General features: G+C 37.6%; 1 long non-coding RNA gene across 1 annotated transcript; it reads right to left on the bottom strand.

Moving 5' to 3' along the window:
* Positions 1-42610: 42610 nt before the first annotated feature.
* Positions 42611-63718, bottom strand: LOC131354061 (uncharacterized). Its single transcript, XR_009204690.1, has 3 exons — positions 63609-63718; positions 51719-51810; positions 42611-49777 (listed from the first exon to the last, which is right to left on the bottom strand). It is a non-coding gene; the product is annotated as an uncharacterized LOC131354061 (long non-coding RNA).
* Between the last annotated feature and the right edge of the window lie 473 nt (positions 63719-64191).

Here is a 64191-nt window from a genome sequence, read left to right as displayed (position 1 = left end):
CTGCTCATGCTGTAGATGCAGGATACAGGGGCTGGGTATGTGCTCAGGTAGTCATGCAGTGCTCAGCCCTACACAAGGAAGAGACAAGAACAAATATTATCTACTCAACATTTTCAGTTCCTGGGTCATATGATGCAAAGTCGTAAAAAGGACTTCAGTTGGTATTGGTTGTTTATTTCTGTAAGAGATCCTGAGTGGAGGACATGTGCTATAGTCCATGCTAAAAACATGTACATATTCATGCTACAGAGATCTTGGAGAAGGTAAATGCTAATGAAGCCAGTGACTGAGCAAAAGAAGGCCGGTCCCAGTGAGACTTGGTCAGTAGCCTCTAATGATGAATACTCATTGATGTATTTATGTCAGAAATATTTACATATTAACCAGCATACAGCATGTATTTTTGTGTACTTGTTCAGGCTATGCTTTGCTATCTCTCAATTTTTAAGCAAGTGCATACTGCAGCTACCTATCTAAGACCAATCAAAGTGGAATTGGCTCAGAAAACTGTAGTCAAGCATTAGAGCTGACATTCACAGAATGTACAATGGTTTGATTGATGTTCAAGCTCATATTTGCTAGGGGCCCCCATGGCACTGTAATGCTTCCCCTTGTTATTCTGCTGTGCTGAGCATAGAAGAAAGCCACAGCATCATCTGTACGGCTGCTGCTCTCCCAAGATGCTTCTCTATTATGCCTCTTGCAGGAGGCATCTGTGGCAGTAATCGTTTTGAACTTCACAAGGGCTTTTACACGAAAATAATTCGATCCTAGCCATCTGCCCCATGTGATGGATACATGTGTAGAGACATGCATTTCTGACAACACCATGTCCTCTCTTTTCCAGACAGATAATAGTGTGTCAGTGTCACTGACTAGAAGCGCTACATGTTAGTCCTTGGCTAAAGTGACATTTCAGAGGGTCTGGGGACCTGTGAGCATTGGCAGCTTGCATTCGAGGGCCCTTCAGTTCAGCTCGGTGCTAAAAACCAGCTGATTTTAGCTTGATCTAGTTGAAATAAGTATAGCACAGATTTGGGGTTCAAATGGGCCTCTATTACAAAAAGCATAAAGCTGTCCTGTGGTTGTTGCCTGAAGGAGAAACAATCTAGCAGTCATTCACTAGGATTAGACTTGAAGGCACAATGCTGATATCTGGGTGATCTACATTTTATATACAGATTCAGCAATTTTACCGACTGTGTATGTGCTGTGTAGGCCCATGTTTCACATAAAATTATTTTCAAACATTGTAAAATTGTATTTTTCACTCAAGTTTGCTCAGTCTGAAACATTCCAAGAAGAGCCTCTCAGTTTGGGCTAAATTGACAGTTCCACTGGTTCAAGTTTAGGTCTCTAAACCTCTCTCTGCACTCCTCTCAGCCTGAGTGACAAAGACTGTGCAGAGCCTCTGAGCTGTGGGCCAGATCAGCCCTAATCCTGCTACCCTGCTCTCTCAAGTCAATGAGTGTCAATCAGGCCTTGGCTAGCGCTCACATTGGCAACAAATTCCGCATCCTTAGAAAACAATTATGATTGGGCTGTTGTGAAAATTGATTCCCGGGTTGACGAGTCTGACGCGCACATTCTTCTCGGGCTGGTGGGGTCCTGCCATGGGAAGCAATTACCGCTGAATGCCAGCTGACAGCCTCATTCCAGAGTGAGTCAGGCCTGGCTTGATCCTCAGGCACTCTCTAGGCAAATTGTATCCTCACACTCATCTCAAACCTCTTACCAACTGTTGGCTTCTATCAGGAAAATAGATTGTTCCCTTTGTTCCCGCAGCATGTTGGAGTACAGGATGGACATGTCGTTTCAACAGTAAGGAGCTTCTTTAATTTTAATGGCCCGGATATATGCTGCGGCTAAGGGCTGCGGCGGCGGGTCAGAGCTGAGGCTCTGGCGCTCCAGTCGCTGGTCTCAGAGAAGGCTGGGAGATAAGACCTCCACGAACTTGACAGGCATACTGTCTCCAAAGAGCGACGAGCAAGAGCCAGCCCATAATTCTGTACAAACGTTATTGTGCCTTTCGTTTGTTAGTATTTTTTTTCTGAAACGCATTGAATACTACACAAATAACATCTATAAAGGTTAAAAAATAATAATAATAATATAAATATATTTGTAAATGTTTGTAGATATTTATGTGCTTCATTTTTATGCGTCGTGAGTGTGTATTCAAACAACATCTTCAACTAATTAAGAATTAAACTATGGGAGGAAGGAAATAAAGTCAATCACACTGAAACTTACACAGGAAGGAAATTTTGCCTGGATTCCATAAAAGTGAAAATCTCAACCAGACCCAAACTCTTATCTGTCAGATCCCTTATTAATTTAATAAACACATCAAGGCAAAGTTCACTGAACCCTTTAATCACTCTATTTCATGCATAGATACGCTCTGTGGCTCCCCTTAGGTTTCTTAGGGGTTTTTTTTTTTTAAGAAGGCTATTCTGAACACTGGAGAATACATAAATTAAAATATATACCGTCGTTAACTAATTATCATGCAAATAAAGCAGTACCAAATCACCGTTCATCTCTGCCAGAGCTTCAGCTCAATTCCCCAGCGTGTGTAAAGCTGTCCGTTGTGCAATTAGAGACGGAGAGAAAGAGAGCGAAGCAGCTCCGCACAAAGAGGCAGAAACGGCTGTCACTTATTCACTGTCAAATTAATTCAGTTTTTTTCCCCCTCTTGCCATCCCAGCGCCCTTGTGCGCCATGTCACCTGTCTCTCTCTCCACGGCGCTGGTAATAGGTCAGAGAAAAAAGCGAACACGTAAAACAGCGGCAGTGAAGAAGCGACATAATGTCGTTTCATCATTACCTGACCTGTTGCTCTGAAATATGCCACCGCAAATCCCAGAAATTCACGCGAGATCATGCAACAAAATCAAACTCGACTGTGTTTTTTAATGAACTCGGCAGGAGAAGCGATGTTCTTGATTAGGCAGGAATTTCTACACATTGGGACAAACGCACTCGATTAGCAAAGAAAACACTTGATTTTACTCCATTAGAGACTAGCTGAATGTGGACTCATAAGCAAAAGTACAGTTTTATGAATTATGCAATATGTAGGACGTAACACTGGCATCTGGCAAAGGATGCTGTATAAAGATATATAGGATGTTCTTTATGTTTAATTTTAAATGAAAATGCAAAATGCCTCAAGCAAATCTTTTTCAGTTCTGATCTTCGCCATTACATTGTTTACACTGAAAGTAGGAATTTGAGCAATATAAGTGCCTGCTAGTTCTATGCTACATATCTGAATCCCTGGGTAACAATTGTTAAAGCACACTATTACAGTGTGCTATTATTATTACTATTAATCGACACTTATACACTAATGTACACTATTACTCTAATGTACATAAAATGTCGCTACTGTGATATATTCCAAGCTGACGGGGCTAGAGAACTGGCAGGGCCACTGAAATAATTTTTTTTGTATGTAGTGGTCTCTGTGTCACATTTAAGATCTGGATAGCATTGTTTGAAGGTTTGAATGATAGAACAGGTAGCATATTTAAAGGGGTTAATTTTATTTTATTTTAAAATTTTATTTGTCACATAGCCTACACAATCATACCCAGTAGTGAAATGCTTTTTACGACTGTCTGTGTATTAAAACAATCGAGATCAGTCAAGACAAGATAAAATATAACAAAAATATGACAAAAATATTTTTGAAATTGCTGAATGATGTCACATTTTTTAAATATGTACTTTCAGTTCTCAAAACTGTATAAACACAGACAGTATAATTTTTACAGCAATATATGCACATAGGGGCACATTGCACAAATGTTCCTCAGCAACTATGTTTCAGACACAAGTCGCAAAAGAAATGCAATCATCTCAGAATCAGTGCATATTATGAATATATAATGCCGAAGAAGGTAAGCACTGCCTACTCCTTTACATTTGCATTGTGCCATCATTTCAGCACATTGTAGATACTGTAAATGCACAATCATAAGATATTCAGACATAGCTTAGTAAGGTGTAAGGCTACCGTGAGCCACCAGAGAAGCTTTTGTGTGCCTTGGCATATATTCTACAAGTCTCTGGAACTGTACTGGAGGGATGAATACTGTTTTTTCAGAAGTTTTTTCTTCAATTCCCTCAACTGGTGTATTGGTGATGGTGGTGGAAAGTGCTGGCTAATATGTTATTCCAAGTTCTCCCATGGGTGTTTGATTAGGTTGAGATCTGGTGACTGTGAAGGCCATAGAATATGATTTATATCATTTTCATACTCATTAAAAAATTCAGACAGTGTCAATAAAATCACAGTACTTGTAGATCAATTTGTTTTTATTTTTATTTTGTACTATTGTTATTGAATTTTAATGTTAAATTTGAGCTAAAATTTCATATATACCTAGAAAAAGTATATGGAGGTAAAGTATTATTACATACCTTTGCATTTTTATTTGGATTTTGTCTAGTAAATCTTTAAATATTAGCCACATTATTTGAGGTAAGAGATTGTTGTAAATTGATAACTGCTTTGTAATTGCTGATAAGATATAAACTGTAATTACTGTCTTGCTGTACATGTTGAAGCTTTAGTGCAGCAGAAGCAAAAGATAGACGCCAAACATGTCTTGGTTTCAAAAACAGCAATGTTAATGTAATCAAAAGCTGTAACAATAAAAGTTTATATATATATATATATATATATATATATATATATATATATATATATATATATATATATATATATATTTGGGTTTCACCTTTTAAAGGGCCGCCAATCTCTACCAACTGCCTGACAGCTAGACATTTTTCCTACATATGTGTGACAGGGACACAGCATTATCCCTCCTGTCAAAACAATTTACCTTGGCAGGTAGGTAAGAGTAGATAATACGACTTTCTCCACTGGGTGGATGACTGACGTGACGTTTGTATGGTGACAGTGATGGATTGTACTAAAATGGGAATATCTGCTGTATAACCAATGGTGTTGTTAATAGCCAAGGTAGACCTACAGATAGACCTATAGGTGTGTGTCTTTCGCCTACTTTCTCTTGACAACCCTTCAACACTATGACCATGAGCTAGTTGGAGAAAGAAATGGATTCATATTAACAAACCAGTTGGGTTTAGTAGTCCTGCATATACTAGGATGGAAAGTAACATGAAGATATAGGCATAAGAAAACAAGGTCAGTTTAAGGCAGTACAATTAAGGACAATTAACAGAGCTCATTGTGCCCTCTGGCAGTTAGTGTAGTACATACAATAAGAGGTTAGCTAACTGAAAGCTAATGTAATACAATATGATAAAATAAGCTACTACTAACTGAGTTACAGGTCTCTTTCTCTCAGGTCCTTAAAGCTATAAAGCTGAGAAAAGCATGTCCATGAACTTACAAGCTTAGATAAGGACCTAATTGCAAAAGTTTAATCACATTTCGATTCATGCTTTATAAATTCGAAGCACATGGTGCTGGTTCTCTGCACTGAAATCTAATTCAAAGAAGCGCTATAATCTAATGGTGCTCTTTTGTTTATCACCGTAAATAAGGTAAAAACAAAACAAGTAAGCAAAATATGCCTTATTATCACCACTCTTATTATCATAATGACCTTATTTGTCTACAGATTGTCCCTATTAGCCTGGTTTATCGCATTGGTTCCAGAGCATAATGAATGGCCATGGTCCTGTATCACACAGGGGATTCTGACATGCCTTTTATTACTTTTACACTAAACGGAACAAATGATGGGGTTCCACTTTGGTGATTACTTACTGTATCCTTGATGTGGCAGTGAAAAGTGCACCCTCTTTTAATATTTCATTACTGTTTTTCAATCCAATTTTATCCAATTCATCATTTTGTCGTCTAATTTACAAGGCTTGTGACACATTTTCTGATCTAAGTTTTTGTATAAGTGGTCTCAATAATGCGGTAAAGTCTTTTGATGTCTAATTGTTTTTGACGAAAAAAGAAAAGAAAAGAAAAGGAAAAACCTTTTGCTCCAGTTTTGCCTGTTTCCAAGTCTTTATACAAAAAGCAGATTTCTAACAGCACTAAATGTCATGTTAGTAGTGCAGTTTATGCCTGAAGTGGTTATAGGTATAGTGTTTACTTTTTATGAGGGCCCTGTTAATGTGTTTACATGAAATGTAATTATGACTGTGCACAAAAATGTTTTCATTTATGCTAAAAGTGATTCATATTGTACATTAAATCATGTCTGGCTTAAGTGAAAATACAGCATGGTATCTTTGGTTTCACAAATACATAGAGAAGCGGCAATGCTGCAGGGTTATGCATATTATTAACAGTGCAGATGTCATGGGTATTTTTCTACAAACATTGCACTGTGCATGCATTTTTGTGACACATCAAGCTTGTTAAAATGGTTCGGAAACAATGGTAGTGAATATCAAGCTAAAACAAAATGACTGCAAACAGCATCTGCCTATAGCCAAGCAACAAACCAAAGAAGAGTCAGAAAACATCTGATGGCTGGTTGGCTGGATATGTTTCTCTGCTTCTTTCTCTGACAACTATACAGAAAAAAATCAAAAGGGAATATTCATTATGATTCATTATCTGTGCCACCAAATTGCATCAAGCTTATAAAATATTTCTTTCACTTGTTCAAAGCCTTGTTAGAGCTTAAATTCAATTACTGTTCACTGTAACACACTGTCAAGTCGCTTTAGCAAATCATTAGTCAGGTTTATTCCTGGGCAGAGTGCAGCTGTTTGACCAGCTTAATCGTTGCGAAACAGCTAAAGGTCCACTAATGAAGCAGGAATATGATGGACCAGTAGTTGGCTCAGGCCTGAGATTTCCAGAACTTTCACAAGATCAAAGTAGTGCAGGTCAGACCATTTTGAAAATTGTCAGCTTTAAATTAAATCCACTGGAGACCTTACTTTAAATCTGAGAGCATTGGTCAAGGAATGAGTGGGGGATAAGAATAGCCTCTAACCCTAGTGCAGTTAAAATGTTAAAATAAATGCTACAAATATTAGAAAATAAATAATTATTGGACAACCAGATGAAACGAAATAATCTCATCAGTGGAGTATAAGAAAAATCAGGCAAACACATGGCTTTGCATGGTTGAGAGAAAGGCTGCTTCAAGTTTGCCATGCATGCTTGGTTGTATATACTGAATAACATGCACAGCTTTCAAAACACTGGACTTTGCTATTACCATAACATTTGCGAAAATAAAATAATACATAATAATATCATCCCATAACTGAAACAAACATAATTCAAGACACTGATAAGAATAGAGCATATTATCCCTCTTAAGCTCAAACAAAGGTTAATTTTGAAGTATTTTTTTGAAGGAGAACCATGAAAGAATCAAAGAATAGCTTTTTAAACACATTTCATATTGTCAGAAAGATACACAATAATACAAATTCACAAAAAATAATATAAGTACTTCGATATTTCAACATTCAATATTTTAACCATCTTCTACTAATCATATATATATATATATATATATATATATATATATATGTATCTATATATAATACAGTCTGTTGTTAGCAATATGTAGGTAATGGCATCAGATTTATTATGCTACTAAAATACTAACTCACAATTATAATATTGATACATATGAAATTGTCAAAGTGGACTGATGATGCTACAAATGATGCTTTAATTTCCTGCATGTTTCTTCTTTTATGTAAAAATAAACATTTTGTAATGTTTGTCTAAATCTTTAAAAATGGTTTCTTTGGTTTCTGTCTAACAAACATTACATTTACTGCATGGTGCTAAATTATGGTCCATTGAATATGTTTGTAATCAGCTCGATTCCCGAAGCCTTGATTCATAGAATCGACTCCTTTTGGGATTGACTGCCAGCTATTTCGAAAAACAAAGATTAGTGTGTTTGGTAAGAAAGTTGTTAGAATAGTTCTTATATGTTTTTGCTTGCTTGATAATTTTTGATTTGCCTGATAAGGAACCTATTTGACTTTTTTGTTTGTTTTGGCTAGTTTTCCGGCAGGCATAGTGGCCATTTTCCAGTCTGACAAATTGACATTATATTTGTGCCTGAGTTATCTGAAATTAGTAAAGATACAATTTATACAGAGCCAAACCTTATAAGTAACCAGAAGTAAAAAACAAATATGGTGAACAGAAGGTATTTTATTTTTTACTTGAGCCTTTTTCGGTTAGGCTTAGTCAGTAAGGTTTTTTACTGCTATTCAAATATATACTGCATTGTAGCATAGACTTGGTTGTCATAGAAACAACTTGCCTTGCGACATGAGTGATCTCTCATTAGTCTTTTTTACATTGCATAATTCCAATATGAGGTAAAGATGAGCTATTTTAATGAAAATGTAGTGTGTATATTGCAAAAAAGTTAGATCGCTGGTATTTTATTTTGTTCTATGTTATTTTAAGCAGTGGACGGATATCACCTTACACTTAGTCCACTGCCTACTGCACTACAGTGACCTCTGATGGTTTTGTCATGCAGTGCTGTACAGTTCTGAAAAAAACTTTAATCTTCATCTTAAAGCTGTGTCATGTTAAATGTTTCCATGTTATTCAGTACTGTGTCAAGTAGATTACATTCAGTTTATTGGTTTATCATCACTGGATTTGAATATAGCCGAGATATTGCAATCAAAGGTAATAATTGTACATTTTGCATTTCTTTTTTTTCTTCTTGAAAACATGTTTGAAAGAAATAAGAACTCATAGCTGAAGCTCTGCAAGTCATTGCAGCATGATCAGAAGAGGTGAATGCTACAGTTGAAGTTTGGCAAGATTATGGGCGATCCATCAGCAGGTTTGCATGTGTAATTCAGTCACAGTGAGAAAAGTCAAGTTTTGATAGAGTAATAGATACGTTTGTCACAATATTTTATGGAGGACCGGATTAACTAAAATAAAATTAAATAAGTAAACAAACACAGTGCTGCTTTAGTGTTGCTACCTCACATCTTCCAGGTTTTGATCCTGAGCTACGCTTTTTTTGTGTATAGATTTGTATCCCTCCCATGGTAAATTCCTGCCTTGTGTCAAGGTTCAGGATCTAACACCGTCCAGGATGACCCAGGATAAATTATTTACTGAAGATGATTGAATACAATAATGAATAATGCAATAATTAATGAATCAATATTGGGGTTTATCATTTACTTCTCACCTAGGGTAGGGGCTTGGATTCTGCCTCCACCCTGCATTCATGCTATTTGTGTTGTTCTCCCTGTATTTTCCTCTATATTACTCTGGTTTCCTCCCCCAAGCTATGATATGTGTTGTAGGCTGATTGGCATCTCTAAATTGTCTGTAGTGTGTGAATGGGTGTGTGAGTGTGTGTGTGATTGTCTCCTGCCTTGTGCTGTGAGTTCCATGGGATAGTCTCCAGGTTCCTCTTGACCATGTATAGGATAAGCAGGACAGAAAATAAATGGATAAGTGAATTAATATTTATTACATACCATCAATGTTTGCCGCTATAAAACAAGGATAATGAGAAGAGATGAATAACAAAGTCTAAAGTACAGTTTTGCCTGATGATTTATTCTCTGATTGCTTATATTTTTTATTGCCACCAATACCAGTTGAGCATTTTATCTTTATTTATATCATTGTGTTTCATCAGCAGGCCTACCCCAGTACCACCATTAATCGACAATGGTTTAGACAATGCGTTTCACTGGGTTATCAAACAACTGGTGAAAGAGCACTCTCTCCAGAGGACACTTTGTGGTGTGAAAGCCTTTATGCTGCACTGTATTTTTTTAAGAACACTCACTTACAAAATATTATTCAGTATAGAACCTGATAGGCCCAACATTTGATGTCGAGTTCTGGGTTAAGTGAATTACATCTTCATTAGGCTGTTCATTATCTTCACTGAGTAGGTATTGGTTTTATTGCCTATTGGATATATCTTAAATGGACAATATACATGACAAGGCTGCCAGTTATATATGTATTATATTCAGGGAAAGCTGACATGTTTCTGAGGAACTGACTGTTCAGGCAGACAAACAGCCTAACTAGTCTTTTCAGCTGTGTGTGTGTGTGTGTGTGTCATTGTGTTTCATCAGCACAGGCCTACCCCAGACCCACAATCAGTCAACACTGGTTCAAATCATGTATTTTATTATTTTACCAGCAGCTGTGGTGCTAGAAGTAATAAGACCAAGCAAAGTGTGCTAATCTTCTTTATAGTACTGTTTTTCCTTTTCTCCCTTTCCATTCTGCTTTACATTTTCTCACTTCAGGCAATGTATGCATTCTTTTCAGTGTGTAAACACATTTCATTCTCAATTGGTCCCTCGGTGTCACAGTGGAAAGATACTCAGACAGAAAACAGTTGGTTCTGTTAATATGCTAAATCACAGCTGCTGCACAGAGGACTTCAGTGTGTTCAAGGGTAGTTTTTGGAAAGTGTGAGATTTCAAGACGCAAACTGAACTCACAAAAAGATCTCACAAAAGGAATATGTTTGTCAAAGCCACCATTAATGATCAGTTTAAATTATGTTATGTAATTATGTAATTATGTCAATTAAAGTATGTTACTATTTATACTGAATTGTGAATTGTTATGTACACTCATCTTCCACTTTATTCAGAACCTGCACATTTACCTGCACATCACCTGCACATTTATGCAGTTATCTAATTAGCCAATCATGTCAAATGTTTGCAGCACATTGTAAAATAGCATGCAGATACAGGTCAAGAGCTAAAAAGAGTCAGTTAATGTTCATTCTAAAAATCAGAATGAAGAAAAAGTGTGATTTCTGTGACTTTTATTGAGGCATGGTTGTTGGTGTCAGATGGGCTGGTTTGAGTTGAGTTTCAGAAACTGCTGAGCTCCTGGGATTTTCAGGATTTTCACATACAAAAATCTCCTGAGAATGGAGTGCCTAAAAAAATGACCAGACTGGTCTGAGTCTATAGTAACCCAAATAATCACACTAAAAAAAAGCATCCAAAAATGCACAACAAATCAAACCTTAAGAAGGATAAACAGCAGAAATCAGGTGCGCAGACTCAGACTGCCTATGATGGCCTTGGATTCCTGTTCTTGCTGATAGGAGTGGAACTCAATGTGGTCCTCTGCTGTTGTTGCCAAACTTGTTGATCTACAGTGTTTTGTGCATGCTGAGATGTTTTTTGTTTGCTCATCACAGTTGTATAGAGTGATTATTTGAGTTACTGCATCCTTCCTGGTAGCCCAAACCAATCTGGCCATTTTCCTCTGACCTCTCTTATCAACAAAACTGATGCAGGCCTGTGTCTTTTCCCATCATTCTGTGTAAACATTCGAGACTCCAAGGAGTCCAGCAGTTTCTGAACCATTCAGACCAGCCCATCTGGTATAAACCACCATGCCATGATCAGGGTCTCAGAGATCACACTTTTGCTTCATTCTGATATTTGATGTGAACATTAACTGAAGCCCTTGACCTGTATCTGCATGTTCTTTTGCATTGTGCTGCCGTTTAATCAATTATGAAATTATTATTAACTATTAAACATTAAATCATTTAAAGCAGTCAGTTTCCTTAATTAACTTGACTTGTACAGTGCAAAGACGATTGGTGATCGATTAAGAAATCTTTACAGAACATGAAACTGACTTTTTTTTCATGCATTGCATTTTTTGATAGTGTGAGGAGCTTTTGTGTCAGTGTTTAGTTCACATGTCAGGGAGACTGACAAGAGGCAGGACTGTGCGTCACTTGTGACAGCATCACATCACTGACCTGCACTGTAGCTCTTTAAGTCTGAACTTCACCAGCTGGCTGCCTGCAGCACAGAAGAGATGTGTCATTCTACCATGCTTTGTTAAAGTACTGATGGAGCCTTTTAAGAGTGAAACTGCGGCCCAGTGAAAACACAAAGCTTGTGGTTGATGTCATTTTACAGCTGTTTGCTCAATTATGGCCTGCAATGCCTAATCCATTTGCCCTCAGATTAAAACTACTCCTACAGTGAATGCATGGGTTTTCACTGTGGTGCCAGATGCCAAGTGACCTTGCATGAGTGCTGTTTCAAAAGATTTGGCCTCACTCATCACATTGTTAGGTCATTGTGGTGATCTCTCCCCTTGTTGCTATTCGTCTATCAGTTGCCCTCTGACTCATGGCCAATTTTCCCTCTCTGGTATCTCAGCAATAAACAGAAAGCTTTCACAGCTGCCTATGTTTTCCCCTTTGTCATCTTAAGAGAACTCTGTGTTTAACATTCATCTATCATCAGTAAAAACTAGGGATCTTGTATGTAGGCTTGTGGTTTCAGCCTTCAATCAACCAACCTTTGTGTCACTGCACATTTTTGTAATTACAGGAATGTTGAGGTGCCACTGGCCACTCTGGTCTAAATGTCTTATTCTTAGATTTTGTTACCTAAATGCTTATTACACTACCATTGCAGATTAGTGTGTTTTATCAAATTAAACCTTAAGTAAAGCATGCACAGAATGTCAGTATAGTCAGTAATGTGCTATAGCATAGCCAATTTCTGAGAGAAGTTTCGGCTATATGAAGCACTGAGTGGAAGTTTTTTTTCCCCCTCAGAAAGACATGCACCACATGTCCATAGCTTAAAAGAGAGCTTTGACAAGGCATGCCAGCAAGTCTTTGCCCTTAACAGGTGTTATGTATTCAGTAAAATATTGCACTTAATTCTGAGTGTGAACCCAAAGACTGAAAACTGTCTAATACAATGTTCAGGGCATGGTGCATTATAAACATATTAATGCCCCAGTCAGGAATTGCAACAAAGACCTTGATATGACATTTGAAAATCGTATCCGCATTTGTACTTCTCTCTTCGGATAGACTCAGTGGTTGATCATGGGGCAGCTGTGAGCTTTTTTGCTCTTTTGGGGCTCTGAAAGTCTAGTCTGTTGCCTCATCTAATGTCAGGGATTTCTTTGTCTTTTTTCTCCTAACACCAACTGATTCTCAATAGAATGTCAAAGAGATGATAAGAGGCAAACTGCAGACTGTCAGTGGAGGTATCTTGACTAAGAAGCACCACTAAGGTGGAATATGTAGAACATGCAATGACACCTCTAAAGATCTGGCAAATGTCTTTGTACTAATTTAAATACAACTCCACTGAAGTATTGGCAGCAACCAAATCCCAAATAAAGGCTGATTTTATTATTCTTTTAATTTTCCTCCTTTCAGCATGTTTCCCCAGTGTTATGGAGCCTGTGTTACTGTTAGGTTCGACAGTGTCAGCAAGAAAATGTGTGCTGATACCCTCAGTGATTCGGGTGCAAATACAATCCCCGGCATATATGAAAATTCTCATGATATACATATTTGCCATGCAGATTCTGTAGCATCTATATGATCACTGAATAACTTCACAGTCTCACAGCATTATAGATTCAGAAAAGCCTACCGCAAATACCGCAGAAATTACAAAAGCCTCAGTGTAAATTTTTCTCCACATTACAGGGCTCATCAATTGTGATATATAATAAATATAATGCTATATTAATAAGTACTATATAGTAATGAAAATATAAATAAATTTTATATTTAATATTTAGTAATAAATGGTACTATTTATTAATAAAAATCTTAAAAATTATATTTAATTTTAAGCAGGAACACAATTTTTCATAAAAACATTTAATGAAAGATTGTTTGTTAATGGCAACTTTATTGTTGATGGATTATGTATGCGTCTCCCATTTGTGCAATCCTAGTTTCCATAAACCTGAACAAAGTGACATTGCTCACTCAAGTTATTAAGGATGACTGGGGACTGGGGGGGACGTTGTGCATTACCAGTCAGTGTGCATTTCTGTGGTTTATGAACACTGAACTCAAGACATAATAGCTACACCAGTAGGCTAGTAGTTGAAACTCCTAGTAGTACTTTGACTCATCAGAAATGTTCTGACCAAACTGCTTCCAGTCGAAAAGGCAGTTTGTGATCCATGTACAGATGGAGCCAGGTACTCGCAAATAATAACACAGTTCTTATATATAAATTGTTCACATTGCAAGACAAAACCATGTTTGTTCTCATGCACAATTTGATATAGTTGCCTGACAAAGGGTTAATGGGCCAAAACAACTCAATTAAAAAAGTCAATATTTTTGGTTCTCATCATCAGAATAGTGGATATGTGGCTAAGAATAGTGTACTCCCTAAAGTGTACCATCTGGCCAGAGTACAGACAAAAGTTTTCTTTCATATTAGATGTTTATTTTTCTGAGAGATTGATGCCATTAATATCAGCCTTCAGAATGACAGATTATCATCACTAGTTAATCAGGGTTATTAGGAGATAAATATCTGTAATTTAATCTGTACAGTAATTTCTTTTACATACGATTTACAAATGCACGTGATTAGGTAATTAGCTTAGATCTCACCAGATCACAATCCCGTAGAGTTCAGAGTGTCTGGTTTCTGAAGATTACAGCAGTTAAGGCTCCTTTTGTGCCTTTTTTGTGAATGAGAGTCATTTCTTGGCCATAATTTACAGCACCATATTACAGATATTTAGTGATTTTTTTTTTTTTGGAAAAGTCCAGTAGTCCACCTTTCCCAGTTAAAGTTCAAATGTTGCACAAGCAATGCATACAAGGGAAATAAATGCTGTACATTAAAATTCAGTAGAAAAACTATGTGCAGTTGATATAATAAAGCCTGGTTCTGATCAGTCCTATTTAAACAACTATCAAGGATCCCTTTGTTGCTCAGCAAGCTCTCAGCCCTAGGCAAGTCCTGGTTTCAACATTCTAAAGTTATACTCCTTTATTTACAAAGTAATTTGTCGGTTAGTGTTAATTTCCTAAATGCGACATAAAAGGAGCATGCTGCAGAGAGGAGGGGAGAGAAAATTTAGAGAAGAAAATCATAAAAACAGCCGAGAATCAGGCAAATTGCTTCCATGTGTGCCCTGCTGCTGAGCCCAGCAGTGCATAGTTGTTCCTGACCCTCTGAGCAGCAACCAATTCTGTTTGAAAGGCACTGTTCTTTAATGAAGGCCTAATTTTTATTGCCACTCCATTGACTTCAAAGCAGTTCAGGTTGCCAAACATAATTCCACTGGAGGTATTTTCAGGTGCACTGCAAATAGTTCTTAAATAATTTCCCCATTAGGTGAGTTCTCCTTGAGTGCTGCACTTTTAGGAGTGAATGTTTTGACTGTTTGGTCTCCAGGCCTCGCTCTGGCCCTCCTCTTGGAGCTTAAAGGAGTCAAATGCCACTTAGTGGCTCTGTGACTTTTCAGCTGCCCCATGGAGGAGGCTGCAGAGTCTCCCTTGTCACTCATATGCCAAAAGGCTACAGTGAAAAGCCAGCATTAGAGGATTAGAGAATTAAAATAAATCCAACCCAAGAAGGCTAATGGTCACTGCCTTATTGCTCATGACCAGACTGCCACTATGAATGTGTTCTCAAAGGAGTAGCAGATTGAAATCCAACACTAAGTTTGGTCTGCTTCAGGCAGGCATGTCTAAGTAGGTTCTCACTTGCCCAAGTGAAATGATGCACCATTGCTTTTGTTGCAGAATCTTGTCGTACATGTGTAGGATTAGCTACACAGGCTTTCTTACATGTGGTAAATTAGTGCTGGAAGTTGCTGAGTAAAACGTCTCTTTGCATTGATGACATATATGCCTGTTAGGCTTATTCTTTCTTTGAATGCATTTGAAAAAAATCATTCTGACTAAAGGTAAATTAATATGAACCAAATTCTTACTATTTCTATTGTGGATTATAGCATATTTATTGAAAATAGGTCTGGTTTACTATAAAACACTTTTGGAATTCTTGGCTTTTGATTACAGTATGTTTATTTCACCAATGTCATGGAAATTTGCAAGGCAGTTTTAAGTTATTACAATTTTTATTACACATGGTAAGGATATTAAAAATGCATATTTAATCTTTCACAAGATTTTGATAGTTTTGAAAGGTTCCCAGATTGAGGCAATCAAGGCTTAATTTAACACAAACTAACAATAAAAGGAATAATGCCATCAAAGCACATGTGTTTCACATTCACCACATTCTAAATGAATTATGTGTATCTTGGGCTTCCATGACTCAACTTAGTAAGCCATTAAATGAGTTTTGCTTTAGTCAAATGTTTTATAGACAACTTCGTAAAAAACTATGAACCTTTTGATAGGTAATAATCTAAAGGAAGTGGAAGCCATATGAGCTGGAGATTTCTGGTGTGAACTTAGCCACAAATATAATTTTTAGCTATACACCAGTATGCCTATTACTTGGTGGGTTTCTCTCCCTTTTTTCCATTTTTTTTTTTGTAAAATATTATTGTTCTTCAGTTACATTTTCTTTCCCACAGCAAACTACATGCTTTTTTGTGGAGTGCCTGATTTATTGTAACCAAACACTTTTGGCAAAAGGTGAACTGTAGTCATTGTACACATAACATGCTTAATGTGCAAACAGGCTTTAAATCATGAATCATAGCAGTGATGCCTGATTGCATTTTCATAATTGCTTATACCTGGGCCAGTACTTGTTTATTTTTTTGGAGTAAAGGCTTCTAGTTGTCTCAAATTATCAGATTAGAATCGCCATGACTCATTTGTCCAAGGCCCACATAGAGATTTTGGTAGTGATCAGTGAATGTTATTTATAGCCTAAAAAATTCTTAGTCAAAACGTTTTTTTTTTTTTTTTTACGTATGCCTAAATATATTGGGTCTATTTTCAATTTGTTTATCACATACATAGCATTTTAAACCTGTTATATGTAAAGAGTTATATGTTATATGTTGTGACATGAGGGAAGCATCCAAAGTTGCCTTTACTTTACTATGAGTTACTCTCATAAATTGGTTGGGTCATGGGAGGTTAGAAGACCTCCACCACACTTAGGTCTCTTCCACTGAAATGTGGATATCTCTCATCAGCCCCAATAAACATTACCTTTTCATTCCTGATAAATGCAAACGGAAAATTTCTGTAGACTCTGCGGTGCCAGTATGGGATGCAGTCCATCCACTGGGTTCTAACCGAGTCCTCAGTGTATTGCACTGGACAGAGCAGCACTGAGGAAGCAGTGTTTTAGAGAACGATTTTGTTTGTACACGTCAGTCTCATGTTTAAGATCAGATCAATAACTCGAGACTGATGTGCTCCATGATTCATGACTACAGCTATCCCAATTTCTCTGGACAAACAAATCTTAATTAATGAGTTTGTTATGAGAAGAAAGAGAGCCCTAGGTATCTGTTAAACACATACGCAGGTCAGGTTAATGAGTTCTCTCTGTATACAGTGTGTTCTTTATGGGCTCTGTGTTGGGTCTGCATGCCTCCTTTGGGTGTCGTCAGTGTCAGCTCCTTTCTGTGTTGTCCTGGAAGGCTACTTCGGCTCCCTGGAGACCGCTGAAGCCCTTGGCGCCATTTCTTTAGAGCAGCCACAGGAAATGAGAGCTTGACCCCTACTTCAAGAGGAATTAGGGCCATCTGAGCATTTTGGGCAGTGGGAAAGCATTTATCTTTCTTGCAGCCAGTGGAATTGTTTTGTCAGACATTTGAAGTATATGGATATGCAGTTTGTTTTAAGCTCTGATCTTAATCCGTACCAGAGTAACTTGGAATGTTCCCAGATGTTCTAAGTGCTGAATTCTATGGCAAATGCCTTATATTCTGTGGCTTAATATAAATCTTAAACACTCAACAAAGACAAGGAAATGGCACAAGATTGTCGCTATATTCTTATTTCTATTATACGGTATATGAGTGCAGTGTAGGAGCCTTGATTCCCAGGCCTACTTTGTTATCGTAAATCATTTTTCAGAATGATATTTTGGCTCAAAGGACATTTTAAGGACCTAACTCACGTACAAGAGGGAGCTTTTTTTCACGTATAAGAGGAACGGTTTTGATGCCTGCCTATAGGTAATCTGAAAAAGATCATTCATGTGGCAGCTGCAAGAAACACTTCACTAACGAAAAGTATGTCTTCCAGATTTTCTAATCTTCTCATAAATAATCGCACACAAAGACAGGCAATTAGATTACTCTCCAATGTCCTGGCATTATGTAGAAGGGGAAAAAACCTTTTTGGATTTTCTTTAACTAGCCAGGCTATAGTGTAATTGCTCTCTAGTGACTTTGATACAAGTTTAAAACTGGAAGCCCACTTCTTATTAGTGGGCCTTTTATGAGTACAGATGAGCTAATTTTAGATGGAAATCAGAGAGACTGAAATCTGTGTAACCCTTTATGGCATTAATTTCTGCAACCTTTATTATCGCCTCTGAGAGCTCCAAGTATCTGATTAATTTTGGGCATGTGTGATGTTCCTAGATAATGGTATTTTGGAAGATTTTGGTGAAAATGTAGCCATACATTATTGATAAGTCCCCCTTCCAACACAGTATTTTTTTTAGGGTTGTTTGGTTTTTTTTTATTTTTTTAGTTCTACTGCATGTAGCTGTTACTGTGTGTAACTCTATTCCTTGAGGACAACGTACTGACGTCTTAGCCTTGGATATTCATTTTTACAGTCTATTGAAATTTGTGTGTAATGATCACTGTGAGAAGCTTGTGTTTTGTTCATAGATGATACATCAGTTCCATATACATGGGTGATTTTTCAACTGAAAAGCACAAAGCAGAGGCATTGTTTCTAGTGAAAGGCATGCCTTCTCAAACCCATGTCTTTGTTTCTTCTTCCACCAACTAAGATGACTGTGCAAGGAGCTTTTCCCCTAGTGAGAAAAATTGCATCGACCTGTTCTATCTATTGCTTCCATATGCAAGCAGTTATCTTTCTTGCAAATGGAAATGAGTCCCAAAATTGCAACAAATGGGTCCATGCCACTGAATGCAGATGTTCCCCCTTTTCGCACAGAGTACACATGCCTGATCAAATTAACTTTAAGCCCTCTGTCGACAGAACAGACATCCCTTTTAAAGCTTCCACTTGCCCCAATTTGTTTGGAGTTGAGCCTAGGTGCATCTCATGGTGCAGTAAATAAGTTTTGATCGTATTAAACACCTGGTGAGCAATCTTCCCACAGGGTCTTAGTTGGGGTTCCTTACATCCAGCGGCCCACCAAGTTCACCCCCTTTCTCACTGTGGCTGGGTGAAAGCACAGGGTTTGAAGAAAACCACCTGTGGGTAAAACAGGAGAGGGATGAAAGCAGTCAGCTGGGTGGAAAGAGGCCATGGGGATCCAAACAGGTGCTTCCTCCACTCAGAAGTGGGAATGCAGAGCTGTAATATATGGAAATGGACACAGGAACCCTCTCATGTTAGCTGTTCTCAGCACAAAATGTAATGAGGATTCCTTATAAAACAACCCTGAAGACTATTTGCTAAATTGGTTAAATGCTGCCCAAAGCCCTAGGCGTATTAATGTCCTCCATTCAAACCGAGTCACTTGCAAACAGAGGAGACAAAATGGTCCTTAGATTGTAGATTTTACCTCACAGGGATTCTTTAATAAAGTTACCTGATTTATTTTACATTGCTCTGAAGCAGTAAATCAAATCAGGCCACCATATAGCAAGGACTTAGAGGATTGTGAAAGTAAGTGTAATCCTTGTTAAATTATTATTTCAATTCTCACCTGCATCCAAATGAGACGTTAACCCCTTTTCCTACTAAAGCCATCATTCATCCTTATGACCTGCTACACAGGAAGTATCTGCTCTTTTTCTAGTTCACTAGAGTTGCAACACAGAGCTCAAGCCTAAAATGCCCTCAATCCAGATCTAACGGCGTGTAACCCTATCATTTATAAACCTGTCAGCCTAATACACACACGCAAAGGTTATATACATGTAGAAACCATGCAGAATTGGAACATACAGGTGCTAACTTATTTCACTTTGGGTTTTCCTGCCTGTGGTAATGAAGAGCAGGCGAGCACTGCAGCTTTAATCAGGCCTGGAGTGGCCAGCATGGAGATTTGCAGTGTGCTGAAAGGCATGCCTGCCACATGGGGTTCATTAGGGGGTTAGAGTAAAATCAGTTAGGAACAATTGTTTTCCCATTCCCCTTGCTCAAGTGAAATAACTTACACACCTATTGAAAGACGACTGACTCTAAAGCCATCGGTGCTGTACTAAAAAGTTCAAACTTGAGACAAGAACTGTCTTTGAAGGCACTCCTTATTCATCATGTGACTCTCATGTTGGCTTTTGGACCCTCTGTTTAGCAGCCTCACTCGGACTCTAAGTTAACGTCAATGCAAATGTTTGAGTGTGACCTTTAATAAATGTGTTGCTTTAAGGCTATATTTGTATAAAGTTTACGTTACTTTGTTTGGGTAAGGTGTGTGATTCATTGTGACCAACATTGAATCAGCTTTTCAGTATGCCTGGAGGTGGAGAGAAAATGAGAAAGCCATAACAATGAGTGCATAATTTATGTATTTCACTGCACAATGGCACATTATTGCAAATTCCTGTGTTTAGATTTTTTTAAAAAAGAAATTTATTTCAGACATAAATAATACTGTTACAGCACTAAATGGCAGTTTACCCCTCTCTAAATATTATAGTCATGAATTGTTGGAACTCACTTAGGCAGGTATTAAACATCAGCATAAATTCACATTTGATGGATAGAGGAATCACCTTCAATATGAGACGTAATACATCATGTTGCTGCTCAACAAATCAGTGCTGTTTGTGGTGGTTGATCATCTTTGGTAAACATATGGAGTCCATGTGGCAAACTAAACTCATAAACACACTGGCTTAATTCTATTTGACTTCTTTATACCTTGTTTCTTTATAGCCTGTCTGAATATATGGCTCTGCTAAATGTGTTACTAAAGTGTCAACACTGCTGCAGTTACTCTTGTTTACTCATTTGTGAAAGCCATGAAAGATTTACATGCACTGCTGAAACAAACTGGAAATTTAAACAGTTATTTATAAATTCAACAAGGTTTAAAGCGAATCAAGAAAGAAAAAAAAAAAACCAAAGAAACTACTGTCTTTCTTCATATTCACTTGCGAAATTATGTGTTTCCTCAATTCCCCCTGCCTCTGCAAGGTCACTCCTTTTCTCCCCAACTCCCACAGTTGCATACCAAATAGTCTCTGGGCATTCCTGTTTACTTCCAAAGACATAACACAACCCACACCTCACCATGCCTTTGCATGTTTTTGCATTCACCAGAGGAGCTTTTAAAACACTGTTGAACTTGTAATTGGATGTTTGCAATTTTTGCAAAACTTGCTGCACACCTTAGCAGTGAACTTTTTAAGGTGAACGAGGAGGGGAAAAGTGCATAATTCCATGGTAATAAAGCCCACGAAGAGATATTAAATTTAATCTAGTCGGCCATAGCACAGAGTGAACTTTGGAAGGTCATTGGCAAGTAAATGGAAGGCATCATTTCGCATAAAACTCCCCACCTGATTTGTGACAACACCCCTTAGCATGTCTCACTGCTGACAAGTGGGCATCAGCTCCTATTACCGCTGCCCACGTCACGGGTGTCAGGCAGCTTTTCAAACCAGCAGGCTTGCCGGGCCAAATGAAAGCCAGTGACAGACACGTTTACTGTCATAGGACAGACTGGTGCTCTGTGGGACCCAGACCCATTAGAACTAAGAAAACGGTGCAAGGAGAAGAGTGGAGGGAGAAAAAGACACTTTATTATTGTATCATTTGTGTAGTCTCTCAAGAAGCCCAGGGACAATTAAGCTCCTTATTTTCTCTGCCCCTACAGGTCTGGGCTTGGGCAGTTAAGCCATTTCAGAGACATCCTGCACCTGTAAAATTGCCGCAGTCCTCTGAACTATGAAGGGGTGTTGCAGGAGTGTGAAAATACTCCTGCCTTTAACCCCTGACCTTGGCAGAGTTTCAGAGTGTTTAAAATGGTTGCAGTAGAAGATACAGCTCTATTTATGATAACAGACCGAAGTAAGGGTGAGGGTAAATGGTTGTCATGTGGATGTCTCTGCACCTTTTACTGAAAGTAGTGTGGGCAGTGGGCAAACAAACCAGTTTCTATGTCTTCTGTATAGACCAATCACAGAAAGTGTTCATCATTAGATTACATGAAACACAGTTCATACCCCATTGATTTTCTAGTCGTCAGTCTCTAAACCTCTATGTTATTCCCAGATGAACTGCGTGGGTTATATATAATCTGAGAATGCCTTTGCGCTACCAGTAGGTGCAGCTGTAGTTCAACACAGGAGCAGGGAGGAGAATGGGCCCAGTCACTCACATATGAGCTCACTAAATCCCTGCAGAGACAGACTATACTGCATTTAGTCTGATTATAAATTGCTTCCCTCATAAGCCTGAACACAGACTCATTTGAACATGATCAAAACCACTCACATGTGGCACACACAATGCCAACGGTGCTTGATTAGCCAATCATAGATAAATAGGTTGCAATAAATAATGGCATAGCTTTATTTAGGAGGAGTGTTCACAATCTAGTATGGGGATGTGGGATCTGTTTGGATGTTTTGAACTTGTTTTGTGTCTGTATCCAAGGTGAACTTAACATGTGTCTGAGTAATGCTTGTTGTGTCTTCTGAGAATCTATTAGGGACCAAAGACTAAAATAAGACTGGAACCTAGGTAGCGTCGAATTGTTTTAGGGTTTGCAGGGGTACAGTCCTAACAGACCAGATCATATAAATTATATAACCACACATAATTTATATCACACAGTTATGAATATTGTCTTCTTTGTCTCTTAAGCACAATAACATTAACTAACCAAATTTTTTTTAAATAAGTTGCAGTAGTTAATTTTATACAAGTTTAACTAAAAATGGTGGCTTGCAGTGTTTAGAGTCTGCACACCATTAGACCCAAGTTTACCATACAACACTGTAATTAATACTGCTTTAAGGGAAATGTCATAGGAAAAGTCACTGTGGCATATGTGTGTGATTATATTACTCAATTGATTATGCAGTAGTAGATGGCTCTCAGTGCTGTGTGTCAGGTGTAATGTGTGCGACTTGCACTCTTGCTCAGTGGGTCAGCGAGAGGAAGTTGTGCAGAGGCCCACCAGGCATGTGCAGCTGCACTTCCTGTGAGTTGCGTCTGCTGTGGCCTAGTCCTGTGCTTCTGCGAACACAGCCAGCCGCCTGGAGCTAGCAGGAGTGGGCCTAACTTCACACATGATTAATACCCCCATCACTTTCTAAACGCCTGCCTGCCTGCCCAGACCAAGGCCAGTGTTTGCCTTTCAGAAATTTCGCTCCATTTATGTGGGTGAAGCTTTCTCACTAGCACAAAAAAGAAACATTCCTTAATTTGATAATTAGACAGCGGCTTTTTGGTGGGGGAAAGAAAATGATTGGCCTCATTAGCTTTCATTAAGTTGGCTTAACATAGCCAACTTCTTGATCTTCTTAATTGTATTATTTTCATTATATTGTCAAGTTTTTTAAACACTTTCTGTTCCTACGTTATTATGTAAAGCTATCAAAATCAGCTTTATCTGAAATATTCAGATGGATAGCTTACTTGTACTTTTCCAGAGGCAACTATTAATTTTCCTTATACTTTTAAATGAAAGCCATTTCTTATGTCCATATTCTCATCCTTTCTCAGGTGAATTTACATTTTGCTGAGAGCAATATTTTAGGAATAAGCCGTTAGATTTCAGTGCTTTGATGAATTCTGTCTATTTGGGTACAATACTTTTTTAAAAGGCTTTAAGTTGGGTTGAAGTTTAAAGAACTCTTATTATACTATTTTGTATTAACTATACATATTAGATAACAAAAAAAACACTCAAGAAGTTTTCTACTTTCACAAACATTACAGTGATCGGTATTAGGCACAATTTCACTGTGGAATTAAGGAGCACTAAATACTGATGGGTTACACAAAATAAGAATACAGAAAATTTTGCCTTGTCATAATGCTGGTAATTAAGTTCTCTAGGAGAAAATTACTTTTATGAAACATTATTGCTTGTAAATTAAAGCTATTATTTTTTTTATACTGAGAACCCTACTATAAATTGTTCTGTGTAATGTCTAATGTCTTTCTTACATCATTCCACTATTGCCATATAACTACAGGCTTTCTAACTATTTGCCTTCTCATTAGTTGCATTTAACAGACCAAGTTAATGTTTGTTTGCAAGTTTTATTTTCCAATTCCTTATTATTTTCAATTACTTTCCATTGTAATAATGTACAAACTTGGCCAAAATCGTGAATAAATTATATCTAAAAATTATATAATTTATTATATGTGTCTTTACACATCCCACAAACAAAAAGCACAAAGAGATCATCCATCCTGTGCCCATGTACCGTGTGTATGTGTTATTACTAAAAAAATAACATGGAAAATAATATGCACAGTTGAACAGCACTACAGATATCTGCCCACTAATGAGCACATTGCTGTGTTAGGTGTTTTATTTATTTATTTATTTTAACCCAGAGAAGATCCATTGTAATTCACTGTAGCACTTGAAGGAGCAGCTATTTGTAACCCGTAGCCGCTTCAGCTTGCTCTAGTGTGACTCTGAGCCCCTGAGGAGAGTCTTAGCCTGCCATAGTGAGGAGAGTCAACACGACTTTGTGCATAGAGCCACCTGCTGATGGAGGCCTGGCCTTTGTGTGGTTGTCTGTATAGGGTGAACGGATTCAATTTTCGGTGTCCCTGAGGACCAAAGCCTTCAGGGGGGACAATCTGTCCCCGGTTTGACCGTCAGATGTAGGACTGGGGCAGGAGTAGAGGGCAGGGTCAATGACACTTTGCAGCTAGTTCAGTCTAGAACCTGGGGTCGTATTATAGAACATTTCTGTCTTAACTTCTAAGACAAGATCTGACAAGTGCAAGATTTAAAAAATAATTTTCAATTTTTACAAATTATTTTCATAGAAGGAAATCATGGCTTATTTTGCTGTCTTATATTTCAGAATCAACATTTCAGAAATACTAAAATGGTCAATAATCAGCTGTCATGCCTGTTAACTAGGTAAGGAATAACACACAACATGATGTGCTGTTATAGGCCAATAATCTGCCCTGGGGTGGTGTGATACACAGAGTGGAGGGCTGTTAACACCCTGAAGTGGATTATTTGCCTATAACAAATGTTCTGTTCTTCTTATACCCCAGTGATTTGCTAATGTTTACATTTTTAAATATAGCAAACTTTACCCTTAGATTATGTGGAGTGTCTACTGTACAAGTCACAAATAATAATCTGTTAGAACAAGCACAATACTATATTGTGTTAATAATTCTTTTAGCTGGAACTACTGTCTGAACAAGGCTCTTATAAACAGTTAATCCACACCTTCTGATCAACAGCACAGGGGTATGAAATATGATGATGCACATAGAGCTGTTTGATATACTGTAGGTTTTAGTGAACATTTCAAGCTAAAATTGCTTTTACGCTCTAAACACAATCCCAGTTCAATAATAACACCTGCAATAATGCAGTAAATGTTCTTGCCTTACAAAAATATTATTATTAATATTATGTACACTGTCGACAGCTGTAAAACCTCTGTAACTTTATATGTACAGTGGAATGACTAAAGATGATAAGCTATAGAAAGACACCACTGCGATTGTCCTACAGTTAAACCACAGTGGGGGATTCTGGCAAGTTAGGATGTTTGTGTAATCATTTATTCCTATCTGGAGTTAAGATCATGAAATTAGGAATTGTTATTCTGTAATAGCTGTTGTCCTAAATTCCCATGGTTACTAAACAGATAAGAATATGGACTTTCAGATGTTTTATGTCTTTATCTTTTGGTTGCGTCAATAACACTTTGCTAGGCCGCTGACCAGATGTCTTCGTACTTTGATCGACTCCCCTTATTTCAGAACATTAGTGTTTCTTTATTCTGTGATGGTTTCTGAAGAGAGATTAAGCTGTAGGATGTGTAAGACTAGTGAACTCTCTAAAAAGCTGTGATTTACATCCACAGATTTGAAGAACATGTTTAATTTAGTTCTTGCATTGCCTCAGTAAGCTTTCCTAATCAAAAAGATGGATAATGTAAAGTTGTGATGGTCATAACCTTATACATGGTTTGAGTGTGTTAGAGGGTTATGTCATATTATTATTATTATTATTATTATTATTATTATTATTATATTCATTTTATTGTGTTGGGCTTTATGACTGAACTGTAAATGCAGATTGAGGCCTTTATGGATAGACTGTTAAAGGATTTACTTTTGAGGGTCAGATGGCAAAAAAAAGATATAATTATTAAATTCAGAAAACAATCTCAACAAAAATGCATGTTATGTATTACCTGACACTTAATTTCAATAAATGAATTAGAAAAATTTAAGAAATTAATTTTGTTATGCTTTTGATTCATTTGTTTTGATAATATCTTCTCCTCTGACATGCAGTGATGCTATAGTGAAATAGGGAGCTTGTAGATTGTCAGATATGAATAAGGGAGAAACAGAACTGTCATCTGTCCGTCATTGATTTTACCCTGTCAACTGGAAGATCCTCATAAAACATTCCTTGGCAGATAACTGACAGCAAGCTGTGACCTTCACCTGACTGTGCCGTGCCATCAAATAAAAGCACATTTTAGGGCCTCTCCGGTGCCCTCTGTATAATGTCAATAGTCTTGAACTACGGCTGTACTGACACCTGTCTTGCCACATCCATTTGCGTCCGGGTTGCCAAGCTCCTCTCATGTACTTTCAACTTTGTTAGACGTGTGAAGTCCGGGATCACCTGCTTCTCCATCAGAAATGTGATGGATTGATGGAGCTGTCAGTAATGTTGTGTAACAGTTCATACACCTTGTTGTCTGGTTAAAATAAACTGCAACAGCTCCTCAGTAGTTGCTGCGAGAGCTGCCGAATGTGTTACTACATGTATTTCTAACGTATATTATAACCACACTTAATAATATAAATGCTTAAAAGATACTTTAATAATAGTGTATTAGAATATAGTAGGGACATTTCCATTGTGTCAGCGGAACATTTATATACTCATTACTTTTAATAATTATGATAATGAAGATGATGATGATGATAATGATACACAAAAAATACACACAAAGGAGGACCACCCTACTATACTATTCCCCATCTGTCAGAAACTGAAAGTGGAAGACAAAAAAGCAGCTGTCTGAGCAGCTTTTTTTCTTCTTGAACCTAATCCTCTATTCTCGTGACTGTAAGCTTTGTGTTGGCTGCCGTGTAGGCAAAGCTACTGCTTGTGTCACCTCAGCTGTGTATTAAATGGAGGGAAGTTAGCCAGCAACTTTTTAAAGGCAAGTTATGTTTAACCTTACACTTCCACAGGCTGTATTGACGAGCATTTGCTCAAGACACAGCCATGGAAACATTTTAGAGTCTGTCGGTGTGTTTCAGACTAGTCTTCCACACAGAAAGCCCTGAGCTGTCATAACATAGTTTTGCAATTTTTCAAATAACACTTTCTCAAATGATAATTTGCAAAGGAAAGCTTTTCCCTTTGCTGATGTGGTGGCCGCAAAAGTAGATGAGCTGTAAGCTCCAAGATGTCATCTAGCTCTTGAGGAGTTTAATATAGAGTGCAGGGAAATGAATTTGCTTTGTGCACAAGATGTGTGACCTCTGGCAGCAAAAGGAAACAGTGGCCTGAGCATGTAATTTATTTGTTTATACTTTCATATTGCTTGTTTCTTGGCTCACTGTAAAGGGTGCCCCTGATCTGAGCCATTGTTTGTTACCCTTGATCTATTCTCGCCCTTTATTTATTCGTCTTCATTGTTAGACATGGCTTTCAGCTCCAGCGCCTGCTGTTATCCAAATGCTGAGGGCAATCTCACTGACCAGCCAGGTCACTGCCAGAACGTGCAGGCTAAATGAGAATTTTAGCGAACCAACACAATCAGGCCGCAATTAGATTCCTCTTTCATGATCTTAAAAGGAAATGCAAAGGAGATTAGATAACGCTTGGGCCATAAGGCTCATTTATCCTGCTTGGCGCTAAGTGTCTAGAGATGGCTAAATGCTTTAATTCCCTACTTGTGGAGAGCTCCTCAGGCCAACTTAGCTATTGCCGAAGTACACTAACAGTATTAGCGCATAACAAGGTATAAATAAGGCGCTGAGCTTATCTCCTGAAAGTTTGCCTCTGTGAGTGAATTCCTGCACACCACTGCTCTCTGTGTGTGTTCAGATGTGTTTTAAGTGCCACTCTGTTGTTAAGCGGGCATGACAGTTTTTGAACCCACCAAGAAAGTGTAGTTGCTGTGCTGGCGTTTTTGATTTGGAGATCGGCTCTGGCACGGCACAGGCTACCCAGTCGACTTATCTAACTGCCTCTAATGGACATGCTGGAATTAGAACAGGCAGAAAGCGTCTTAAGTGGGAACCTTTGCGAGGCAGCTGCTTGCTAGTTCACAAGAATACCAATAAATGGCAGCTACATAACTTCCCTTAATCAGATTGGAGCAATCAGCTTGAAAAATTTTCCCATATGGCGTGGTGAGAGGGAGAGAGGACTGAGGGTTACTGCAGGGACACAGGCCACTCTAAGGTTACCGTGTCTGGCTACAATTAACAACTTGCAGGAGAAACTGGTAGGATGCTTCAGGGAACTTTTGCATCCTAGTCAGTGGTAATTACTATGTGCAGAAATTACATGCTGTAAAAACAAACCTGTGCATCTATTTCTATTGTTTACTTCTACAGTTTGTCTGTAGGAATGCAAGAAAAAAAGCAGAGCGACGATGAAGGATTCAGAGTTGTCTCCATTCAATATATTCCTCTTCACTTTCTTTTTCTCTTTGCTGTATTTCTGATAATCAAGTCACTACTTATTTTACAACAAATGTTTACCCCATTAAAAGCAGGGTTGGACAGGCAAAAAAAATCTAAAATCAATTTTAACTCCAGTGATCTTTATCTTATCTTTGAAGACTGTCTTAAACAGTTTGAACCATTTATCTATCACACATCAGCACTCACTGCCTCATGTAGTGTGAGAATTTTCATTTATATCTCATCAGTAATTATTATTATGTGTCCTCATACATTGCAATTTTAATCATGTTGTTGATAAAATGGCAATATTTGGGTTTTGATTTAGACTGAAACACAGTGTTTTGAATGTTTTTTGTCCTTAATGTCAGTCTACAAATACGAAAGGTAAGACTAACATCTGTTTATGTTTACATAATCCTTATTATATTAAATTGTTTTTAAATGAAATACCTGAATCTGAAAGAATAGAGGCAATCAATATCGCCTGCCAGTGAATGTTGGTCTATTGTATCTACCCAACTAAAATAGGACTATTTATGCTAATTAGCTAATTAAATGGCAGACACTCAAGAAAGCTCTCTAATGCTGACAGTCTGTGTACTTGTATTTGGTTTGATTTCTGTGGAAGGGAACTTTGACAAGAATGTCGGCTGCAGCCAAAAAAAAGCAAAAAAAAAAAAAAACAAGTATGAAAGAAAAAGAAAGAAAATTGTTCTTTGAATATGGCCCAAGACAAACACTCACCTCCTGGGTCATTTTACCCCAGCGTCTACAGCCAGATTTCAATAGACCAGTTCTTCAAACCATGTGTATTTGTCTGTGAAATCTCCTTCAAAATGACTATCAAAGTAGAGAGAAATGAGATCTTACTTAGCACATACAAAATTGTTTTATACCATGCGCACCTTTATTTACAGATAGTTTGTTTGTTAGTTGCTTTATGATCTGTAAACTACTTAGGAATGGAGCTGATTGCACCAGAGCACAAGTTACCAAATTCATCACAGAACAAAGAGCATTGATAAATGATAAACCCAAGCATCACAATAAACACCCTGTCTACCTGTTAAGGTAACCTTTTGGGTTAAGTGCAGTTAAAGACTGCACAACGTAGACACTTACATGCATGTTAAAGCACACAGCAGACATAAGTCAGCTTGTGTTTAGGCCCATTGTGTGAAATTATAGAGCCGAGATTTCTTCTTTGTCAAACATACCAGATTCAGTGGAAAGTGAAGATGATAATTGAATTACAATATTAGTTATAATTGGTAATAACCATAATGGCTGTTTTAAATCCAAACCATTATGCAGTCAAACAGCTCACATCAGCTTTAATCCATGTTTCATTCTTCAGGCTCATAGTGAAAAATCCAGATGTGGCTATTGCTATCACCCCTGGATGGCTCCTGCCTCCAAATTTATATCCACCACATGCTCACAGCTGCATTGCTTCAGAACTTTCCCTCCTCAGGCAGCAGAAGCAGGCCAGTTTCAGAATTGATGAACTCTGCTGGAACCTTTGTGTGACTGAAACGTGAACAAAAGCTCTGCTGCTCAGATTAGAGCGATTCAGTCTATTTTACTATCGCGCATTACAGACATGCTGTGGAATCAGAACTCCCCAACTCCATCATTAATACATGAGACTATTTCCCAGCACGTTTCATGAAAGGCAAAGCAGCTCAAGGTCTAGTGAAGTGCAGAGCAGACCACAACGGAGAAATTTCTCCTGTGTATGTCATGAGGAAAGGGTCATTTAAATAGCAATACACGTAACAGTCCTAAATCAATAAAACGCATCAATATAAGTCAGATTTGTTTTAATTTATGTGATATGCTTACACATGGACCTCAGGGAGTTCCAGCGGCTCGGCTATCTGAACTCCGCGGCTGACACTTGCACCGATATTATTTTTATTCTTTTTCTCATTGTACTCACAAACCTCATACAAATAAAAACAAGAAATCAATGTAACCTACAATTTTACAGCACTGATTTAAGTGGCAGAGGCAGGCCAAATCCAATAGTGCCACCAGAGCTGACAAGCTTGACATGTGTCTTACCATGTTGGCCGTCAATTATGCATGGCCCAGTGTTTCCATGGCTCTTAATTGAATCACAGCATCTCAGAGTTGTTATTTTTAATTTGTTGCATTTGATTTGTGACACGAGCACCAGGGTGTCATGAATTATGCAGACAGAGACTTTAATTGTGGGTGGTATTAAAACAAAACTAATTGCAAATGATTAAAAAAATATCTGCAGATGGTTTGTCCTTGCAAAAGTTTGTAGCCTGGGACATAAAACACATTTATTTTTAGTAGTGTGTTTTAAATATATATTATTTAATATTACTTAATGATAGCAAAAGGTCTGACATTAGTCGACTTTTGACTGATAAGTGCGCTACTGTGAAAGTAGACACAACTTTCACACTGATTTCAATTATTTATTTATTTATTTATTTATTTATTTTGAACAGAATAAATTGCAGCCATTTTTTATTGAGGCATCATGATTGTTAAGGTTTATAGATCCTTTTAAATTGATTTTGATCAGTACAGTTTTCAGGTTGTTTGACTGCATTATGGAGAAAATGGCTTTTGGTGTGTGTGTGTGTGTGTGTGTGTGTGTATGTGTGTGTGTGTGGGGTATGTTGCTGGGAGAAATTCATTCTCATTATTAAATTACATTACCAGTGAAGAAATGACCTCCTTTGATGAAATACATAAAATATAAAAATAGATATATTAAAGCCCCCTTTTTTGTGGAAAATGGATCTGAGTGTGGTTCTGCAATACAGAAGTCATTTTATAGCCTCAGAAATAAATCTTTGTGAAAAGACTGAGGATACCCAAGAGTGCTTTTTGGTTTCGTTTTTGTAATGTTACCTTTTCCAGCACTAAAATATAGTCATGATAAAACCAAAAGCTAATTGCAGTAATTGAAATATTGAGATATATTCATAAACTATGATGGAATGTGCACAAACAAAATCATTTATATGCTGATGGCACCTGTAAAATAAATGCTTTGCTGTCATCCTTCAGAGTCTAAATAGCTGAGTTAAGCCTGTGGGTAAAACATAGTACCTGACAAGGTATGGTATGAATGCTCATGTCTTTTAAACCTGCATTGCTTTGGAGATGTCTGGAACTCATTTCCACTGCAAGAGAAGAAAAGGCTTGCTTTCATGAATGCTAAATGAACTCAATAGGACATCTTAACTTTCTTTTCTTTCTCGCTTTTTTTGTCATACCAAAACCGTTAAAAGAACCCCCAGGCACTTATAGTCTGAATTCACAGACTGCACTTTGGGGGGCAGCTGTATTCCAAGTGCAAAATAAAAACATGACTGAAATCCTCCTCTTTTAGGCTATGTACATGGGTGAAGGGGCAGCTGTACCAGAGATGTCTGTCCAACTTGCACTGCTGATGTTTTACTGAACACTGTACAAGGCCTGTTTGCCTTGATGCTTAAAACCAACTGTCCATGCTGTTTTAACGTCATTTAATATCACTGAACATGTCATTTTAAATAGCCATTTTGTTATTATTGTTTTTTTTATAGTAATCTTATCAATATTGTTAGAATATTAACAAGATTATGTTAATATTGTCTGAATAAAGGAATTGCTGTAGAGTCTATTTAGTAAATTGGTCTGAAATAGCTCTGCTCCCTGTTCCAGGTTTGACATAAAACAAGTGAACTGGCAGCACTGATAGCATCCATTACTGTGGCATGGATTAATCCACAACTAAAATGACACACTAACCATATGAGAGAAATGTTATGGAACATTTACAACATATTCCGCCTTGTTTTAGCATTATCATCCATGTATATGCTGAGAAGATGAGGCATGGATAATAGATCTCACTAAAGTGCTTCTAAAGTCTACCTGTCAGATAATGTTGTTTTTGCCCAGCACTAAAAACGCTTTCCCCATTCTGTATGCATGTTAAGCTTTGCGTGACGTGCCCTGCCAATTTAAGGAGTCCATCTTAGCATAAAAGTCTCCTCCAATAAGGCCTCTCAGCCTGGCACTGTCCATATGATAAAGTAGCTTGCTAAATTTCAAGAGCATTCTCTGGAATGGTTGCAGATTCTTGTCTACTGAAATGACAATTAGAGTCACTTTCCACATAAGTTAGGTCAGATGTCCTCTGTCAGCCCCTGGGAGAAGGATATGTCCTCAGACAGAGACTAATCTGGCTCCCGTTCCGATTGCATTGCCCCCTCATGATCTACTCATTGACCACTCCAAATGTGAGACGGGAGATAGACATTTCGCTGCTGTAGGGGTGGGGGGGTCTTTGGGCTATACATTGCTTTCCATTTTCTGGAATGGACCTGTCACTAAGCCAGGCATCTCTCTCTTTCTCTCTCTCTCTCTCTCTCTCTCTCTCTCTCTCTCTCTCTTTCTTTCTTTCTCTCTCTCTTTTTCTCTCCTCCTCTCTCCCCCTCTCTCTTTCTCTCACTCTTTCTTTCTCTCTTTCTTATCGTCCACTTGAATATTCTCTCTGTTCACTTTCAGTATCCACTTACTGCTAAAAGTTCCATAATAACCACTAGTTATGTAAGCGTAAGCACCCAGATAGGTCCAGTGAAAATTGCTTTGCTTAGCATGTCTTATTAAGTGTGGTTGGTGTATATCTCTCCACAACAAGTTGGGGGCATGCCTGTCTCAATGATAAATCTATAGTACCCAATTAAACAGTAGGGGGTTGTCCTGAATACTGCAAATGTCAAATGAACTCTGATTATATATAACATTTTTTAATGTAGTGCGGTGTCCATTATTTACTATTGCATCAGTTTTTGTTAAAAAAACTGAAACAGGCGGCAGCACTAAACTCCTGCTATGCAGTTTTCCTCGCAGTTTGTGTGCCCCTCACTCCTGTACCACCATCACTCCATTTCATTTTTTTTTTCTCTAGAAAACAAAATTCTGATGTGGTTTTGTGGTATGTCAATTGGTAAAAGATTTACTAAAAGCTTGAATGATTGATTGATGTGGCTTAGAATAAGAGATAAAAAGTAAACAGTTGTATTTTTTATCATTTCTTGGAGAAGTATTGCCCTAGCACAGGCTTGTCGAGCACTATCACAGCATTTCAGTAATTGCTGTCAGTCAGAGGCATAAAGGCAGCAGTTTGTGGCTGCTCACTTGTAGCGTTTCTGTGGCTCGTCTTGGATATGGTATTTCTATGCCTCCTGAGACTCTCCTCGTCCCTTTTTTGCCTTGTTTACCTCTCATTGTCAACAGTAAACATGTTTGGGGAAGAATTAAATGCCAAAGAGGCCTATCAGACACAGCACAGCAGCCACTATAATTGAGAAGATTATCTGCTGCATGCCAGCAATAATTTGGGTTTGAGCTCAACATCCAATAGAAATAATATTTGCAAAAAGTAAGCTGGAACCGGATGCATTATATTTCCCCCACCATGAAAAACAAAATAAAAAAAAATAAAAAAAAATTAAGAGAAATATGAACTTTGACGGTTTTGTCTTTTTTTTCTGTGGCATCTGCTTGGCACATTTGTAAGAAATGTGACACCATCATTTATGTATATTTATTTCCTGGAGTTTGTAGCTGCAAGTCATCTTTGCACAATCCACATAGCTCTAAGTGACTTCTAAAATGAGCTTGTGAGTTCTTGCCAGCTCATTCACATTTTGTATGCAACCAAGAGCAGCAAGTATGAAATAATTGCATATGTGTGTTCTGCATGTCTGTCTGAATCTGTGTGTGTGTGTGTGTGTGTTGACGGTGGTAGGCACTGGGGGTTAAAAGCTCCTGAATGGATCAGGGCACCTTTCTAACACATGGCTTACCTGCTGCCTAAAAAGTGTTTAATCTCCTTCTTACTGATAAGCATTGGGATTTATTCAAAGAGTGGTAGCCAGTGGGCCTAAATCCCTCTCCATGGTACAAAGCTGTAGGAAATTGCTCGCATTAAGGAGATATTGGTGTGAAAAGCTCTCGTGGCACTACATTGAGCCGTTATTGATCTCATGCACATTTTCTTTGTTCCCCTTTTATTTGGCTGTTAAGTAGGTAAATATAACACAGCAATGAGAATGTAATGGAATAATTTATTGATAATTAATAATTCATTTCAATTTTAGTAAACTCTATATATACTTAAAGGGTCTAGGATGCAGAATCAACTGAACCTCAACTGAATCACCACTGACCATCGGTATTGTCATAGTACTTTTAAAGCTGCTGAGTGCTGAATTAAGTTTAAGTGCTTAAATTTATACTCAGTGTACAAACAACTGCAGTGTTTCACTCGATACAAGGATGCTTATTTCATATGGCTGCATATACAACAATACATAAAGTTCCATTCATTTTTAATTATTATTAATTATAAAACACTCTTTATATTAATTGATAAGAAATAAATATTAAAACATAATCAAGCTCACACCCCGCCTCCTCTTTTTCTTGGATCTGAAGAGGCTACAAATTTTTTTTTAAATACCTTTTTTTTTCCTCAAGCCAGTTTTTGTACCATACTAGCATATTAGCTTAAGAAAAACAGCAGGGGCAGGAAATGGAAGATTTCCCCAAATCGTTAAGGTCTGGTGTATGAGAGCGCTTTATTTTCTCAGTGAATTATGATGCTTATTATAATACAGTGTGGTAAATCTGCCATATATGTGTAGAATACAGCATCACTAATACCGCAATCATACAGCTAACACAGTGCACACACATGCACAGCAAAGTCTCTGTTGCAATCCAAAAGACTTTCTTCGCTGATTCAGTCCAGGTTAAAGAAATCACTGCAGCAGTTAGGGAGTTCATTTTTGGTAGTGGAGAATGCAGGACTCAAAAACAAATCCCGGGCTACAGACTTGTGTGACTTATGATCTGATATACAACATTTCTTCCATTATATAATGAATAGAGTCTGAATGGATTCAAACTATTATTTGTCACAGACACAATCATACACAGTGAGACGTGTGGTGGAGTGCATTTAAAAAATATATATTGTTATAAAAACAGAAAAAAAAAAAAAATTAACATTAATTAAATATTATTAATAATATTATAATATATAACATAATTGAATTAACATTAAGATAAGATAAAAAATAAAAAAGAATATATAAGGAAATATGTGGACGTTTATGGATGTAAACTGACAACATGGAAATATTTCATTTATATTTCAATATTTTATATATTCAGACAATGTTTATTTTTGCTGTATTTAATAATGTATTGTGTTGATACACCTCTGTATTGTGTTGAACTTGAACCTCGTGTATCACTACACCCTTGCTTATTTACAATGGGAATATGGAATAAAATAACCTGAAGGTTAACCTTCTACATTTAAATCATCAAAAAGCGAAAAGTGATATTTTCCATTTCTAAGTGTATACTGGCTTCTCTCACAGGGCCAAAAATAAGCATGTGTTCTGCATCTGTTGTCACAGCTTAACAAAACAAATTTTCTTCTGGTTTGGCAGGGGTATCATTTAAAATACTAGAGTTTCCTCAGTTTTAAATTAAAATGGCATACCAACACATACAGACTGCCACAGGCAGATTAAAAAGTTTTATTGAGAGGAAACAAAAACATAGCATTATTATTGTTTAATTAACACATTAAAATTAGTTTTGAGCTGTAGGTTTTCAAAAGCCAAAGGCACACAAGTTGTTTGTCTTGGCATGCACTTTATTTCAGGGTATAGTTTCCTCATTTTATGCAGCCCATAATCTTAGATGACATTTCTCTGTTTACAGGCCAAGGCCTGCGGAGAAGACAGAGAAGACAGGTCATGTGATCACATTGGTTTTCTTGCATTTGGAAATATTTTAATTGCTAAGTGCTGACCCCTACTTACATTAATGAGGAACTGGAGAAATTTTGACCTTGTGGTGTGCATGAATCAATACGAAGTTAATAAAGCCAAGTTCATTGCTGCCTAACGCAAAACAAACCTGATTTGTTTACTTACCTAGGCCCTGGATATGTCAGGCCCATTATGAAATGATTTATAGACCACCGCCCAATGAAATTGTTTAAAGCAGATTAGGTGCAGGGAACGATCAGCACTAATATGACAAGCTGATGCCACATGACAGGTAACCAAGCAAACAAGTTCCTGAAATTCAGATTGAATTAGAATCCTAATAATCCTACGGGGAGTCGGAGATTAAATCAGAGGGAGGGAGAGAGGGTGTGAACCCCACGCCCCAAAACACGCACACACAAGCTTGCTTTAAAATGGGCGACAGGTGTGTGTGTGTGTGTGTGTGTTTGAAATGATGTTTATTAATCACAGACATTCCCTTTAAAAGGCAGAAAAGACATTATTGTTCTATGGACTTGAGGTAATTGTCATATTAGTCATGGTTTTGTTTTATTCCAAGGACCTTCAGGAAAATATTTTAAATTTATACAAACTACTTGCAGAGAAGTGTCTCAGTGCTAAGCCTGGACATTTTAATGTGGAAGAGCATTAGTATTGCACTGGGTAATGCTGTAGCAAAGGCATTTATTGACCCATTTCTCATAAAGGCAGTGGCCCATATCAAAATGATAAAGGACTTCAGTGATAAAGTCAATATTCTCTTAGAAGAAAGCAGCTTTTGCTGCGTGGAGAATATAATTGCACTATAAAAAGAAAATGGTTAAATTTTTATCTTCAGTAATATCCTTTATGATTGTTTACAAATTCTCTTATTCACTGATTTGTTTTTTCCCCCTCTGTTTTATAGAGCTTTCCTCTTTATTTGAAAATAATGAATATAAATGAGGGTTTGCACTATTCCCGGACACATTAAGGAAATTGTATACAAATTAGAATATGAATGTCTAAGCAAGGTGCATTATGTGGACATTTGAATATGCATGATAAATATTACATTATGGCAGCAACTGCAAGCAAATCTGTTTCACATTTTTAATATGTTTTTTCCCCTACCAAAAACGCGATTAAAAACTTCCTGTGCTCTCATTTTTATCCAAGTTTGACCCAAATGATACAATCAACCACTTTTTCCGTCTTAGTAATTAGGTTATTTACACACACCTAATTGTGTAAATATGTAATTACGGTTAATCAGAAGTCCTATTTTTGTAACACATGCAGTATTTGGAGAATTTTATATATTAGCCTCCTGATTTGTGGCATGGTTACTGTTGACTGTCAGAATGAGTCACAAAAAAGTTAGACATAGAAATTAACCAAATTTCATTCAATTAAACTGAATAAAAACTTTGTTTACCTCCAGTGGGCAGCCAGTTGGTAGGTAAATTGAAAATCTTCATCAGTAAAAAACAAATATACAATAAAACCGATGCCACGCGACTACAGCTGCACCAGCATGAATAATGTGCAGTTAAGAGTTCAATAAAAGAGAAATAAATGAAAAATTAATAAAATAGAGTATATACCTACAAAGAACATTCTGTGATCAGTTTAAGCATCATGTTGCAAGTTTATGGGCCTTTTAAACTGAAGTCACATTTGTCTGCATAAAATGAAAACAACAAAGTCTGTTAAAGTCTGTCAAAGCTAATACCTATACTGGAAACTACACATCCATATAGATTAGTAATTTCAGGGTTTTAAAAATAAGAAGCCCAGGGGTTTGCAACCTTTTGTGTCTGGATTATGTGTTTTTATTCATATTTGCAATAGTAGGTTCAAAAACCAGAAGAAGGACCTCTACTCCTTATTGACTTCCACAACATTTTTTTTTTTAAAATTCGCTTTATATTGTAAAGTTAATGTGATGGCGTGACAAGCCTCAAAAATGTAACTATAACACATGCTTTCCAGCATCTGCTGCACTACACTAGCGCTATCTGCACTAGATAGTAGCTGAGTCCTTATCTGATTGACAGTTTATGATCTTTTCTGAATCGGAAACATGCAAATTCTAGCAAAACAGTGGAAAATAAAATTCAGCATGATGCTATAATATATCTCTCCAGTTAGAAACACAGCTAACTTGCAGAAAATAAAAACGCTAATCTTACTTAAATAATATCTGTTAGGTGGAGAGCAGCACTCCAAATCTCGTAGCTGAAACACTGGCTAATGATTTGCTGACTTTTTTCTGATGGGGCAAAAAATGGCACTGGGTATTGCTAGGGTGCTGCTACTAGCTCAGTGGACTAGTTAATAAATTTCTGATTTCCCCAGCTGAGAATTTATAAGGCATGTTTTGTAGTTTGATATACCTTATATATGTAGTTTGTAACGTTGAGAACTCAACAAAATTGAGTCACTGTGTTGTTTGGGTCAAATTACAGGACATGGCTTTTTCACTGTTGACATGGTAGTAAACAGTTTTAGATGTAACATGTTCTCTTCCTTTGGTGCCATATAGTTTGAAATACTGTTTAATACACTAGTGTGCCATTTTGGCCAAAGTTTTAGACTGAGGTCTAATGAGGGGCCTCCAGCTCCAGCCCTGCACCACTAATGAGGGGTTTGTAGCATGGAAAAATCACAGGATGTGATCTATGCACACCTACTAATCCCCCCACTTCCTTACTTCCTCACTCATTCACTCACCCACTCACTCACTCACTCACCAGCTTAAGCATTCCAGCTTTGATGTGATTTGCTTTTCATGTCTTTGTGACTTCAAGAACGGTGATACAGTCAGAACCAGGCGGGGCAGACGGGATAGGGGGCTCGTCTTTATAACACGTTTTAATCATGCTAATTATCGGATAATGGGCTCAGTAATGAGCAGTAGGGGACACGTCAGATTCATATGATTAGCTACAGATTATCTGAGCACTGGAACCCCATGGCAGCAGAAATGCTACACATAAAAAGGCCGACAGCACATTCCAGAATTCAGAGCTTCATTCTTATATTTAGCCCAGAGTTCAGTTTCAGAGCTTATCGTGGCAGTGGGATACAGAGCGAGCCCAATGCTTATGCGGTACTGGGAAGTCCATTATGGCTGCAGGGAGCCTGAATGAGTTACAGTTCCACCTCTGCAGGATATTAGCCCGTTATCAATTATCAGTTAGACTGCACCATGATGTATTAAGCAGGTGGTATTTTTTTCATTAGTTCGAAAGGTTCTGCCAGTACATGTGGGCCGCGTTGAATCTCCTCTTACTTGTTCCAGTTCTAGAAAATATTTCTCTCCCCTCTACTTTTCCCCTCTACTACAAGGGATTGCATATTGCAGCAGTGGAAAGAAACCCTGTGGTGATGATCATAGCATACACTTGGAAAGAAAGAAACAATCCTCTCTCTGCAGGCTTAAGATAACAGTCTCATAAAGGGTTCAAAATGGCCTCATGAGTAGACCTGTATTTGACTCAGGGCAGATGAAATGTAGTTGAAACCTATTTATAATAAAGTGGCTAAATTTTATGGACTTATAGTAATTCTAGTAATAGTAATACATTCCAGAAGTAATAATATGCCGATCCTTTTACATTTTATTACATACATCATAGTCATGAACTGAAAAAAGTTGTGTTTCTGTTATGTCTATGCACAATGTGCAAGGTCTTTAAAATTTCAGACTCGTTGTTTTATACAACATATAATTTTTACGAGTGTATTTTATGTGTATTACAACACTCGAGAGCCACACTCCACCAATAGTGTGCCCCTAACCTTCACTGACACAGAAATCCTGTTCTGTCTGATGCGAATTGAGTTGGCTCTACAAAAAGATCAATGTGTACGTGTTTTAAAATCCAGATTGGTTGCCAGATGTGATTTCTGACAAGGTTATAAAAAAGTATATACTCCATATATTATATCTGACATTTTAATTCAAACCCAGCCATTAATTGCAGTAGTTTATTTAGGAAAATCTTGGCACTTGGAATATGTTAAATCCCATTCTTCTAACTGAAGCATAATGGTCACTAAAAAAGACAGAAGAAATAGAGCAGTCTTGATTTGACATGAACACCAAATCAATGGCATTTTGAAAAAGGAAGGAAATGCATGTTGAAGATATTGATTAGTAAAGCTTCCTGTAATAAAAAGGGGGGGGAAAGGAGCTATGGAGAGATGTGCTGATGCCACTGTTGACATGGCATAGTCCCATACCAGCTATGATGTCCGTCAGCAGTGAATGAGCATAGGACACCATAGAGGTATTAATTGGCAGGCAACCCACGGACCTAGTTGCCTGCCGCAGCAGCACACCTGACAGTCCACAAACTTGTCTGCCTCTCAGTCATGTCCTCCCCATCTTGCTTCATTACTTATTGATTCACAAATCAATAACAACTTTCAGAGAGCCAGTTGCGTGAAATCGGATAAAAAGAGAGAGAAAGACAGAAGCTATAGAGGTTAAAAGTGAGCAAAGACCTTTTAGTTACTGTTTAACTGATGCTAGGAAACAGGATACATTTCACGGTTAAGAGAAGACACTGGGACACATGCTGCCATTTGTCCCATACTTGACAACTGATTGAATTTCCCCTCCACATCATTATTTCTATTAAAATGTATCTATATCATAAGGAAGCCACATTTGTTTGACTGTGAGATTGTTAATGGTCTCTTTAGAAGAAGCTATTCTTTTCTAAACCCACAGGGATCTGTTGAGATTCTCATTAGGCTGGTCCTCATTGTCACCACTAAGAGAAAAAAAATGTCGGTTTTGCCTGTGATAGCGAGGAGCAGAACAAAAAGCTCCCATCCAGGTTCCAATCAGCAGCTCATGAAGGAGCCAGCGCAGGTCTTAATCAGTCAGTTCTTAATAGAGCCGCTCTTTAAAAGTATTATTAACCTCATCTGTCTAGATTAAGAACTAATAGCCCCCTTTCTGTGTATTGTCTTTGTAGCAGCTGGTAATGTACATATATATTAATCCACTCTTGCCGGCAAGATTGTGTTGCATGCTGAACAACGGTGCCCTTCACAAGCGAGGCAGACACAGGTTAGGAAGCCACTAATTAAATGTCAGGCTTGACAGATTAAAATTATGAAATTTAAAATCGGCAAGTAGCTCTTTGTCATTGTCAAATTAAGAGGCCGGTGTGATGAGGAGCTGGAGATGGGACACTTTAATGGATTGAAAGGGAATGTGCTTTAGCAGTCCTGCTTATTGAGAAAAAAAGATTTTCCAGCTCCAAAGGTATTGAGCTGCATGTTCAATTCCTTGCTTAGCTAGGCTGTGACACAGGTGCCATTTGTATGCTGCCAAGCTTTTTCAGACCACACGATTTAGCACTTTTATTAATCCACACAAAAGCCTGAGCAAAGGCATCTGATACTGCATCCAATCCAGAAAGCAATCGTTTTAATATATAATGATTTAAATATTGTACTAAAAAAAAGATTTTTTTTTAAAGGATAATTCATTCTTATTTATCTATAGTCAAGCTAATATATTTTATTGCTGTTTCTTGCAGAGTGAATTATATAATTTAAGCATCTTGATATTTGTTATATTTACTGGTGGTAAATGATCCTAAAACAGATGGTGAAACAGTCGATTTTAAATTATTAAAGGTTTATGGTTCCACAGTCACTACCATAAATTCTTGATTGAATCTCTGAATACAAACTGAATCTCATGCCATATTATTCTGAAGGACATGGTGGAGTATTACAGAGGCCAGTCTGTGAGAAAAGACCTAATGAACCTCTTGGAGCAGGGGAAGCAACAAAAAAAAAGAAAAAGATGTTGCAGAGAGTTTCTCAAAAACCTTTGGTAAATTAGCAATGCTGGTTCAAAGGGTTTGCTAACCCATAGAAAACAAGGTCTAGATGCATTTGGGTTTGCCTGAGTTGAAGATACAGCTTTCGATAAAGTAGTGAACGAACCAGATGCAACTTTGGAGCAGCAACACTCAACAAGGATCAAAAAACGACACAAACTCAAGGTGACAAGATCCAATTAAATTTAATTACACCAGCTGCATTTTCATTTTAACTGACAATATTTATTAAGGAGCCACGTGGACTTAAAACAAGAAACCAAAGATAAATTATATCAGTGTAATACAGTTAGAGTATGCAGAATCCTGTGTTTCTCATTTGTAGTAATTAAGTTGGGGCAAGATGATTCCAGCGACGTTCAATAGTGGGAAAGGAAAAGATCAGAAAGTCAAAAGTCAAAATGTCATGAATGGGAGAGTAAACGTAAAAAGGTGCCCTGGTCATTTATATCAAAGGGGGATTAGATACTTACACCTTTGATACATGATACACATTACTGCAAATACTGCCATTATAATGCAGTATGCAGCATTTTAATTGTATTATTAGAACTGGTGGTGTAGTGGTGCAGCCTTACTGATCCTGGATCCCTAGTTCAGTCATGTCCGGATGAAATATCACAGGTTCTCCTCCGAACATGGGTTTCTTTATGGTTCTCTGGTTTCTTTCCAATTCCCAAAAAAAATGACAGTTTTGGATTGGCTATGCTAAATCCCCCCTTGGTGTAAATGAGATGGCCCACCAGACCCACCATTACATCATTATATGATATCATTAGATGATACATATTCAAAGAGTTTTAGACAGCACTAAATAAATATCCTATCTCAGAATTTTGTCTCCAGTCTTCTGCTTTCTTGGTACAGTCTTACGTTACAGGAAATGTCAAAATTGTGTGAAGTGAAAGTCACAGGGGAAAAAAGTCAGCTGGAATCAAGCTTTCTTTGCATCTAAACAAAATAAACCCAACTGGATTGTCTTTTGAGGTTCACTGCAACCTGTTTCAAGCCCCTCAATCATGTAGTCTTAACCGTCTTCATCTACTCCAAATATGACATGACACAAGAGTTAGAGTCTGGTGTGCCAGATCACTTTGTTGAGGTGAGTGAGTGGCATAGTAACTGGTTAGCCTCAGGTGCTGTGCTTCATACAGGTACCTAGTGTGTCTAGCCTATAAGGCATGGTTAACGACTTGCCCCGTGGTGCTCTGCTGTGTTCTCAAAGTGCACTCATCATTTGTTTTCTGCCGCAATGACATGGAAGGAAAGTGGCTGTCTGCCTAATATGTCACTAAGGAAGTGTGAAAATACTTACAGTCCAGTGCAGTCTACAAGGTTCTTTTGCATTTATCTGCTTTGACTTGTATGATTATATTAATTCATGTCACTGAGCTGTAAATTGGTTAGAGTGTTAAAATATTAATATAATCCTGGTTTTGTCAGGACATATAAAATGTTCAGAGCACAATATTTTATACCCAAGAGATACCACCTTATAGAGGTTCTGCAACAAATGAACACATTTGCATGATTCTTACATACCTTGCAATGCAGGAAATCATTCCAGGAGACTATGACATGAAGCTGTAAGCCTGGTATAATATATTAGTGGTCATTATAAGTTTTCAGAAAACTTAACATGCACTTGCCTTGGAGTTAAGTTGCAGGCTGAACAGAAAAAATGAAAATGTTTGATTCTGGAAAAAAAATTATGATGAACATTATATTGGTTGCTCTGATATGCTGTGTAGCCCAGCTCTAAATGAGTGCAGTGAATATAGCTTGCATAAACACCTGCATTACAACAACAAGAAAACATGTAAAAAAACAAAAACAAAAAAAAAACAGTGATGTTGAATATAAATGGAAATATTTTATATACATATTTTCTAAACATAGTTGATACAATTTACTGATAGTATGTAAAGCACATTTCTTGGCCAATATTGACAAGAATTACAACAATCACCTTGTTTAATTAGGAGAAAATATACACAGTTGTTCATTTGGAGGAATAATAAATGAAGACAATTTTCATCACTTCACAATGCTAAAGTGATGTTGATATTAAATGTTATTAAATGTTGTGGAAAAAAATAAATAGTTAAATGTAAAAGCTAAAAAATGTAAAAAAAGAAAAGAAAAAAAGAAAAAAAAAGTAAATGTGTAAAATGTGCTGTTTGATCTTCTCCCATCTGTGCAGGGAGCTACACTATCCACATCTGCTTCAGGGGTCACACAGGTCAGTGGAGCCACCAGTGTGGCTTTTATTTACTCTTAGTTCAGGACAGCACACATACAGCACCCTCTTAATTGATGTATGCAAAATGTGCTCCAAATTAGCAGCGTGATGGATCTATTGATGGGCCATTCAGCCCTGTCTACTCATCTATGTCAGCCTCTCAGTTACCTCCCTCCCCATTCTCTCCCTGCTGTTACATCTCTCTCTCTCTCTCTCTCTCTCTCTCTCTCTCTTTCTCCTCCAGCTTTCCTATCCTTTTCCTCTGGACCCATGCAGTCTAGGCTGAGCACCTTGCTCTGAATGGAAAATGAGGGGTTAGACACATACACGCACCTCTAGAACCTGTTGGATGTTCAGACACATGTCTCATTTGCAGTGTGTTACAAGACTGTGTCACGCTCAATTACTCTGTGTCAGAGTCTCCAGAGAGCCACTAGGGACAAGTGGTTACTACCGTCAGTGGAGCTGGTTCTCATGATTACATTAGTGGTTTTGCATATGTTAATGTTATTATATTATGAAAGCAAAGCTTATTTGGAACTTTATGTAAATCTTGCATTGCCAAAGTAAGATTAGGGAGAGAGGGCTGCCAGTTCATTACGTCAAACCACAATTTAAAAAAAAAACAAAAGGAAAAGCTGATTTTAAGTTGCATCTATCAGTTTAAAATAGGAGCAAGTGATGTTAAGCTATTCACTCAGCTATTCCTATTCAATGGAAAATATGAGAGCAATTGCAAAAGAAACTACAGCACAAGCAGCAGTGTGCTGAGGAGAGCTAGACTGCGCTCAGGCTCATAAATAGCGCAGCACATCCGCTGCTGCTAATTGACTCACACAGGCATTAGCTGGATTAAGTTAGAGCCCAAAGTTCATTAAGCAGATAAATGCATCTCTTAGCCTGCTAAAGAGCTCCTGCACTAACTCAACCCACTGAAAATAGCACTTAACCTCAATGGGGCACAACTGGGATAGAAACCCATGCTGATTTTAATACTCTGTGGAAATGTAGGGACTATTACATTTCACAGTTGCAGTATAATGAATGAGAGTTACCCTGTTGTATCTCCACATAAAATGATGTATATTAGATATAAAAACACTCCTACTTTAGCATACCTTCATGCAAACAATGTATATGTGATTAAGTGCCAGTGTTATCCAGAATGTCAGAAAGATTGTTTTCATTTCAACATGTATAACATTCTCTTGAATGAATTGGCAGATTGAAGGAGAAGCATTCTAATCCACAAACCTTTGTTATATGCATCGCGTAGAGTAGGGGTGAATTGTCTTTCGGCTATGGATAGCACAACAGTGGGAGCTCAGAAAGTGGTAGGGAGTGCTTTCATTGTGCCACTTAGACGACAAATTACCCAGACAATGGACCTCTAAAGTTGGCAGCTAATTCAATCGCTACTGTTGACTCCAGGCATTCGCTATGTTTGTCCCCAGTCGGAAATACTCCAAACTTCATCTGGGCGCAGTCAAACAAAATGAAAGGTAATATTCTTTATCTGCACTGGATAGCTTCAGATGAACTGCTCCAATATGAGTGTAAATAAGATTTAGTGATTCCATACTTCAGTTGGCCTCAACTCAAAGTGATTTGGATCAATATTGTCTGCCAGCCCAGCAGTGTGCGAGAGGGCCTCTACGCTTCACAATAAGAAGGCACGAGGGCTGTATTCAAATTTCGACAGTGTCAAATTAATTCCAGTGTTATCTGGAAATTCAATTAGAAGGGAACCCCCTCTCCCACCTCCCTTTTGTGAGTAAGAAAGTGTCTAACATCCCGATGTGACAAATTACAGTGCTCAGAGTGCATATCAAGCTGAAGTGTTGAGCCTTGCTAATCTTCCCTCTAATTCTCAATTACTGTAAAATGAAGCCATAAATCACAGGGACAGCCAGATCGATTGAAACATTGTTTTTGGAGTGATTGGCAGTCTCCCCAAAGGTTACTCTTTAAGTTGGATTAAGGTTACCAGTCTCAGAGGGCTGGAAGCAGCTTTGGAGGGGGGTTGAATAGGGGAGTGGGATGCGTGGCAGCTTTGGTGGGTGGGGGTCGAACTCAATCTATATTATTCAAGAATCCCAGTCCTTTAGGGGATACAGCAGAGGGACAGCACCAATTTTTAGCCCATCAGCCATCCAATTTTTCTCCTTTTCATACCTGCTGTAGTAAATGAGAAACAAATTAAATTTCTCCCTACTATCTCCACAGAAACCATTTAAATCCTTTTTGGAAACTAAATTGTCCCCAGACAAATCGCCCCTGGTTCTATGAAAATATACTATGGTGGTGCAACTGAAATAAATTTGTGTCACTCCAGATATGCCACTGCCTGTAATGCCATTCATTGGGGACTTGCAGAAAGGCTGGAAAGGGGAAATAAAAGTAGGGGCACTTTTGGTGAAGAACAAAAGGAGGAAGAAAGCAGGACCTGCTCTGCATGCTTGCTCCCTCCTCTTTTTGCTGCCCACCTCCCACTCACAGTGTTATTAATTTTGAACCAGAGTCTTCACATTCATGAGGTTGAGATTGAAATGTAAATGAGGCAGAGGGAGTGAGCAGTCAGCAGTGGCCCTGACCACGCGGCCAGTGTCACACTTGCACACAATACACACTCCAGCAGTTATCATTCACACAGATTAAGAGTGCAGAACATCAATCACTACATCAGGGAAACAATGAATAAAATGGCCCAACAAGGCCAATGGAAAATCCCTGACAGAGTGGAGTGGTGCACAGGACCATAGCTGAGCGGTGGTCCCTGATTGCTACACAGGAGAGCTTAGTTAGGCTGCCTGGCTTGGCTGGGGGAAATGTTGAGACTCAGAAGATCTATATGTTTTACTCTGGGACACTCGCTGATATTATGTATTATGTGAGAGATTATTGATGTAGGTCATTGTGTATATTATCAGATAAACCAAGAAGGTATTATGACCTGAAGGTCAATGAACAAGTGCTGGATTGGCACATTGACACTTTCATTTTTTCTCAAAATGCTATAAAGCTGCCATATTGTTTGGTTAGCTTATAATGAACTTTCTGGTTTGAAAAATATTGCACAGGACATTATCACTGACAGTTATTCTACATAATATGCTACGTTGCTGTTGGACTAGACTGGATAAAAAAGCATTTGACATTAATAAATAAAACTGGGTAGTCTGGGAGTTCTTCCATTTATTGAAGCTTTATGGACTGTGACGGTGAATATTTAAGGATTATTGGTCAGGATGGGAGGATGTATGACGGCTTCCACTGATGCATGAAGGCTTATTGCTGATGAAAACCTGGATATCCTGGATATGAAGCCTCAGTGATATCTTACTTTATTCTTTTCCAAATTACTCTGTTTGAGTTTCCATGTCACCTCAGTTTCACATCTAACCCAATCAGCTGGATCACTTACGGCATCAGGTTGATAACGACTGGTGGAATCTCATTTTCTTGTGAACCGCCATAGCACATAATTATTATTGTCTACCATCCCCTTTTTCTCTGTATTGTGCTCACATTCGACTTTATTCTAAACAAAAAGACTGGTTCTGTCTCTTTGTGCACATTTAAATTATGCAAACAGCATTTATGCTCAAATTTCCTGTATGAGTCAAGAAATAAACTGAGATAAAAGCTCCTAAAGTTATAGGAGATGAATATCTCAGGGGAATTCTTGTAACACAAATACTCAAAAGTTGACATAATGACCATAATTTAATTAGGTTACAAATATGTTTTTTGTTCATAGTGCTTCTAAAATGATCGAGGTTAGAGGTGTTTATGCTGAAATCAAATTCTATTTGTGTTTCAGCCATAATCCAAATAGTCCAATAAACATTGAGGTAAATGTGCTGTATCATCAAAGTCAGTCAAGAACAGTAATCTGAGTGCTACAGTGGGCCCAGTGTACTCACACTGGTCAGTTGAAGATTGGAAAAATGTTATAGTCTCCATAAATCTCAATTTCTGGTGCTGGGATTGTTTTCTTGGTGCATTTGGACCTTGTTTGAATACCACAGCCTGTCTGAGTATTATTATTGCTGATCATGTGCATTCATTTTGGGCCAAAATTTACCCAACTTATAAAGGCTAATTCTTGCACAAGGCCAAGTCATCCTAAAGTGGTTCCATGAACATTGGAATGAGTTTGGTGTATATCACTGGCCTCCCCAGTTATCTTTGGGATGTGGTAGAATGGGAGACTCACAGCATGAATGTACAGCTGACAAATCTGCAGCAATTATATGATGAAATCATGTCAACATAGGTCACAATCACATGGGAACATTTCCAGTACAATGTAGAATCCACGCCATGAAGAATTGCTGACGCTCTGAGAGAAAATGGGATCCTAACCACCATTAATATGACATTTCTGATAAAATGGCTGGTCTATGTTTATCAGCAGTATTAATGTGTTCCATACTCATGTGAATAAAATCTGGCTATAGCCAGGACATGGAAAACACAGCCAGTGATATCCTAGATGTTAGTGTTTTTTTTACCAGGCACCAAACAATTGAGCATGGAGCGCAGGGAGACACGCTGCATACTGACATTTGTGTCTCAATTTATCAAGTTACCACCTGACTGCATCGCCCTCATACAACTCCGTGCTTTCACTTGAGCCTTAACAAAAAGTGTTACATACTTTTTTACATGCTCTTCTGCAGGCAAACCCACTGAAACAAAATATATTCATATGCCACGTTTCTCCAGCTAGGCCCATCATCACTGCTGGGTAAATTTCAGCGTCTGTTTTAGGGACCTCTGCTTTCCCCGTGTCATTTTTTAATTGACAGTCAATTTTTTAACTCGGCTATAAACATCATTCCGTTCAATCAGTGCTGGTATAGATCAAATAGCAGTGGGCTGCTACAGATGCCTTCAACCCCGACTTGTCTCGCTGCTTTCATACGGTTTAACACTGTGGCACGCTTTTTTTAGCAGGAGATGGCTGTCACTGTATTTTGTCAGCAAAGCATAATATTTCTTCATCCTGGCACTCAACGGGAACAACATGAAAATACTGTGGTGCATACGTTGGTTGTAAATCACCCAAAGCAGTGTAGTGGCAGCAGGTAGAGAGAACTGTGTGCTGTCACGTTCCCCCTGTGGAAAACAGATTGGACATAAGCTATCATGCTTTAATCAGACTCCAATATAATAGACACCCCCCTGTGCAAAAACACTGTGCCAGCCAATGAAATAAAAAAAATCATGTGAAAAGCTTTGTCAGAGGCAAATTGCTTTGGTGGGCATCTAAAAGAGAACCCAAATGATCTGTTCATATATAGGCATTACAGAGATCACCAGTTGCCCTGTTCTTTCGACATTCTGTGTGTCCGATTCTTGTTGGCAACACATTTCACAGCCCGTGATTAAAGACAGTTTTTCATTCTTTCATTCTGTCTTTTTATTCTTCATGTTTTCTTCAATCAAGCAGCAGTAGATGTCTTACATTGCTGTGGTTCCTGGTTATGAGTATTAATACCATCCAGATGAAAATGAATTTGCACCATTTAAAGACCAGACATATAAAACGACTGCCTCAGTATTGAATTGTATTAAGGATGGGGAATTATTCTGACTGAGCCAAAGTTCTCTTCTTTGTACTTGAAATCTTTTATATAAACACATGGCAGCAGCCACATATTTAATGCTCATTAGTGCTTGGTGTCCATAAAAGGGCAAGTAACTATGTTGTGGTGCACTTGAGAGAACTGCGTATGAGATTCTAGAGCCTCCTCTGTGGCTTTCACCCATATAATTTTGGGTATGGCTCCAAATCTAATAACTTTCCATCTCACATTAGGGACCATCTGCCTTAAGCAATAAGCTTCACAGAGTCAGCACCATGCTATCCTGTAGATGCGCTGAGCCCTTACACCACTCAGTCCTTTTGGGGGGACAGATGTTCCCACTGCCCCAAAATAAAAAAAATCGAGTTAAAGCTTTCTGCTAGAGGATTTGCCCTGTTTTGCTGCAGTTGATTAGTGTTAACCAAATAAGCAAGACATTACTGACAGCAAGCTGCATGGAGTAGGGCAGCTCTTGAGACAGGGGCAGATGGCCTTGCTTGAGCTTCTGTAATGCTGTAAGACTTGTTGAGGAGTCGGCGGTATTGATTTCATTTCTGCTCTTAGATGCAACTACCATATCTACATGTGTCGGCACTGATATGGGTGGCAAGAAATCCAATAGTAGGGTCTAAAATGGAAGCGAGTGCGTTGGTGGCTGTTAAGGCTGTCAATCCCATCTGTTTCCTAAAGAAGCCTCCTCTACATTGAAAAAAAAAAAACGTCTGCTCTGGGAGGAACTGTATCTGGGACCACAATTATAACCCCACATACAACAACACCTCGCTCCATTATCATTAATTAGGAAGGCAATGATTTGGGATTGGGTTTCAGTCTTAAAATAGAGAGCTGTAGAGGAGGATGCCCTCAGGTGAATATAGACTCGAGAACAGCAGGGTCAGAGTCGTTTGATATTCTGTTGCTGAAGCGGTCACGCAGAGTAATGAATAACATTTATCTTTATATACAGCAAGCACTGAGTCAATGCAATACTGACTGTAATTACGCAGCAGTTATTACATGAGAGTTGTGGCATGAGGTCTCAATGAACATATCCATCAGTTGATCATATTGATCGAATACTTTATACTGTCGCCTTTGATAAATAATTTGCAAGAAACTGTGGCATACAGGGGTCTTGGAGTAGAGTTAAAGCAATCAAAATAACTCATCATACACTTGACACATTTATCTTTTGTTACCTAATATTGGAAGTAGTGTATCTTGTGTAGTGGGTTATTAGTGTGTATGTTTGATAAATGTTCCATCCGCGACTGCTGCGGTCCCCGGGACAGCTCGCTAGCACTGATGTACTTATTAATAATAAATTGTCTGTGCAGAATGTGAGAATTCTTCCTCCCTTTACAGTTATTGTGTAAACAAAAGACTGTTTGTGGTATCCATCTTAATAGAAGACATTTTATTCAATAAAGATAACTTGGTGGAGAAAAATGAGATCTCTTAACTCTCTCACCCTCTCTTGCCCTCGCTCCTTCTCCGTTTATCCTGTGACGTTTCCTGTTTCTGTCAGATTGCCCTTGGTGCTGTGTCACAGTGTAGCTCAGCCTATTGGAGAGAATAACAGTGCTAATGAACGTGTCCTTACAGCACTTTATTCCCCCTATGCAGATATACAGACAAGTCAGATGTAAGGTTTTGAATCTCCTGACATTAAGAGCAGTCCAAATGAGCTGCAGGAAAGTCATGGCCATAACAAACAACTGGAAAATGTAATAAAGGCAGCTAAGCATCTTATCCAGTCATCCAGAGCCTCCAAATCATATCTAAATAACTTCTTTTTTTTGCAGTAATATAAGTGTGAAGTTGTACATAGAGGTAGGCAAATAAAACAGCCCTGGTATGGGTTTACTCTTTTTTTTTGCCGTTGTGGCCAAAGTGTGGCTGGTCATGTTGAGGGTATAAATCTCCTTCACCTGGTGTTTTGTAAAAATATGGTGATTAAGTTTGTGCACTGCGGTCAGAGGAGAGCAGTAAATTACCCTTGTAACAAAGTTAACATTGATTCAGATAGAAGTGCTTGTCCACATGTAACAACGATAACCTTTTAGTAGATTTAGAAAACAAATTTGACACCCATTAAAATAAGGAATGAGTTGGTCCCCTTCCAAAGGAAGTAAAAGAAACTACTTGGAAGAGGTAGAGCCATTAATACCCCATGTTGCTCTTTTATGGCAACCCAGTAGGGGCCCTCAAGCAGCTCAGCCTAAAACTAGAATGACATAACAAATTACTCTGCAAAACATGAGGATACAATGGCTTATGGTTACTCACTACCCCTGTGAATAGCATATGGAACCTCAATGGATGCAATTGACTTTGCACTCGGTGCTAACAGGATTTAATTTAACAAATGCAACAGAACCCTTTAAATGAGCTGCGTAAACAACTTGCTAAAACATATTCTGTAAAAGAGAGTAAACAGTAGATAAAGCATGTTCTGAAGAGAAAAGAGAGATGTAAGTTGTGAAGAAAATCGTCTATAAAACATTAGTCTAATACCAGACATTTCCACAACAAAACACGCACACACACACACACACAAACTTTTTATATAGTAACACAAAGCTAAGATTTAATAAGCCTCCTTTCTGAGACCTGTTAAGTTATATTGCCCACAAACAGTGACTTATGTCATCTGGAGAAGCCACTGAGTAAAAAGTAAAATATTTTTACAAGTTGAAGTGTTAAAGTGACAAGTCTGTCAGAGAAAGTAGTTTGTCTTCTGCAGTTCAGTGAAAATATTATGAAAACTCAAAGACGAAGATGAGAGGGGAGTGATGGACAGTTCTGACATTCAGGGGCACTTAGGCAATTATTAACAGTTTATGCCAGTCACCACACTTGACACAACCCAAACAGAGTAGGTCTAATTTTACATTACACACCAGCAGACATGGGTTACTTTTAAAAAATGTGGGGAAACTCATTTCTGCATGTGTTTGGTGAGCAAACGTCCAAATTGGTGCTGCAGCCATATGTACGTATATGGTGTCCTGGGGGTGGTGTGAGTGTGAGTGCAGTATCATAGCTGGTGAAACAGGCCAAAAGTTGCATACTGAGCAGTCCAGAATAAACAAAATCAGAAAACCTAAACACACAAACAACACGACTCAGAACTACAATCAAAAGGCAAGACATTCATTAGACATACACAGAAAATCATTTGTATAAATACAGTGAATAAACCAGGGAGTAATGTCAGACTCACTCACAGGCTTTTTGCATTAGGAGATTTTATATATATACATATATATATATATATATATATATATATATATATATATATATATATATATATATATATATATATATAAACCTTAATGCAAAAAGCCTGTGAGAAAACAGCTTTGAATTGCAGCTGTTCGTTGATGCTTGGCTAGTCTGTGATCAGAGTGGTGAAATGGCATGCAGGTGTGGTGCAAGACCATAGGCGTTTCTCACAGCAGATGGACATCAGCCTGTCAACAGTAGTTCCCAAGGAACACGGGATGAATGCAGAGAGGTCAGCCTCTGTAAAATCTTTACCATGCTGTTCATGTCATCCAATGGAGACCTCAGCTATGTTTTGCTAACTGTCCAACAATTTTTGATGCACTCCTGACAGCACATTTCTTCCATGTAGACTGAAAGGTAATTGACGAAAATTGCTCATTGCTTCACAGTCTTGCCATTTAAAATCAAATGCGTAGACTCGGGTGCGTTCTCCACTCTACTATGTAGGGTAATTGTCCTCCAGATTGCCCACAGGGGCTCCACAAAAGCTCTAAGTATCCACATTCCTGTATAGGTTAATCTGAATTGAGTGTGGTTTTCAGAGAAAATCAAAACATCCTGATTTCCTGACAGGGCTGGTTTGGCATAAAAGCCTCCCCCAATTTCAAGGCAGCTCATCTGCATTCTGATGAGTGTTGCCAATAATTTGTTTCAGACAGACTCCACATAGGTCCACACATATAACTGTCAGGTATACTTTTAAAGCTATCTTCTGATGAGACAATGCTGAGCGAGCATGATCTCCAGACCAACAGTCACTGATGTATGTGACGGGTTTTATATGTTCTGGAGAAATCTCAGGAGGCATTATGGTTGCTGGTTTACTTGGATATTTTTTTGTTACAGAATAAATGAATAGGTTTAATCGGTAAGGTAATTACAAGAAAAAAGGATCTTTGTAATTAGAGACTAATGACAAGCTTTCTGCACACTCTTGCCAAACAGCTGTTTTGGAAAGGTAGGACTCCAGCCCTTTCATTGTGTATATTCCAACATATGAAAGTAATTTAGCTGCACTTAAGTGTCTACAAACAATTAGGGCAAAATGTAAAGATGTCATTATGTACAACTTCTGAAACCTTTTTTTTCCTCCTTCCTTCCTTGTGGGCCAGGAGAACAATTATTAACAATCTTCATCTGCTAGGTACACCTCATGAATTTTACATTGCCTCCTATCATTACCATAACTAGACTATCAAAGATATCTGAAGCCTTCAATATTCTTTTTCCTGACATTTTCTTTCAGATCTCTTGTCAGGGATCTGACCTTTGTCATCAATTAAATATTCACTGGAATATTTTGCTCCTCCCTTTCAGTGTTTTTTCGTCTGTACATTTATAAATGCATATGTGTGTGGAGGATACTGAGTGGATTTTGTGAAATCATATGTCTCTTTTTCATTTTGCATTGGCAGCATGGCACTGTTTTCTGTTATCCACACACTCTACTAATTCTCCCTCCTTCAGGCTGAACACACCATAGTTGTTGCCAAACAAAACAACACCGTATGGACTGTCCATATGATACAATAAGAAAGGCTTTCACATAACACTTAAATGTGTGTGTGTGTGTGTGTGTTTAGGGGCTGTGTTAGCAGTTGGCTTGCTGGGTTTTATTCATTAGGCTTGGGGGTTTGACGGACATCTCTGATATGGCAGCATAATTAGCATCTTCCGGCGCGCTCTTCCCCTTGCTCTGTTCTTTAGCATGCTGATGTCCTGTGATGCCCAGAAACAAGCATGAATTCTATGTTATCATTTAGAAACTGGCAGCCAGTATTAACAGACTGTAATTATGTATTTCCAGGGACACGATCAGTGGTAAGAACAAAGTATGCTGGAAAACACTGGGAAGACTATTGGGTTGTTTTGTACAAAATGTCCATCACACGCTAGGCAAGCCTGATGCTTTCCCCCCTCTCATTCTTTATATTTTTTTTCCTCTCCCTTAGTGTCTTGTTATTTTTACTATCTTTCCAGGAAAATGACTGGCTTATTAATGTCGCCAGTAATGTTTTGTCAAAGTGTTTACTAGGCTGTATGCAATGTGCATGTTATCTCGTTCAAGAGTCTGGAAAGGCTGGACATTTATTTTTTGCACTCATAATGCTTGCAACAATTATCCAGTAGACTATTTCTTTGTGTGTGAGCCCAGAAGGGTGTACAAACGATTTCTATGCTGATATAACTGCATTAGGGCTCTTTTCTTCCTGCTGAACAGTTTGGTGGAATTCATACGAAGCCGGCCGTAGACAGGGAGTGAACTCCCACACAGCCGCTACTGCCATTACCCTCATTATTGCATTACACCTAGCCAACCTCGATACATTTGTATCACCATGCTGTACTAATTCAAAGATAACACATGCCATCCATCATCCTGGTTGTTGATGTAAAATGGATGTAAAAAGTCTACACACCCCTATTAAAATGGCAGGTTTTTGCAATGTAAAAACTGAAACCAAGATAAAAATGTCAACTTTTTCTACCCTTAGTGTGAAATTACAACGTATAAAAAAAGTGAAAAACTTTTTTTAACTAATACTTTGTTGAAACACCTTTTTATTTTTCTTTCACCACTCAGCGATTTGGGTAAGAGTCTATCAGCATGGCATCTTGACTTGACAATATTTTCCCACTCTAGCTCCATCAAATTGTAAGTACATCTCCTGTGCACAGCCCACTTAAGGTCACCATACAGATTTTTATTTGTATACAGGTCCAGGCTCTGACTCTGTCATTCAGAAACATTGATCTTCTTTCGGTTAAGCCATTTCTTTGTTGATGTGGATGTACAATATTGTCATGCTGAAAGGTGTATCTTCAGCTTATTAGCAAACACCTGAAAGTTGTGCACAAAAATGGACTGATATTTGTAGCTATTCGTGATTCCCTCCACCTTACTAAAAGCCCCATTTCTGGCAGAAGAAACCCAGTACTAAAGCATGATGCTACCACCACCATGCTGCACCATGGGGGATTTTTTGGTAATTAGTTATTATGCTGTTTGGAGTTGGTTTCATCAGATCATAACACATTTTGCCACATGGTTTAGGATGATTTAGCTGAGCTTGGATGTTGTTGTGAAAAAGGGCTTGTGTCTAGCCACTCTACTCCATAGCCCAGACATGGGAAGTATATGAGAGATTGTTGTCACATGCAGTACTTGTGTATACTAGATATTCCTGCAGCTCTTTTTATGTTGCTTTAGGTCTCTTGGTAGCCTCTCTTGTAAGTTTTTGTTATCGGTGATGTAACTGTGTGGCTCAAGTTTCTCTATTTGAAATGTATTTCTACTCCACTTCTGATGGATATATTTCACTAAGTGAGACACCATGCATGCTTTGTAAACTCTTCATGAAACCATGACGAAAATCCTACAGAAACAACTGATCTTTATTTGGGGTTAATCAGAATAATTTCACTGATGACAGATGTATGATGATTACTTTTCAAAATGAGGTTGAATGTGATTGATTCATTCTGACAGAGCCACATTCCCAGTTATAAAAGGATGTGCACACCAGGTTGTTGTATCAATTTGATTTTTCCTGCTTTTCCTTGCAAAATGTTTTTGACTGCCACTTAATTTTTATACCTTGTAATTTCATATTGAGGGTGGAAAACATTCTCACATGATTTGTCTTGGTTTCCTTTTTTGAATCACAAATACTTGCCATTTAACAGGGTTATGTGGACATTTTTATATTTGTTGTATTAGTTTGTAGTAACCTCTCAGTTTAAAGCATTATGACACAGAGATTTCGCTTTCCACTGGAAAATTGGAAATTGCGTGATGTGTAATAAACATGTTATGAATAATATGAAGAATATTTCAGCATTAGAACTGAGACTGTGCTTTATCTATGAATCTGCCCTTTTGTTAATCTAGTATGATCTTTCTTTATGCTTAAGGCTTTGTTAGGAAAGAGTGATTGTACATTTAAATTGGCAATCACGACTTCCAAAAAACTCTGTTTTAGAACCAAGACATGATTATGTTGCCTGAAGCTGTTGAATTTTGATTAGGATGAGGTCTGTATTATACCATGTGATTCTAATTATTTACTGCCATGTGAAGGTTCAGAGGAACTTCAGCATGTATTATAAGAATCTATGTAGATCAGTGACAGAAGATCTCAATTTTGAATCAAACAAATTCACTAACATTCCAAATCCTGCCACATGTATTCAAAAGTCCAAATATAAACACGTCCCTCCTATTAAATTAAACAAGATCAATAATATAGATTTACACGACTGTTCTTGTATTACATTACTGAGCAATTGCTCTGATGTGAAGCAGTGAGCGAGGATCACATGGGCATAACCACAGCACTGTAATTTGTTGATTATGAAATGATGATTATGCTGATTGCCATTCAGTAGACCTAAAATAAACTGGCTCTATCCTTCTTCTAAATTCCTTATTTTTTAAAAAACACATTACTTAAACTTATCCCATAGCTGTGGAAATGGTGACAACAGAATGACGCTGTAATTGCAGGAGACTCCAAGTGCTTGCTGATTGCACAGGAAATGGTATTATTGCCTAGGCCTAACTGGAATCAGCTCCTTGTATTTAATTAATCCACACATACAAAGACACGTCTGTAAAAGTTTCACAGAACCTCAATTTGACTACAATTGTGTAAATTTCTTCTTATGCGTGTGGTAAACTCTACCGTTCATTAGCAGAAGTAAATAAACACATCCAATGTCAGACCTAATTTAAGGCATATAAAATATCCCCACTATATTGTATATTGTGGTTTAAAGAATATAATGGATTTCCATAATGAGTAACTGTTCTGTGATTCATAGTAAGCCCAAACAGCTGGCTTAATTTCCCCTATAAACATTTTCTGAATTCTAGTGTTTGTATTCCATGTGGTCCATATTTTGTATACGTTTTTGAGTGTCCATGTAGTAGAGCACACATTTTTGCCTAACATCATTAAAGAAAACAAAGCAATTTATGTCCTGTTACAAAAAATCTCATAACTTTTGCCTTGAATTTGAACTGCTGTATGTGGACTCAATGTACTTAGATTTAATGTTATAGTAAGTGTTTTTTTGGGGGGTAGGGGATAAAAAGTGTTAATGTGTTTGATTTTGTCTTCAACTCCTTATGCTTTCTTGAATCAGCTCCTGTTGTTTAGTTCCCTTATTGATCAGCAGTAACCATCAGTGCTTTCCAAGTCAGCGCTTCATGCTTTTCCATGATGTTCACTGATTAGGATAGAGTAACTCTTCTTTTCTGTGTGCTTGTTCCTCTCTTTTTTACTGTTTGGAGCAATTTGTTGAGAAAACATCAATCTGACTCTTTTAACATGACTTATATAACACCCTTTTGGTACTAGACCAATAGCTTTAAATCCAGGGCACTTTGGACAAACATCCAACAGCACACAATGATCAAAAAAGCTTTCCTGCATAATGCAGTGAAGGAGAGATAAAGAACTTCTGGGTCATTTAACTTAAAATCTAATGCTCCTGAAAGTACATAATGCAACAGTAAGTGGATTTTGTGAAAGCATGCTTCTTTTTTTCTTTTTGCTTTGGCAGCATGGCATTGTTTTCTGTTTCACACTCTTACTAAAACACTTATACAGATTCTCCTGCTTCCAGACTGAGCACAATGTAGTTGTTGGCAAAGAAAACAACATTGTATACACTGTCCATATGATACAATAAGAAAGGCTTTTACATAACACTCACTTACTGGCTTATAATTGTCTGACTTCATGACACCATCTGTCCAGAAAATTACACTACAGATCTCAGGCAGTATCACAGAGGCTTCTGCAAACAAGAGATGTTTCACAAACTCTGGCCTCCACAGGGATCTCAAAAATCAACTGATTAGCTGGCCATAGGGATCTATTCCCACATAACTCATTTCAAAAGACTTGCGTCTTGTAGCAAGCAGTGCAGCACAGTAGCCACTGCTTTTCTGAATCCCCTGTTTCCTACTCTCCCATTAAAACTTTCTTTGAGGCAACGGCTTATTTCACACAGGATGAATAAAAGTCGTTACAATCTTAGCACTGATCTCAGGAACATCTGTGAAATACGTGCTACAAGGTGCCTAAAGTGCACTGTGATATCTCGATGCTATCAGCAGTTTATTTCTCCCGAAGAAAGAGGGAGACCTTTTCACCTTTGAGTTTGGCATGGAATGCAATTCTATAATAAAAAATCAAAAATAAATACGTTATTGTATCAGGAAGGTATCAGGTCAGGGGATTCAAGTTATGAAAAATGGTGTACTGACAAGAAGGCAAGAGTTAAAAAATCTCACTGTCCTTTTCTACTGGTCAAGTCTGCAATAGTTTGGTGTTAGAAGAAGCAATATATTAATTTTCTTTATTCATCTCATTTTTAATTTCATTATTATTTTCTTAGTTTCTTACTTATCACTTTAAAGCAGTTACTACTAAAATGACATTTGACAAAGTTAAGCTACTTTAACCCTACAAATTCATCAGTTCTGGACATTTTTAGAATCTTGGGCCAACAGAAGACAAAGGGACATGTTTTATATTTTTTGCTTCTTTTATTCTCTCTCTCTTCTGCTCCCCGGTCAACACAATTCACCATATATGTACACAGTATTTGAGTATCAGACATAATGCATAATCTTGCTTGATTCCTAGCGGACAAGTTATAATGCCTGGATTATTTATATATATTATAACCCAAAGTGCACAATAAGTTTATTTAAGTTAAGTTTAGTCCAGTTTATGGACTTTATTTCCACACTACATACCACATTAGCATGTTCTTTTAGCCCTAAATTTACTTAAAATATAAAGCAGCCAACTTTGTGTATAAATGTAAATAAAAATTGTTCAATAAAAGCTCGGAAAAGGTGTTTGTTTCTGATGTATTTCATACAGAAAATCACTTTTAATACTTATGATATTATATTTCTTTGTTTGTTTAATTGTTTTCTTTTGGGTTCAGGTTGCTATGTTGAATCGTTTGAACTGTTTCTGCAATGGTGTAATCACCTGATTTTGTCCTACACACCACAGTTTAAAACAGAATATGTTGAAGCATCAGGCGACTCTTTTGTCATCAGCATCCACATTATATATATTTCATTTAAAACAGTGGGTCCTCTTACTGCCCTGCTAAGCACTTATACTGTTGATAAGGTCATTGCTTACATTACAAGAAGGCAGATCACCGTTAAACATTCGTCCTATGTTGCGACATGTATTACTTTTCACTTTGTACTAAAGATTTTGTCAGTCATTTGTGTCTGTCAATACTGTGTAATCAATAAGCTCTTCAGTCATTTTGACATTTTACCTCTCCAGTGTCAGGTCCAGGATATGTTAAATAATCCATCTGCCTGTTCGAAGCTCTAAAATAAGTGCAGCTTATATGGAGAAAAAAACTAGGAAATATACGATTTTTTTTCTGGAAATACCATTTTTAACAAATAATCTCAGCTATTTCATTGTCAGTACTACATCAGATATGCAATGTTATTTTGGCTGAGAGTGATATTTATTGGGTAACCAATGATAAATTACAGGATGCATTTAAGGGTTTTTAAAGATGTTAGACATGCAAACGGATATTTCCTTCTAAGGGTTTTATCAATGAGCTTTTGTATTAACGCTGGATGTGATGCCAAATACTGTTACCAGTGATGACTACTTGACTTAACAAGCACAACTCAATTTTGCACCAGACAATTCCCAGCAACCCATTCTGAGTAATCTGGTCCAGGCTGCGCTATTCAAATTACAATTGAATTCATCTTTCATAGCTTCATCTAATATAGGCGTTTCTCTAGTCAAATCATCCTCTCTTAATGGGTTCATCAATATAATATATCAAGCCCTCAGGGGATGGAGCGTAAAATAAGCTAACAGGAGAGATCTGTTTTCATAAACTTGTAGCAGATTATGTACCTATGACATTTATTAGCTTTACAAGGAGCCTGTAAAAGCCAGGAAGTCTGTTATCACACACACACACACACACACACACTAAAGCTCATTTTCTGTATCTGCACATGATAGGGTTGAGCAAAATGCTCAGAGCTAAAATTTATTATGCATTGGGAAGGCTCTTCATGTCATCCCAGTGGGTCTCGAGACATCGATATCCTCCAACTACACCAACTCTCTCACAGCGTAATAGACTTCATTGTTCAAATATTAAAGTTTCTGCTATTGTTTGTTTCATTACCAGTCACTATTAAGAAGGTGATACAATATGCAGGGTGGAGGCCTTTATCTTCAAAAAAAAAATCTTAAATACAGTGCAAAGTCGTGTTTTTTACTGAGGTTTGTGGAAATGTTCAAGCAGATCACATAGCTGAATGGAATCATTATTATTATACACACATACTGCAAAAATGTGATACTGTAGAAATATTTATTCCATACTGTTGAGTTGGCCACTGTTAGGCCTTGAACAATTTACCAGCAGGATATTTTTGCAGATATTGATTAACGGTCAGCAATTGTAAAACATTTGGGAAATAGAGAAATGGGCTGTAATCAGAAAAGGTAACATTCCCTCTGGCTATTTATAGACCCATGTGCCCTTTGCCGTCAGAAAGGTAGCTGCAGGAGCGGCTGTGTAAGCTGTACTAAAGACGCTGGTTTATTGCTGGTTTCACTAGAATCACCAGAGCTCTGCTCCTATCATTCACTTGCTAAAGGTCAGGATTTCACTTGACTTCTAGTACACTCTTTCTCCTGTGCTAGGGGCCACTTCATCCCAGCATTTGTTACCTATATTATTCCAAAATTTGCTATTACACGAATACACACAAGGAACACTAATGATACAAATTAATCTTATCACTAATAATATTATCTATGATGAAAGTCAAAATATTTACAATGCTAATAGTCCTGTTTGAGGACTTATGCACCTTTTTCTCATGTGTACAAAAAATCTGTTTGGTGAAAAGGGCCAACTTAGAGCAAAATAAACAGCTAGAGCAGTTGATCTCATTAGAGATTATGTGAAAGCGTTCCTTCAAATGAAATCATTTTTCTCGAAGGTGCCCCTAGCTAACTGTGATTAATTGTGTGTGTATTGGTTTTGGTTTATTGCATTATTCTCTTATGACCCTTATCAATAATGCAGTGACGTTATTGGCCCATGTGTTTTCTATAGAAAGTTAAGGTTGACATAAATGGTTATTAAAATTTTTTACTTATGCTTTTTTTCTAAACACATTTTATGTTATTCCATTTTGACCTCTGCATTACTTTCAAGCAAAGGTTCAGTACTCTGCTAAGCCACCAACCAGTTTGTTATTCTGACTTTGGAAAACAGATCTAGTGAAAAAAGTCATTTATGGTAGCGTTGTAAAGATAGGCTCTCAAACTCTGCATAGTTTGTGAATAAATAAATAAATAAATAAATAAATAAATAAATAAATAAATAAATAAATTAATTAATTAATTAATTAACAGACAGACAGTCAGACAGATAGATAGATAGATAGATAGATAGATAGATAGATAGATAGATAGATAGATAGATAGATAGATAGATAGATAGACTTTTTCTGATTCCCTGACTGGGATGAACCAGTGAACAATTTAAAAGTGTAAGATATTAAATTTTACTAAACATCAAAATCCAGCTTTTGATAAGAAAACACATCAACAGCCTACTCGCATTAATTCAGTAAACACAAGTAAAGTTCTTCAAATGATTATAGTGAAATCTATTCTGACAAGTTTTATGTTACTGTAATTGTTATGGCGTAACTGTTCTTTATGCTAAAGTAACTCAGGAACTATAAAACAGGAACTATGTAGTAGACCAGAGTTCCTGTGCTAATGCCCTGTGGTAAGCCCCTTAGAAATTCAATAATCTTTCACTTGTGTAAATGAACATTCAAATTTACTTTGTACATGTGACATCTGGCAAATTTCATGTGTACACACAGCAGCTGTAGCTTTAACTGTTATTAGCTTGATTTTTTTTTAAAAAAAACAACATTCATTTTGGTTCGATTGAAATTAACCAGATCTAGTCAATATTTTAACATAGCCTGATGGAAAAGCAAAGTTTTCACTTACACTGAAATATATTTGACCTCAGTCAGGAAATTGCAGACAGTTATTTTCCCCTGAAATGCTCCTTATTTGCCGAGCAAAACGATTAGCATGGCTTCCAGCAATGTTGCCCCATGTAAATTGCAACACCAGGCTGCTTCCTTTTACATTTATAGTCACACTTTGTCTGCTCTGTATATGTTTAGCTCCTTCTGCTGAATCTGCTGATGTAGTATTAGACTGTATTATTATAAACGTATGTAAATATAAGTTTATTATAATATATAACTTTATTTTGGAACACCATACCAATACTGGGTAGGAGTCCTCTTTGCTCTCAGAACAGTCTAAATGCTTCGTGGCGCAGATTCTAAAAGGTGTTGGAAAGACTTCATTTGAGATTCTGCCCCATGTTGGTGAGACTTCATCATGTTATTGCTGCACATTCATACTCCAAATCTCCATTCTACCACATTTTAAATGTGCGCTATTACATTCAAGGCCCATGTCTGAGCAGGCCATTAAAGTAGACTGAACTCATTGTCACATTTATCGAACCAGTTTGAGATTACTTGCACTTTTGGACAGTGTATTATCATCCTGGAAG

Source organism: Hemibagrus wyckioides, linkage group LG06, assembly GCF_019097595.1.
Source record: "Hemibagrus wyckioides isolate EC202008001 linkage group LG06, SWU_Hwy_1.0, whole genome shotgun sequence".
NCBI lineage: Eukaryota > Metazoa > Chordata > Actinopteri > Siluriformes > Bagridae > Hemibagrus > Hemibagrus wyckioides.
This window is presented reverse-complemented; position numbering and strand designations above follow the sequence as displayed.